The sequence below is a fragment of the Peromyscus maniculatus genome, chromosome X (genome assembly GCF_049852395.1).
Source record: "Peromyscus maniculatus bairdii isolate BWxNUB_F1_BW_parent chromosome X, HU_Pman_BW_mat_3.1, whole genome shotgun sequence".
NCBI lineage: Eukaryota > Metazoa > Chordata > Mammalia > Rodentia > Cricetidae > Peromyscus > Peromyscus maniculatus.
The window spans coordinates 82,839,885-82,898,880 of NC_134875.1; the positions used below are offsets into that span (position 1 = coordinate 82,839,885).

The window sequence follows — 58,996 nt, forward strand, 5'->3', positions numbered from 1 at the left end:
CAGTCATGATGTATTGAAAACAAAAATCTTCCTATGATAGACAAAACTGCCATATGCTAACGGCAGCCCTAAGGTTTCCTACAAAGAAGAGGGCAAGACACAGATGACTCCACTTGGATTGTGGAAACACTGACCACTGGGCCACGAAATGTCTCACGCCTCACCAGGACTCTGCCCAAACTGTGGACAAGCAGGGCACTAGAGAACTGACTGCCCCTCTTGGCCTTGCCGAGGTAGGCCAGTCTCACAAGTTCCTCATCCAGAGTCTCCCAGATCTTCTGGGTCTGGCAGCTGAGAGCAAATGATAGCCTGTGCGGCAATGGGAGACTTAATTCTGTTATGTGTGATTGCTGAAGACCACTGATCTCTGCCTCCGCCCCCAAGCCACCAAGTAGGAACCTAGGGCAACTGTCTAGGAAAGTCTATGTCATTTTCATTGATACAGAGGCCATTTGGATTATACTTTCTGCTCAAATTTATCCTTTTCACATCTCTGATGATGATGATGGCTAACTGTAGCTTTATCAGTTTAACAGCATCAAGCACCCAGCTCCTCACCCAATGTCTGCAGCTGCCTCCTCAGTCCATTCCTTGCTTTTTCTAGAGCTATTAGGTCCCCTGTTGAAAAAGGCGAACCCATATAGTTTACCCAGCTGACAAGCTTCACACTAAAAGAGATAAACTCACAACACAACACAGTTTTCAATGTAACCTATTAATATTCCTTTATTATTTTTTTACAAAAACTTGGTTTTCAAGGACTACTTTCAATAATCAACCAACTATGTCTCATGAAAGCTAATTAAATAAAAAGTTTAAAATTTATAAATAATATGAGGATCTAGGAAAATTATTTAGGGTGCAAGTTGTAAAGGTCTGTGGATATAAAAGCTTTAATGAATTATGATAGTCTGAGAAAGTAATTTAAAGTACATAAATGCAAGTTACAAATGTGTAAAGCAATAATTTAAGGTAAAATCAAGCATGCTCCAAATCCCTTCTCTCTCGCTATGTGATTGTTGTTATATTAAGATCTCTTTGTAAAATAAAAAAAATCATGTAAACATCAGGGAGTCATAACTTGAATCCAACTGTCATAGTAGGTAAAGTGGGTTCCAGATAAGTTCTCCTGCCATGTCAATCCCCAGCTTCAGCTTCCCCACATTGCCTGTTCCTGAGGGTGAGTACTTTTCTTCTGCTGGTCTTGAGACTTCTTCCATGGCCCCAACTACCAGGACCATAGGCCTGGAAGGTTCAAATGTACACCCAAGATAAAGACTTTCCCTGAGCTCCTCAACTTCACCTTCTGTCCTTAGTCTATAACTATCCTAGCAGATTTCCAATCAACTAACGACTGCAAACTGATCCAAACACACCAGCCTCGGGCGGTCTTTCAAAGAAAAAACCTTCTGTATAATGCTCTTTCATGCAATCTCCTATTTGTCATCCTGTTAAAAACTAATCAATAAATCCTGTAATCATACTTGAATTGCATCTACGGTCTTTTCAGGGGTTACAAACTCCATAACACAGGTATGTGGTATGTGTTTTGCTTGCATGTACATATGTGTACCACTTGAAAGGCTGGTACTCAAGGAGGCTAGAGGAGGGTGTCAGATCCTTGGGAACTTGATATACAGGCAGTTGTGAGCTGCCATGGGGGTGCTGGGAACCAAACCTGGGTCCTCTACAAGAGCAGCAAATGCTTTTAACTGCTGAGCCAGCTCTCAGGCCTTCATGGTTAATTTAATCTGTGAGGAAGGAAGAACTGGGGTCTAGGGCTGTCAGAAAGAAAACGCAGTCGTCGCTAATGCTGGCCGAGAGAAGGGGGTGTTTGTATTTCTGTGGCTTTGCAGCGACCTTGTTTGAGGTGAGGACTCTGTGTGATTAGTTTCAGCAGGAAACCATCATGGCCTAGCTAAGGGACCCTGCCTCGGGAGTCCTTCAGAGTCCTCCGCCCCAGCGCCTCCTTAAGGACAGAACTGACCTGGTGTTTGCCTCTTCCATCCACCGACTGTTTCATCTTACAGACAAATCCACTCAAGACACGTGTAGCTGTTAGGAGGTGGAAAAGGATTTGACAAGGAACAACACAATTCTGGTGTCAAAAACCAGATAAATCCCAAGGAAGCTTAATCCTAGGAAAACCAAATGAAAGCAGTGTGGAAGAGATTCAACAATACTGCAGCTGAATTCACATGAATTCGAACCAGCCATGAGTCAGATGCACCACCGACATGCACAGAGGCCCAAGAGGCCTCAGATGCGCACCTGCTTTGAGGCCAACATGATGAGCGCTTCCGCTGACCCTTGGGAAACTCCCTTTGTGTGAATTGCTTTCACACAACATCAGCAGAAGGCCATGCGTAGTTTTGAATAACTCTGACAAAGGAAACGATGGAAAACTGGGCCAACACAATAGGAGATTGTTTGGAATTTTCAGCTTTTACAAGTGAAACAGCCATGAACAATTGTGTGGAAGCGATGATAAAGATGCATGTCTTCATTTCTCTTAGGTGAATACCTAGGAAGAGAATGGCTAGTTCATGTGGTAGGTGTATGGTTAATTTTTAAGACTCTGCCAAACATTCTCTGTGGTTGAACCATTTCATACACCACCAGCTTTGAAAGGCAGTTCCAGGTCATGCTCAACCTCGAATGTTATTGCTGTTTTAACAGACACTTACATAATGCTCATCTTGCCACAGGCATACCTAAAAATCCATGAATCTTCTTTAGTGACATGTCTCTCCACATACATTGTCCATTTTTAAAAACTGGACTGCCAGCTTTCTTACGATGGAGCCATGACCATTCTGGGCATATTCTCAGTGTAGTTCCTTTATCAAATATATGCACCAAAAATATTTTCTGTCCATGTGCCTTACTTTTTTAAAAAGGTCTCTGAAAGATGTTTTTAATTTTGACAAAGTGTAATTTTTCACTTTTTAAGTAAGATATTTCCTCTGGCTTTTTGAAGTCACTCTTTAGCAGAATGAAAGATATGCTTAAGTTGCACAGTGGTTATTTTTGAGATTTTTGTTCATTTTGTGTGTGTGTGTGTGTGTGTGTGTGTGTGTGTGTGTGTGTGTGTCCCAATAGGTATTTGTGTTTCACTTGCATGCAGTGTCTGTGGAGGCCAGAAAAGGAGCCGATCCATTGGGACTGGGGCTATAGAAGGTTGTAAGCAGCCATGTGGGTGCTGAAAATTGAACCTGCGTCCTGGGAAAGAGCAGCCAGTGCTCTTAACCAGAGTTACGGCGATTTGAGTGTTTGATTCATATACACATGCTTAGTTTTCCCCCTTTTCCTTTCCTGCCTCCAAACCCTCCCAGATATCACTCCTTGCCTGCTTCCAAATTCGTAGCCTCTTTTTTCATTAATTGTTGTTACACACACACACACACACACACAAATAAGCTCCTAAATACAACCTGCTCAGGCTATATAATGTCACTTGTACATGAGTTCCAGCAGAGGCACATACTGCATCATCGGACACAGACAATTTGATTTTCGTTTTTGGTTTGTCCATTGGATGTACGATGTTCACTGATTTGTGTCACATTCATACACGAAGCTATGATTCAAGAGCAGGAGTGGAGGAGGATGGAGGAGGCTAGACAACTGGTACTTACATACAGTTGCTTAGGAGAGGCTTTGCCCCTCAACCACGCACTAGTGTGAACACAGTTCATCCCTTACAAGCAACTGGAAGAGCAAAGTTTATAGTTTCCCACCATAAAATGTTAAGTGTTTAAGGAGATGGAAACTTTAGTTTTTCTGTGATTTGATCATCATAAAGTATATAATATGACAATTTATTACATTGTATGCCATAAGAGTATAGTTATTATACATCCATTTCAAAAGGTGTATAAAAAACTGGAGAGAACATAAAGCCTCTTGTAGCAAAGTATACATGTACAGTGCAGTAAAACATGAAGAAAAGAGGAAAAGAATGGCTTAATATAAAGGGAAGAGGAAGGAGTGAATTCAGGTAATGGACACAGATTTGAAAGAGGATATAAAGATAATTATTTTTCCAGTTCTAATTCTGTCCTAGAGTCTTAGTTAGGGTTTCTATTGCTGTGATAAAACACCATGACCATAAGCAACCTAGAGAGGAAATGGTTTATTTTACTTCCATTTCCACATCTCTATCCATCATCAAAAAAACTAGGGCAGGAAACTAAACAGGGAAGGAAATTGGAGGCAGGAGCTGATACAGAGGCCATGGAGGGGTGCTGCTTACTGGCTTGCTCCTCGTGGCTTGCTCAGCTTGCCTTCTAATACCACCCAGGACCACCAGCACAGGGATGGCACTGTCCACAATAAGCTGGGCCTCCCACATTAACCATCAATCAAGGAAATGCACCACGGGCCAAACCAATGGGGACATTTTCTCCATTGAGTTTCCCTATTAAAAATGGCTTTAGCTTGTGTCAAGCTGACAGCAAACTAGCCAGTGCATGTGAGTTTTGTGTGTGTGTGTGTGTGTGTGTGTGTGTGTGTGTGTGTGTGTGTGTGTGTACAAGTGGATAAAATATATTTGATACTGAAAGTGTAAGATTTAATGTCATGCTTCACAGCTTCCCTTTTGGATGCGAAATCTCATTGTATGTAAGTTCATTAAGTTGTATGGGGCTGGTTAATTTTGGTATGTGGTGTTTTTTAATTGAAAGCATTTTTTATTAAAAACGTTTATTTGTAAAAAATGGATTCCATTCAGTCAGTGATTTGAAAGGGTCTGATAAGCTATTATTCCTTTCAGGACTAATTTTGCATGACAGTTGTCCCATTCTAAAATGGATCAGACTGTATTTCATGTGATCTCTTGGTTAATGACCTGATGACTGTCCCTTTTGACCTCTTGTAATGGTTCTTCTAGAACACTATATTCCGCAGACAAGCACCCAATTTTCACTCCTACATTTGGGTTTTATGGGCTTGTGAGCAGATCACTGTGTCAATGTTTGGGTTCATGGTGACTGAGCCTGGTTTGAAGAACACAGATTGCAATTTGCAAAACTCCGATAGTTCCAAGAAATCTCCTACTTTGGCAAACATTCAAAATAAATGACCTTTTAACCTTAGGCAAGACTGCTAAGCTGTAGAGGTAAAGCACCTATTTCTTAAGACCAGTCCTCAAAGTTCAGAGTATCACTTCCACTATAAAGGAGGAAATACCTGGATGGATGTATTTGCTGGCCAGCTATGTGGGCACCCTGAACTCAACTGCATGCTGATCTCAAACACAAAATGAACCCCTTTAAACAAAATAGTTTCTGAAAAGGTAAGTATAAAGGCTCTTGGAATTCAGATCACCATAGATCCCAAACAAAACCTCTGGCACTAGAATGTCCTGCATTTAGGCTGTTCCAGGCTCTTAAATCCAGGAAAACCTGTTTCAGACCTGGAGTTCACCCATGATTGGGCTATTCCATGATCCACCAGTCCTATTTTCTGGGACAAACATGGGAACATTAATTCCAAAATAGTCTTCCACCACATAGTGATCTAGCTTCCCTGGATTTCTCAATGATATCAACTCTACACGATGAACAGGGCCATGGTAGTCCAGCTGCCACCAGGGTCACTTGGGTTTTGCAACCTTCGTGGTCCATTGGTTCCTTCATAAGGCCCAACAGTTTTTAGCCTTCATTTTTAAAGGACCTCAGATTAATTGCATTTGTATGGATCCATCCAAATTGAAGCAAAGGATGCCTTTTGCACCATGTGATTCAAGGCCATGTAAGTAAGAGTATACAGCAATCACTGTTATGGATTAGGCATGACGCCCACCCCCCTGCACATAGGCTCTAGTACTGAAAGACTGGTAAGCAGTGATGTTGCCGTGTAAAGAGGTCCTGGGAACTTTGGGAGAGATCTAGCTGTAGGAACCATGTTACTGGGGTGGGTTATTGGAGAGACATTATCCTTGGCTCCCTTTCTCTCATATTGGCACTACTTCCCATCTGTCACAAGGTGTTATTTCCTCTGCCTCCTAATCCTGCTGTCACAATGCTGTGCTTTAGCCTGGACCCAGAAAACAGAGCTGTCCATGATCAACTGAACCCTCTGAAACTGTGAGTCAAAGGAATTCCCTCCTCTGATAATATGCTTCTGCAAGGAAATTGTAAGCTGAAATGCAAAAGCAATAGATCATTCCAGAATACACCATCCAGAATACACCATCACTACCACGACTATGGGGTGGCTTCGCGATGATCAGAGGCCCCTGAAAGTGGCTATTGGTAACATCTGGTATTGATGTCCTGACTCAAAAAGAAAGCTATGGTAAATAAAAAGACCCTGCTAAATACTGGGCAAACCAAATGAATCTCAGTGGGATTTCTTACATTCTCAGAATTTGAATGTCCAGTAGCAACATTTTGGGGCTCCATGCCATGGAACCTCACTGGTGCCCCCACCATACTAGAATTTAACTACTCCAGTGTGTATTCTGTTTCAGTCCTTGCCTGATACACAAAGGAATGACACCCGTACCCAGTCCACATAGGACACTAGGACTACCTGACCCTGCATGGAACAGGGCAACACCTGGCAGTATTTTTCTAGAAAGCAGGTGCTACTATTCTAAAATTTTCACCAGTTATGATGGGTTTAAAGGTTGCCTGATGTCAAGTCCTTCCTGCCAGGAAATAGAGATACTTGTATATAGACCAATGTCTAACACCATGCATGTCTTGCAGAAATGTAGAAAAGACCCCAAGGTGGCCCTGATGTCAATATTTTATAATAAGATGCCTGATGCTACTTATTCTCCACCCTCGGTCCTAAATCTGGGCTGACTCTCAGAGCCCTAGAACATGGAAGGCCACTACCACTACAGGCAGACCCCCAATATTCAGAGAACTCTCTAAAATCTTGAAATGATTCCTGTGGATCTTTTCAGCTAGCACAGGCCTGGTTGTGCCCACTGACTTATGGGCACTTAAGTATCTAGGGCCGTGTATCTAAGACATGCTTTTCTTGACTAATTGCTAGCCCACCTAGACAATACTGCACCCACAGTAGCCCTGTCAAAGTGTACCTACTACCTCCCACAGGCAGGGCATGTTGCACTATCAGGCTGAACAGTCATCAGGTTGGACAAGAAATAATGTGGTCTGGTATTTGTAGTCCTCCTCTGACTTACCTTCATATTAGTTTTGATGACTGACTTTTTGGCCTTAACCATGTCTTGCATCTGGCCCAAGAGTTGTATTGGCCATCAAAGCCCATGGCCACAGCCAGCCAATCCTAAATCCCAAAGGATGACTGACTATGGCTCAGACAACATCCATATTCTAGGTTCCTGGGTCACAGCCTTCTCCCCTGTTCACCACATCACAAGCAGTAAAGCACACCTCCCGTGGTTTACATACATAATCCCACCTTAGGAAAGCAAACGCCATTAACATAGGGCTACAGCTTGTCCCTTGGACCTCCCATGGAGAAGAAGCTGCTGCTCAGGGCTAGCCCTGTGCTAATCAACATGTAAACATCACTGAAGCTGCATCTCCTGATGTCAGACCTCTTACCTGCTCTCATGACCATGCCACCTTCTTTGCCCTGAGTATGGGTTGGGCACCACTTAAAAGCACATGGCTGTTTGGTTTCTCATGCTTCCATGCTGCAACATACTCCTCTTCCCCACATATGAAAGGAATCTGAGCAATGGAATTTTGGAATAGGAACTGGCTCATATGCCCTGCCCCCAACAACCCATGCCCCATATCCCACCTTGTCAGACTCTCTTAGCAACTTCACCCACAATCTGCTATTCTGGCCTTTCCTCCGCCATTTCCCCACTCTAATGTGCTGCAGGAAACTGATAGTTCCTTCAGCACTGTTCAAAAATCTCTCGGGCTTTTCCTCTCTCAAATGTTTTCCCAGTTCTTGCCATACTCTGGTCTCCTTCAGGGGCTAACCTCATGTTGAATATGCCTGGAGGGAGTATATATTCATATTATTTAACCCAGTGAGAGATCTAGTATATGAATGGTCTTGACTTTGATACACATCTCCTAAGGACAGGAAGTCACAGACCTGGCAGCTGGACGGAATATCCCATCTGTTGTAGGGGTGGAATATATTCACCTATAAATTGAATATCATGCAGAAACAGGGAAGTATTATGGCTCTGTATGACATTGATGAATCTTAAAATTATTATACTGAGAAAAAAGTCAGGTAAAAGAACATCTGATGGTTCAATAAGTAAATAGGTACAGAATGGGCAAAACTAATTTATGCTGATACAAAGAAGAAAGGTAGCTACACCCTGGGAAAGCAGTGGTACGATTAGAAAGAACACAGGGGACTTTCTGGCACTGATTGACGTTATCTCTAGTCTGATCTGTGCTTTAGCTACAAGGTCCAGTGCATTTTGCAATAATCAGCTACCTCTAGACTTACCACCTGGACTTGTGTATTTGAGAGGATGTAACTGACACTTGAATTTGAATCATCTCAGTACAAAACTACCCTCACACAAATTTGTTCGCCAGCTTTATTTTTGATTTACATTTCCACTCAAATTCTCAATCTCTCCGTGTTTCTTGATTTTATTTTTTCTGTTTTGATGGTGTTAGTTGAACCTAAGGTTTGCACATGTTAACCATATGTTCCTAAAATGCAACCAAAGTATCTCTTTTAATTGCTGAATTTAAGTGACTTAGACTTCTACTTATTATAATGGTCATATTATGTGAGAACTTATTCGAGCCATATTATTATATCATCGCCTTTGGACAGTATGTTGGCTAACAATCCTAGATATAGCGGGCAGTGGTGGCACACACCTTTAATCCCAGCACTCAGGAGGCAGAGCCAGGCAGATTTCTGTGAGTTTGAAGCCCGCCTGGTCTACAGAGTGAGTTCCAGGACAGGCACCAAAACTACACAGAGAAACCCTGTCTTGAAAAACAAAAAGAAAAAGAAAAGAATTTTCACCACTTTGAATTCCTGACTGAGGAGAGGATGTTGACATTTTGTTTTTGTTTTTGTTTTTTGCTGCTGCTGCTGCTGCTGCTGCTGCTGTTTTGGTTGTTGTTGTTGCCATCTCTAACCTCTTTATTTTTCTAGAGCAGGTCACCATGAGCAGTATGTGGCAATGGTGTAGGGTTGGAGTGCCTAGGTCTCAGCCACAGCATATAGATTGGTGCAGAGAGCAAGTCAGACTTGGGACTCCTTCCCTCCCCTAGGAGTACACCTAACATCAGGCTGCTGGCAACCTGGGTCCCTATATGGTGGCTCTTCTCCCTCAGTGCAAAGTGATTTGGCCTTGGCCTTTCGCCTTTTCTAAGAATACAGAGCCCGGTCTCATCTGGTTGTGGACAGAGGTAGGTGGCAGACATCTCTCTGGGATCGGAGAAGATCTGGCACAAGCTTCATGGTGGAAGCAGCCAGTATCGAAACCTGAACACAGGTGGAACCCATCAACAGTGTCCAACTGCCTGTGTTTAGTGGCCAGTGCAGAGAAGACTGTGTACTGCTGGCAGAATTTTAAAGAGAGTGCGCAGCCAGAGGTTCTGGCATGTTCCCTTGGTTTGCATTCTTCTTTCCTTTCTTGCTTTTAACAGTTAAGAGCCACCCAAAGAGAGAAATGATGTGAATCATTGATAATGAAACACCTTTGAGTGGAATTTAAAATGCATGTCCAAATAAAACTCTACAGGGTTTGGTTTAATGGAAAATTTCTCTTTTGATGACTATCTTGTGGGTGAGGGTCGAGTCTGGAGGCAGCACCGGTGCTGTTAATTGGACCAAGAAGTATAGAGATTGCCTGAAAAGTCAAAAGAGTGAATGAGCACTTTTAAGAGTTCAAAAGTTATGGAAAAGAGCAAAAGAGCAGTTCCTTCCTGTAGGAAGAGAAAGGACAGAGGTTGAGGCAGTAGGAGAAGACACCCTCTCTCCCTGGCTGCAATTAGACCTCTTAGAGACAGCTTGGATGTGAAAAGATCTTCTTGTCTAGGGATGGAGATACTTGCCAGAGAGTAAGGGTCTGTGTGGCTCTATAGAAGAGACCGCCATCATAGAGTTGGTATTGTGGTGGTCCATTGGGGGGTGAGATGCCCAAGGGCAGTACAGTGGTTTGAATAGGTATGGCCCCCCAAGACTCTTGTGTTTGAATGCTTGACCTATAGAGAATGGCACTATTAGGAATTGTGGATGTGTTGGAGGAGGAATGGCCTTATTGGAGAAAGTGCAGGCTTTGAGATCTCATGCTGAAGCTACATCCAGTGATGCAGCCTCCTTCTGCTGCCTGTGGATCAAGATGTAGATTTTTCAGCTCCTTCTCAGAGTATCGTGTCTGCCTGCATGCCACCATGTCCTGCCATGGTGATAATGGACTATACCTCTGAATTGTAAGCCAGCCCCAATGAAATGTTTTCCTTTATAAGAGTTGCCTTGGTCATGGTGTCTCTTCACAGCAATAGCGACACTAGCTAAGACAGGGGACCACAGGAAGGAGAGCAAGGCCTGGGGGCAGCTGGAGTTTATCTGGGCTGGCCTCTGACCTCCCGCAGTGAATACCCTAACCTGGATGCTGGAAGGGAAGGGAAGCAATTTCCTGCTGGGACTTGCAGGGCCACTCCAGTGCTTGACCCCTACAACACCTAGCACTCACTTAGCTTGGGCAGGAGAAAGGGTAACTGTCATCAGCTCTTCAGCCATGAGGCAGGACAAAGGAAAAGTGATTTGGACCTGGACCAACAATAGATAATGAGCTCAGTGGACATCAGAACCCCACAACATACTGCATTTAGCTCAATGGGACTAGAGTCCATCCCATTAAAAGCAACAACAGAAAATTCACAGGAGGAACATTAGCTAACAGAGTACCACAGTCCTAGTCAGGGTGATAAGAAAGAGGAAATCGGGTGCAAGATCTGCAGCATTCCACAAATACCCACTGACAGCAAGTTCCAACCAAGGACAGTTGTTGTTCAGGCGGCTTTATAGCAGTTCGATCAAATGTATGAGAAAACTGGGCATCTGACATGTCAAAAATAATTAGAACATACAGTGGGGAATTCTCCAACGCAGAGCAGTGGAACGGTAAGACAAAAAGGGGCATTGACAAACGTCAGAAACACACAATAGGCACAGAAGGCAAGTTATAAAGACAAGTGAAGTACTCTGAATAGAAGCCGGAATCAAGGGAAGAACATACGTTCTCCTGGTTGGGAACCCTCCACGTTTTACAGATGCCAACCGTCCTTGGTACTGAGCTCTACATGCCAGGTAACACTCATGCAAATCGAGCCAAGTATGTCTTGGTATTGGCAAATTTTGACCCTGATGTTCATATAGAGGAAAATATTTTTCAAAAGATTTGAAGACACAGGATAATGAGGGGAAACTGTTTTACTCAGATGGTAAAAAATGACGTTCAAGCCTCCATAACAGCAAGGGCAACAACAAAATGCCAGCAGTGGGACATTTTATATAACCTAGAAGCATCAAAATCACGTGGAAAGTGGGACCATTGTATCGGGATAGAGAGCTGGCCATAGGCGTTAAGGCCAAGGGGCTGCTTGCTTTTCGCCTAGAAAGGGTAGGCTGAAAATGGAATTTCAACCTGTTGGACACGCTGCAACAAAAAGAGCACTTGCTGGCGTGGAGCCCTCTCCTGGCTCCTTGTGGGCTCCCCAGGAGTTGACCTCTGAGCCCAAGGTTTATTGAAGGTCCCTGAATGTCAGATGAGAGACACGAGGAAAAAAAGTACTGGGTGGGGTACAAGGAGGCCCAGTGGGGCGGGAGGCAGAGACCTAAGTAAACAAAGATGCTGTGAACTCGGGAAAGTTAGACTATACTTAATGCCTCTCTAGTTGTCTAGTGGAGAAGTAACATACAAAAAGGGCATGCTACCACCGCTGCCTTCCCAAGTGGAGCATGCCTAGAGGAAGCAAGAGGGCCTGTTGCTGGAGAAGGGCTTCCACGGGGGGGGGGGGGGGGGGGGGGGCAGAAGCATCTACCTCCTAGGGAGCCTCTTCCTCGAGGGGAAGGGAGAGGGAGACACGGAAAATCTCTAGCGACCGGATTCTTGCAGTAACAGCCAATAGGGAGGAAGGTTTGCTTTGCCAGTGGTCCAGGGTCTTCTGGTCTCTTGGAAGGCTGGCATCAGTGGCCCCCACCTCTGGGAGCAGTGCCCCCGCATCCTTCCGGCCCCGGGCTGCAGTACCGTCCCCGGCCGGCAGAGGCACTGCGGGGCGGCGCCAGCGCGTTCCCACAGCTCGCGGCGGGGCCGGGAGGCGGAGGCTGCGCCCCCTCCCCTGCCCGCTTCCTGGTCCTCGGGGTCTGAGCGCCGCGGCCTGGGACTCCAGACCCTGGGGCTGCGGGTGTTCTCGGCGGCCGCCGCAGCGTCCGCGGCGACGTCACGGTCCTCGCGGCCTGGCAGCCAGCGCTCGGGCCGGCCGCCGAATGCCCGTGGACGCGCATCTCCTCCCCGAGTTCCTGCTTCCTGGGCCAGCCAGAGCCGCAGGTGAGAACGTCCGCGGTAGAGGTGGCACCCAGGGCCTGCGGGTCTCAGAGGTCCCCGGCCTCCTTCTTCTCTCCTCCTTGCCCAGGAAACCCCGCGGGGCCGCCTGCAGCGGGGACGCTAAGTGCTCCCCGAGCCCCGAGAGAGAGAGAGCACTTCTTCCGAGGCACGTAGCCCCCTCCCCCGCCCAGGTGCTTCTGCAAGCTCCTTTGTGGACCCCACAAGCCCCTAGGGGATCCCCCGACGAGCACCCCGCGGGTCCCACCACCCCTGGCGCGCATGCCCAGAGGCCCTGGGAGCTAGAAAGTAGCTGAGCTGCTGGCGCAGTACCTGCTGGCTAAGGACGCGAAGACTGTGTGGATCAAAAGGGCAGACAAGCTGAAGTGTGTCATCCTAAAGGTGCAGGAGCTTCTGCCCCGAGATAGAAGACAGCCTCTGACCTCCCCGAGTTAGTCTTTGGGTCTAGGTGAAGGAACTTGGCCCTCCAGAGTACTCCTGTGTCCCGAACAGGAAAAACAAAATCCATCCTGCCCTGCCTTTGGGGCCTGACAGGCGACCAGGGCACTCAAGCCAAAGACTGGGCTTTCTGCTGAGTATCCCGGACTCGATCTTCCTGCAGGCCAGATGTGTCCCAGAGGAGGTGTTCGGGGAGGTGTGGAGGGTGTTGGAGGTATGTTCGCCTAAAAAGCACCCCATCCTCGGGGAGCCATCATCAAAGCGCATCATCAGAGCGTGTGTGCCCCACGAGTATCTGGTGCACGAGTAGGTGTCCACCAGCAGTCCCGAGCTCTCGGTATTCTTGTGGGGTCCTCAAAGGAAACAAGACAGATGGAAGTCCTGGAGTTTGTGGCCCAAGTGAATGACACCCAGCCCGAGCCTTGGCTGTGGCAGTAAATGAGGCGTTGAAAGAAGAGGAGGAAATACCCGGGCTGTGCAGTGGCGGCCGAGAAGCAGCTGCTGGTGATGATGTGACAAGTGCGAGTGTTAGTGCGAGTTCCAGTTCCAGGGCCCGTGCCATGGCTGAAGCAAGCATCCGCGCCAGCGCCAATGCGAGGGCCAGGGCCAGGGCTAGAGCCATGCCGGAGTGATGATCAGTACCGGGGACAGTGCCGGTACCAGTCACAGTCTCAGGCCAGGGTCAGGGCTTCTGAGCCAACAGGGATGGCTGAGGCCAAGGCTTCCTTGCTTTTGTGGTGGGTGGTCAATGGAGCAGTAGGCGCGGGGCCCTGATGTAGGAGAGTGCAGGGGTAGGTCAGGGTCAGGAAGGACACACCGCCTTGGGCTCCAGTTCTTGGTGCTTCCTGGTGACTTAGAGCCTGGTCTGCACCTCGCAAAGTCGTGTTTGCTTTGCAGCTCCCCTCTTTCCTGTTGAAAAACAGTTGTGAGGCATCAAGTGAGGAGAACTAAGTGATGAAGGCTGAGGATGTGCCTGAGTGGTACAAGACTTTCCTCACATGGGTAAGGCCGTAGGTTCCATACCCAGAACCATAAAATAAATCAATTGCAACTCCACATGAGCAGGGTCAAATCAGAGTGGAGGTAAAGGTGCACTAAACTATTTTACAAATCCTTGCTGTTATAGACAGATGATCAAGTATAGCACCTAGGTTTATGCTTGGCGTACATCTAGTGTTTCATTGTTCCTTATTAGGAGAGATTTGTTCGTTTACTCAAAACAATTGTGACACTGTCATTTTATGTCTGAAACATACTAGAGACAGCAGTTCTTTGAGATGTTGAAGGAATTTATAGCGCCGTGATTCCCCCTCCATATATTAAGAGGTAAAACACAAACTTGGCCAAAATCTGACACACAGCACAAGCAGCTGATGTTTACTTGTATTCACCTAGAGCTCCGGATGTAGGGGAAATAAAATTGAATCAGACACCTTGCTCATGGACTCATTTATTTAACTTGTGTCTAGTGACCATTTACCTTTGTGAGGCACTGTGCCGAGATTCAAGGCTGCACCAGACTCAATCTCTGCCCCACATCTGAGAGTCTAGTTTGGACTCTCGGGGTAAATAACTGAGGTAGATGGGGCAGGCAGTTTTGACCGGGATGGTCATACCATCCAGGTGGTCAGGGAGCCCAGAGGAGAGGCAGGGACCCCTGGAGGGGGCGTCTGGGTGGCAGCAGGCTTCCCTGCTGACAGGTAGCAGCATCCTGTCAGCGATGCAACACTGGAGATGTAAAAACTGTAAATGATGCCCTGTTGGGTTGTTGTGGGTACCTGGAGGACTCCATGCTTCATGGAACTGGGAGGCTAGAATTACAGGTACTGCAGGGATGGTGAAGAGCAAGAACATGTGTGCAGACACACTCTTTAGTTGTGGCTGAGAGAGGGATGAGAAATGACTGGGACTAGGCACTCTTGCCTCTGAGGTTTGCCAGAGGGAAGGCCAACCAGCAGCAGCTGTGGTAGGTGCTCTGGACTCTGGCTCCCATGAAGCTTGGCCCTACACACTCTGGGTCCTTAATCCATCATTTCTAAGGAGTGGCAGGAGAGGAACAAGTGTCCATTCACCGGAACAGCGATTGTCCCTGAGGCAAGGGCTCAAAGCAGAGGTTGTCTCCTGAGGGCTGTGAGAGCCAGGGCTCAGTGTGTTAGGAGGGCAGTGCTAGGATTACAGTGGGCTTCCATAAATTAGAAAAGAAAAACAAAGGCCTGTGTGTGAGCAGCGGTAAAGGATTCTGCTGGGCTTGTGGAACACTGTTGACGGAAGTGAGAGAGAAGTGTGTCTCAGCAGAGGCAGCATAAGCCTTGCTGGCCAGACCGAGACTCCAATCCAATTTAGATGGGCTGTAGAGGTTTTTATGAGTAGAGTATGATCTGATGAAAGTGTAGCTCTACCCAGTGCGAAGGCCTGTATATACAGCTTGGCTTCTGAAGAACCCCCGTTTCCTGTGCTGACTTAGGATAGCTTCCAGTGGACATCAGGAGCATAGTAGCTGCCCTGTGAGTGCCTTTGGCCCTTACAGGCTGCTGGTCACATTCCATGCCTGTGCTGGTGTGTCTTGGAAACATCTTGTCCTCCAGATGCAAATCCCATGGGATCTGGTAACGGCAATCTTGGGGACTCCCCTGGGATATGTGGGGTCAAGAGAAAACAGCATCTAAACCCCCTCAGTTTTTCCCTTCTGTGAGAAAAGCAAGGAGAGGTGTCTGCTGGTGGGGTGGAGGTGACGATATGGGAATCTGAGGTGAACTGCACTGGGTGTTGTGGGAATGTTCTGTTTTCTCTGGAATAGGGTTCTTGGGGCAAATGTGTGGATGTCAGTCTAAACCCTTCCTTGGGATGCCAAAACACTTCCTTTCCCTTGCTGCCCACAGGCCATTGTCAGTGGTGAATGCTGCATATTGGATGGTATATATTTTTGCAGTTCTTACAGTCAGTTTTTCCAAAAATGACCATGCAGGATTCAATGTCTATAGCCCACAGTCCTAATAGGTACCTCAGCAAGCTCTACTGTCCCATCAAAAGTACTAAGGATGTGGCCTATTCTCTTGATTACATCTATTTTTTTTAAAAAAAAAAAACAACAACATAAAAACATTTATTTATTATGTATACAGTGTTCTGCCTGCATATGTCCCTGCAGGCCAGAAGAGGGCACCAGATCTCATTATTTTTGTGAGCCACCATGTGGTTGCTGGGAATTGAACTCAGGACCTCTGGAAGAGCAGCCACTGCTCTTAACCTCTGAGCCATCTCTCCAGCCCCCCTCTTGCTTACTTCTTAAAATGTCCCGGTATCCAAATGCCAAGATCAGCCCACCTAAATTAATTTTTCTTGTTTGGGAAGAGGTGCAGGAGCAATATTGGTACAGAATTCAACAGATGTACCAAGACTTGTTTCCACCTAGATGGGAAAGTGCATGAGAAAGCCAGATGTGGCAGAATGGAGAAGGATGAGCCTACAGAAGGAGGGACCCCCCCAGAGTGCTGCTCCCATCAGCAAGTGGAGACAATAATTTCCCAGTTTCTACAAGGCTGAGCTCCACTCTGGGAGGCACTGTGGGATCTGGGTCCCCATTTAGACAGAAAAGAAAGTATTTTGAGGGTCCCCCATGATGTTCAAATCTGTGTTGTTTCTGAAGTCCAGGGTGTTGTTGCCTCTGTCTCTGATACCTGGTGTTGCCAATTTCTTTGATTTTATTTATTCTTATGTTGTGTGCATGGTTGTTTTGCACACACCTGTGTACCATGTGGGTGCCAGGTGCCCATAGAGGTAAAAAAAGTGGGCCAGCTAGATCTCTTAGAACTGGAGTTATACTCGGTTGTGAGCCATGGTGTGGGTGGTGGGAATCGATCCCAGGTCCTCTACAGTAGCAGCAGGGCCTCAACCACTGAGCCATATCTCCAGTTCAAATGTTGCCATTTCTAACAAGGCCTCTCCATGTTAGATTAATGGTTCAGCTGTGCTCCATCTTCCATTGGAGCCTTGCCCTGAGCAAACTATGTTTCATTACCTTTCAAGGTCACCAAGGAAAGGCAAGAAAGGCCCACATGGGAAGAAGAGCCATATGTAGTTAGAGAGAAGGTTGTCCCTTGGAGGGTGTCTGTTTTGATGAGCAGTGGGTTGTCTGGGAACTCTTTGTGAGCACCGAAGTTGAAAGCCCTTTTGCAGGATGGAGAGAGTCTCCCTACAATCGCCAGCCCCCATTAAGCACCCTCCTCCATGTAACCCCTCATCTACTCCTCCACTACCCATTCATAAACGAGGCAAAGGATTTCTCCATATAAGGATTGTTGGCAATGAAAGCCAGTAGAGAGACATGCTATTCCCTCCTCTGGGATTTTTGGTGCGTGCAAGTGCCCCTTGGGGTAGGAGTTGAGAGCTGTGGGAAACTCACTGCACATTGAACAAGGACTCCACCAGCACCACCAAGCAGCAAGCACCTTTGGAAGGTGAGTGGATGGCTCAGCAGGACTCAGAAAGACACTAGTTCCTGCCACTCACGCCACCCCACCCCTGGGGCCAGCAAGTCGGACACCCAGAGCATCTCATCCGAGGTGGGTGTCCATATGAAAGTGAAGAAAATGCCACGAAGCCAAAACATTGTAAAGCACACCGGCCTTTATTTCAACCTCATTACCAAGATCCTTGGGAGAGGAGGGGCCTGGACAGAAGAAGGTCTTGCTCTCTGTGGTGGCCCCATGTCTTGGACTCCTGTGGATTCAGCCACGGAATGAGCGGCGTCCTCTCCTAGGAAGGAAAAAGAGAGACAAGTGGACGCTCAGGAGCCCTGTGGGAACTGAGGGAAGGTCTGGGGTGCTCTCTGGGGGAGAGGAGGGGGCATCCTGACCTGCTGTGAGGGATGAGAGGGGCAGGGGCAGACTCAGAGCCCTCACCTGAAGAACTTGGACACGCGAGCCAGGGCTCTCTGGAACCGCCCCTTCCAGGTCCTTCTGGGAGGAGCAGCCTCCCTGGTTCCTCTTGGGTCACAGAATACGTTCCCCATGGTGTGAGCAAAGGCCACACTTTCCGGGGAGTATTGTTGGCTTCTCAGAGTCTGAAAAAGAGAGTTGAGGCCTCATCTTTGCGACCCTCATGGGTGCCGTCTATCACCCCATTTGGCTACTGTGATGTGCACTGCTGGTTGAGGTGCTGAGGATGGAGAAGTGGGGAGACCTGCCCTGACCACACCCAGCCCCCCGGGGGATGTTCCCGACCACATGGAAGTGAAACTCACCTGCCCAGGAGGTGGGAAGAACGGCATGAAGACCATCCTTCCAGCAGGGTGTGTTCCAGCCGGAGCGAGTCAGGACTTCCTTCCAAGAGCGTGTGGAATGGCCCAAACGACACCCCGTCCAGGACTTTATCGAGATCTGCTGAGCTGCTCACGTGGCTAGTGCAAACGCGAAGCACGCCCCTGCACAGCGCCTGCCCACTCTGCCCATGTCCTTGGTCCCTCCCTGCTTCGGTCCAGGACGTCCAGCCCAAGCAGGGGATACATTGCTGATATGGGACTTCTCTGTTCCTATGCCTCTCCCTCCCCCATCTCCAATCTCCCTCCTCCCTTCTGTTCCCACGTCGCTTTCTCTGCTCCTTATTCCTCCCTCCCTCCCTCCATCCCTCCCTTCTCTTCGTCCTCATGTGCTTGGTCATTCTCTCTGTCTCCTTCTGTTCTTCAACTTCCCTCTGGGCCCAGTCGGCTCAAGCCACGGTTCAGCTTCCTGAGCAGAGAAGCAAGCACTCAGGGGCCTCACTTTGAGAAGAAAACATGCTGATATTTTAGCCATACCTCATTTGAGGTGACAGTATTTGATCCTTTCCTTCGGTGGACTCTCCTGGTCATGGTGTGCACTCCTGTGGTTTTTTCCATTTTTTCCTGAGTCCTGAGAAATGCTTTCTTTTCACTCAAGAGGGGGTGTTTTATACTCTGCTCCAAGCAGACACTGTCATCATATAACCTCTTGATCCGTTTTCACACATTGACTTGTGAAATCCCGAGTGATGCTTGTGATGAAGAGGTGGCATTTGTGAGGTACGGGTGGCTACTGATGTGCCTCTGTAGCTTCTAAGTGTGGAGGTAAACAGAGAAGAGTCTCTTAGGCCTTTGTGTACATATGCTGTATAGAGCTACTGTTGGCCTTCAGCCATTACCTCTGTACTGTCTCCACGGACATCACTCCAGAGTTCGAGGTGGACCCCGGCTGGGAGAGACGTTATGGGAAGGCACTGGGGGTGGGGTTGCCACGGAGCAAACACTGTAGGTGAAATTTGTCGGACAAAGTCTTTTTCTCCACACAAGCCATCTCTGTTACCTGAGGTCATGATTAGGAACCCTGGAGATGTGCAAGCAGGTGTTTCACCCCTGTGTCGGGCCCTAAGAGTAGGGTATCGGTGGTCCCTGTGCCAATCAGAGGTAAAAGAGCCCACAGTTTTCATGTGTGCCTTTGCATGATTTATCCGAGCTCCCCAGTAGAATTATAGGAATTGCCAGGTACATGTTGACTAAAGCTCAGAACGGTCACGTGCCACGCACCCTCCCAGAAATGAATAGGTTTCTTTGTCCTCACTGTCTGCCTTTCCTTGGCCATGCATTCAAAGACGTTTCCCCTCACAGTGCTCCATGGGAACTTAGAGTTAGTGCCATGTGAGCCCATGAAGAGTGCAGTGATTCTTCTCATTTCTATTTATACCTAGCTGTGTGAATACAATATGGGGTTCGTATGTGCATATACATGTAAGTAAAAATCTGGGTTAATTCGCTGACCTCACTGGTGAGGAATAGAAACAAAGGCCTCATAACTATGTGTCAGTTTGCCAACTTCCTTCTTCATGTAAGGAAGGTGGATGATAAGCAGGGGCTTCTTCCATACTCCAGCAAAGACCCCTATGCTAATAAGGAGAAGGCCAGCTTTTTGATCCTGAGTCCATAATAGAACTCCTGGTTTCCTTGCCTGCACTTGTTGCTCTCCTGAGCTACCACCTGGGGGCAGAAGGAGACAGGAGAACTGTCTCAGGCAGAGGCCCTGAGCCCATTATGATTCTGCTTCTGAATGAGGTTTCCCAGGAGCCAGGGTTCAGGCCTAAGCTAAGGGACCATGAAAGATTTTGTCCTGTAAGTTGCTTTAGGATGTGCCTAGGCCTGGTTGGGAGGTTTTGACATCTGCAGTGATGCTGGATTGACTGACAGCTGTTGGGAGGGCTGGGAACCCACTCCCTCACCAGCACTGGAGCGGGCCAGTTGACTGCTTAGGCAGGATGCGGGGCAGGAGTATCTGACACTGTCTCAAGGCAATATACATGTGTCTGTCATTTGACAGCATGGATCAGAACGAGCAGGTCAGTGTCAGCCACAGGACACTCTTCTGTCTGCCTTGGTCTGGACTGTACCCCTCACAACTTTTTGGTCGTTGTTGAAGTCCTACCCCAGAGCTGACTGGGATTGGAGCCTTTAGTGTGGAATTAAGGAGGAAGTTAGCCTTGGGTGGGAAGCTGACTTAAGAGGGTGTCCTCGTGTGAAGACACCCCAGAGGACTTGCTTTAAATGTGCCTGAATGCCTGATGGAGATACCATGTGACGACTTGGAGAGAAGGCAGCCAAGCATGAAACTCTGGGCAGAAACCAAGCTGGGAAACACTTTAATCTTTGACTGGCTAGTCTGCAGGACCATGAAAAAATAAATATCTGATGTTCCAATCATCTTGTCTCTGGTATTTTCTTATGTCAGTCTACAAAGCAAAATAATGTGGCCATCTTGGGGTTTCTCTGAAAAATGAATCTGGGGTTCATATGGATAAACAGGCAGCTTCCTACTTGAGAAACGGGCACAGGGTGAGGATGATAATCCTGACCAGCATGGACATTTAGTTTCTCCTTTGAAACCGCTTGGAAAACAAAAGCTGTCAACATGCACCTGCTTTGAAGTGTACCATAGTTCTTCAGGGGTGCGAGCGGGTAGGAGGTGGTTGGCCATGTTAAAGAGTCTCCCATCGTGGGATTGATTCATATCAAGAAGTGCTTACTGTATGTCTGAAATTTCACCGAATGGAAGCATTACATATGAGAAGAAGAGAGTGTTTTTCATGGCGGCCTCGGCTTTATCAGGTGCAGAGATGGACAAGGGCATAGGGAAGAGAGAGAGCGTGTGTTGACATTTTCAGTTGGCCTGTCTGTTACACAGAAGGCAGGTCAGTAGGATCTGGTCAGCCCTAGTCCCCCCTGGATAAATTACAGGTAATTATTTGTGGGAAGCACTACGTACACAGGTGCCTTCCAGTATCTTCTCCTAGTCTCTTAAAGAGTGGGAAGCTCTTTGATTGTTCCAGCGATAACAGATCCCTTTCTTAGGACACACGGCAGTGTCTCCTGTTTTAAATCTTGCTTGCTTACATACATCATCCATGTGTATATTCTCACCAAAGACTATCAGAGCAGTGTCAGAGTAAGAATAGTCCCTCCATGTAACTTCCACCTTACCAGCCCTCGTACTATCAGTAGGTATGTGTCTTGAAGACTCCTGCAAACGTGCATTTACATACATCCTTGTGCCCCCATTGATACACACAGTTTTGTTTTTCTTGACATAAAAATAGGCTCATATTGCACAGAGTAAAACATTTGGTTTTTATCATTGTCCTTGAGGGCTAGGTGAATTGACGTATCTCGTAGAAAGCTATGCACCATGGCATGGTGTCTGTAACATGCTTTGTGCCAGCCTTCTTTATGTCCAGATGTAAAGACTTGTCCCGGCTCTTTACAGTTTTCAACTGTTCATGTGCTTCTTAAGTACCCTTGTTCCAGAGATCATTTCCCTAGAAGAGAAATAGGGAAACAGAGTTTGGAGGCCATGCTAAATGTACATTTAAACCACCGTTGGCGAGTCTATCTCCAAGGAGGACTTGTGCATCTGTGAAGCCCAGGTTGCTATTCATTGTCTTCAACCTTCTTTGTGCAATTGTTACCTGATTAAACTTTGCCAGTCTGATGGGCGACATATTGAGGGGCTTTGAGAAAATGCCTCCTAGGTACACCTAAGTCCCAGGGCGGGTTGGTCATCCCAGGCAGGCAGTACTCAGAGCTGGCCTCCAGGACCTGTGCTGGGTGAGATCAGAAAAGTCACAAGGACAGCAGAGAGGGATGGAAGACGATCAGGGACCATGGGATTGCTAGCCGTCAGGAAACTCTCCAGCCTTGGCGACTGTCATGGAGTCAGGGACGTTGTCCAGAGGAGTATCTCTCTGGTATGGGTGAGGATAAGGTTCAGTGGGGAAGAGGAGAAGGAAGAACTCTGTAGGAACAAGACCAGACAGATACAATGACTTTGAAACTGCAGGCAGGCAGCTACCTTTTTCTCTACGGAGTGTCTGTGGAATTTAAACACAGCTACCAGTAGGCAGCAGGGCACAGCCTCATGCCTCATAAACACACTGATCTCTGAGGCTCTGGGTGTTCAGAAGGAGGGTACTTGGTCCACAACTAGCTGCTGCAGTGTTTGGCCCGTGAGAAATTGCAGGGCATGATCAGGGACAGTGTGGAGTTTGTGAGGTCTGTCTTGTGACTTCAGGGGTGATGATATCCTAAGGCCCTGGTCTGGACAGTGCTGCTCAGTCCACCCACACTGTAGCTCTGAGCTTCGGAAACTGACCATTTTTGGCATGATGTGAGGAGCAGGTCAGGGGGACAGATAGTGTCTTAGCATATGGACTCACAGAGGAAGGACCACCAGAGAGAGACCCTCATGACAGCAGTGGCCTCAGGAACCTTGCAGCTGGGCTGCAGTGTCCTAGACCCCTAAGTTTTGAGATCAGAGAATGTGCAGGTGTGCAGAATGTCAGAGATCTCTGAATGAAAGATTTCACTGTGGACATAATAGGGAATGGCAACTCTGGAAACCATACCAGCTTGTTCAAGGTCACAGAGACGGAAGGTGTCACTGACAAGAGAGTCAAATGAGCACACCTTGATTGTGACAAGCATTGCCATATATGAATCATGACTCCTAGAAACTGACAGAGTCCCTAAACTAAGGAACTGTATGATGCAACCATCATCAAAAGGAGAATCCAGGAGGGTTCTTTCCCCGGGTATGGCACAAAAAGCAGTGACCTTCTTCCAAGTCAACCAGGAAGGGGTTGGGACATCGGGCTCTGCTGGGTGGGGAATGAGGATTCTGAGACTTTTTCTGTGTGCTGGGCAGGGATAGAGAGATGGGGGCTGCTTATTATGAGGCCCCACTCCATTCATCCCCTCATTGCCTATTGGGATTTTGCTGTGTCCAGTCATACCCCTCCTTAGCCATCTTATAGGTCGAGGGTGGCAGTGTCCTAAAGGCCTGAAAGGAACGGGAAGCTTTGGAACCTCATTCCTTGGGCCTATTCCTCTAAAGCAGCAGTGACAATCTCCCCCCCTCTCCCCATTTGGTCAGCCCAGATTCATTTCTAGAATGCTCAAAGGCCGTATAAGAATTTGCTCTCCACGTGCACACTCAAAGTGTCCAGCATCTACTCTGCGGGAGTCTGGGCTTTGTGTTGGGGCGGTAAAAGGGAGAATGTGCACCATTAATCCAGGGAAGAATCTAGGAGCTGCAGAGTTCAGTGGATGCATAATTACCACCTCATTTGGTCAGTGCAAGGTACCCCAAGACAGGGACTGCTTGTTCCCAAATCAGCAAGCAAAGCTCTTCCCTGGAGTGGAGTCTGAATATGGGCAATTATGGGAGTGTCCCTACCAGAGGTCACAGTTCAGTGAGCAAAAGCTATGGTGGAGAAGAGTACATTGTCTGTGCGTGGGCCTGCACACATTTGCGTGCACTCACACGCAGAGCAGAAGCAGAAAATGTCCTCAAATCTGGGGTGCTGTGGGAAGAAAGAAGGGGGTGGGCACGGGATTGGGAAGGAGTGGGAGAGCAAGCAGCAAGGGAAGGGAGGGAAGAAGAGAGGCTTCCAGGGGGAGATAGAGAAACGTTTTGCCCACTGTATCAGCATCATGGCCTCATTCTGCTTTTGATAACGCTCCTCTATCCACCCCGGAATTCCTTGCCAAGTATCCATTGTGATCTGCTCCCCTTCCGGCAGAACAATGGCTTTTGTGCTATGTGCTGAGAATTGGCCTGTAGTTAATTTGGGCATCAAAGACCCAGAAAGCACATGAAAGACCTTGTAGGAGAATGGTGGGTCCAGAAGGAACTATGAGTGCAAAGGCCCCAAGGGAGGGGAGACCCGGAGGAGCCCTTTGTTGAGTGAAGGCAAACTCGAGACCACCATGGAGAATCCCAAGGTTGCAGGATAGATGCAATATGTGTGGAGTGAAAGGCAAAGTCTCTTACAGAATCACTTCATTTGGAAATGCCTGGTGGATAGAGAAGCCTCCACAAGCCTGCTTGTCAATGTATCCCGCCATGTAAATGTTGGGCTTTCTTAATGAACCATCTCTAGGTCATGAGGGAAAGGACAAAGTAATGCCCATCTGCGTGTCTACCCAAAACACAGTGCCCAGATCATATGCTCTGTGTCCTGGGGAACCTAGAAGGAGCCATATAACTCAGACATGACAGTACCTAATGGGTTCACTATCCTGGCTGCAGAAGGAAGGGCGGGGTTCCTAGCTCATATGAAATGCATGACAAGAGGCAGAATTATGGGGTTAGGACCCTGAGACAGGAAGTCAAGGAGGCTGGGGAGATCATGGGGGAATGAGAGGGAGGAGAGGCAAGGGGCATGGAGGCTGCGGAAGGAGACTATCTGGTCCCCTGTCCAAGCCGTATGGCCTCATTCTGTGTTCTGATAAGGCTCCTTGTCTCTTCCTCACAGTAGAATTGCTGACAAATGTATCCTGTCTGATCTGCCTCCCTTCCAGGAGAACAAAGGCTTTTGTGCTACCTGTTGGAGAGAACTTTTTTCCCTCCCGGTGCTGAGGACGGAACCCAGGGCCTTGTGCTTGCTAGGCAAGCGCTCTACCACTGAGCTAAATCCCCAACCCTAGAGAGATCATTTGCCCACACTTACTTTTTCTGTACCAGAAGCATCCCGAGTCAGTGGGAGAATTCCTGAGTAGTGGATGGTGGGTACCAGTCACCTACCTTAATAGTGGAGCCTACTATTTCCTAAGTGCCTGGAAGATCCCAGATATATCACATCAGCTCCTTCAATTGGTGCATATTTGAACCAATCTTGCAAGGTCAGTGTCAGTCAAGTTCACTGAAGCACTGCCTCAGTCCAGGGGCATCAAGTGATTTGTTCAAAGTCACACAGATGACTCACACCCAAGCTGGGACCTGACCCTGAGTCTGACTAAAGGTGTGCACACCCTGTTCCTCCTGGGTCACAAGAAACTCTCCTGGTTTGATTCAGGCCTTCTGTCACTTGCCACAGTCCCAGCCCCCAGGTAGTCCTGTTGTCTTCAACATTAGTGACAGATATGTAGAAAATCACACCAAATATATCAACTTAACGGAATATGCAGTTTCGTCCCAGAGTGTGATGGATCAGGGATTCTGCATGACTTCTCTGGGCCCTCCACTTCTCAGCCTTTCTGACGCCTAGTTGCAATCAAGGTGTCAGACTCCCGGGAACTGTGGTCTATCTCACAGGCTTGACTGAAGGTGAACCAGTGGTTGGCAGGACCCGGTTCCTAATGGGCTCAGCATGTGGGTCTTAGCCTGTTTCTGTCTGTGAGACATGTTGCTGCCACCATCTCCTTACCAGCTGTCCATCTCTACGGGAACATGTGCTGTTAGCACTGGAGGGTGAATGTTTGCCTGCCCTTGGGCAGAAGTGACATAATGTTATGTTTTTCAAATTCTGTTGGCTAGAAGCATGGCACTGGGTTGGGACGCGAGTGCCTGTAAGGAGGTTGTCACTGGAGGCTGTTCTAGAAGTGTGCTTACCGAGCATGTTGCTGCACTTTCTTGGAATATGGAGTCAACACGGCTGGTGGGGGGACCCTGTCAAGGAAGGAAGGAAGGGACTGAATATAGATTGGAGAACACTGAATGCCTCCCCGATACTTAAGTGACAATTCGTGGCGGGAAAGCAGAAGCAGTCACAGCAAGACAGTATCACGTAAACAGTGGGGGCTTCAATGTTATTCCCTATGGTTTTTGCAGGATTTGAGGGGTTGCATTGGAAACTATGATAAAAATGGAAAATATGAGACCAAGTGGAGCTCCCGTGGCTTCATTCCAGAGCCCAATGCATCACGGGGAGCGGCATGCTGAAGTGTTGGAGGTCCTGTGAGCCCAACAGATTCATTTGGCATGACTCCCAGTCCCCAGGGAGCCAGAATCCCTAATCCCAGCCTTAGGCAGGATCCAACGACCTTTGTGCCAGTATCACAGATGCTGTGTATTTTCTCAGCACCTGGACACAGATGGGGATCATGATCTGTTGTGATTTTACTGAATTCTCCTCACAGGCAGAAGCAGACAGGGTGACACATTGTGACATAAACAACCAGAGGTGACGAATGATGCCTTTTGGTGATGGAACTCTCTTGGGTTGGAGTACTGTTGCTGTCAGAATATGAGGTATCACTCCCCTCTAAGGCCTAACTGTGGTTTCTGGGACATTATGACTCCTTCTCCCAGCTCCACATCCTTCCCCCCACAGCCCCCTTGCTGGGCACACCATGGTCACAGTCCTTGATGGAGACAGCCTCTAATGAAATAGGTGAAAGCAGTACTATGTATCCTTGATGTCTCAGAGTCACTTACTATGACCCTCACCAAAACACACAAACCATATACACAGGAGATGGGAGGAACCACAATATTATAAAGCCAAACCACTGAAGTCTGCTTAGCTTTGGAAAGTAGGGCTGGGAGCAGCAAACAGAACCTGGTCACCATCGGCGAGTCATGTCTGTGACACTGTTGATCTCTTGCTTCTGAGTTGTCTGTTGGGAAGGAGAAAATAGGGGCAAGTGGTCCTTGAGCACCCGGAGGAATTGAGGCATGGGCTGTGCATCTCTTGGTGGGACTGGAGTGGAGACAGCTAGGCTTGCTGCTGTGAGAGAGGCAGAGACTGTGGTCACAAACATCTATAATCCCAGGACTCAGCAGGTGGTGGCAGGAGGGTCAGAAGCTCAGGAACATGATAGTGATGTCCACGCCGGCCTGGGCTCAAGGCCCTGTCTTGAAACAAAGATATGGAGAGGAAAGGGATTGATGCGAAGAGGGAGAGTGAGGGAGAGTAAAAGGATGAATAGAAATAGAATGTTTTCAGCAGAGCCAGCCCTCTTCAGGGGATCCTTCATGGCCGGTCGTGACATTTGCTGTCTTTCACCAAGTGTTAACTGGGAGCTTTATGTGGATACAGTGGGTCCAGGACTATATTTGTGATCCCTCAGACTCTGTGACTTCAACATATCCTGCTGGTATGGGCCACAGCCAGCCTAGATCTATATTCATTTGATGCAACAATGGCATCCAGGGACCTGGGTCACTGGCCTTTATGGGCAACGATCTGTCACACTGGAGGGAAAAGACTCCACGTGTTCTTGAGTTTGCTCATCATGGGGAAGGAAGGAAGCTCCAGCCACCTACACTCCAAGCTAGGATCCCACCCTTTCCATTGCAGGGGAGGGTCTCCAGCAAGACACAGGTTTCCTCATACAGGAAGGTCCTGTCTCAGCCACAGCAGGGTGCAGAGACATTCAGATTCTCCCAGAAGTGCGATGCGCACCTGGTGTAGGAAAGGAGTTAGTGTAGAGGCACGCAAACCCCTTAATCTCATTGTGTTTGTGAAGGCTGGGTTCCTGTCCATACTGTGAAACTCCCTCCCTGTGTCCCTGGCCCAGTTTTCCACGGCCCCTTCTGCAGACAAGTACATCCTGCCCAAGCACTTGATACATTTCCCTCACTCCTTTGAACCGTGGGATGCCTCACTGACTTGTATATCTGTTTCCTGTCCTTCCTCCTTCCTCCTCAAAATACAGTCTAATCAAGAGTTTGTACCCAACACGAGACACCAAGGCCAGCGACCAAATGGCTTATTGAAAGTGGTGTTCCCTACTGTTCAGAACCCTCTGGAGATGATTATGTTAGGAATAAGACTCAGGGAAAGGATGAGTTTGGCATTGTCAGCATCATTATTTACTAAAAGGCAAAGACAGTCAACTTTTTCATTTCCAGCCCCATTCCTCATGGGGACAATTTCAGTGGACAGACAGGGAGCCTCTTCCTGGTCTCTGAAATGGCCCAAAGGCTCTCCATGACTTAAGGCCCGGGCCAATCAGGATTGTAACCAAGCTCCAGTTTTCTCTTCCCTGAATTGGAGGGAGTCAAGAGGTTCCAGAGGGAAACACAGAGGCAGCAACTGCATCACAGAGACCCTGTAGCCTTGAGCTGAAAATCTTTTTCTTTTTGATGTACTCAACATGCTATTGTGCATTTGGTTTTATAACCGGTGTGTATGTGCTGTACATAGAACTGAAGTTCATGCAGACTCTGTCATGCAAGTATATGAGCAGCCCCCCACGGCTCCCTCCTCTCCCTTCTGTTCTCCTCCTACTATGACAAGCCCCTCAGTTCTTTCTAGACCATTTTGCTTCTACTCGGATGTCATTTACATATCCATGATTTTATGATCTATATTCAACGTAGGATCCTCCAATGAGAGAAAACATGTAAGATTTGTCTATGTCTGACATGCAAGATTTGTTTGTCTGACATTCACTTAGAATGCTGCACTCCAATTGCAGAAGATTGAAGCTCGATTCCCACCTCTCACTCTGTGGAGGAATCCATGGCAAGCGAATGACTAGTCTTGGTGTAAGACCTGAAACTCTGCCTATGCTAGAGGCAGAAATCATCATCACAGACAAGGAGTTCCTGAAAAGACCTGTGCTTGTTAGCCAATGAGGCCAACTGCAAAGAGAGCCTCTAATCCACTGAAGAGACATCATGCAGAATGGGAGAAAATCTTCACTAACCACATCTGGCAGAAGAGCCACACCCAGCTGTGAATCTTGAAAAAGGGCAGCATGCCTGAGGAACTCTCCGTGGTCCTTACCTTGAGGATGCCTGGGCCTAGCATGTATCAGAGCTGGAGAAAAGCTGGTTAGAACATGATAATTGGCCATGCGGTCATGACACCTGAGACCCAGAACATTGATGTCAGAAGCAGCTGTTTGTTTTGTTGTAGGTCTGGTGGAGAGTGTCACCCTATCTTACCCAGGCTGGTCTTGAACTCATAATCCTTCTGCCTCAGCCTCCCTATTGCTGAGGATACAAGCATATACCAACACAGCCAATGCACGATTCTGATCTGCAGTAGGAGGAGAAAGAATTTGGAGATGCACCATAGGTAAAGGTTTTAAAGTACCGCAATCCCTGCTGGATGCTGTTTCCAAGAACATGAGAACTAGTGCTCAGGGCCGGCCACCCGGCTGCAGTGTATGTTCCAGCTGGAATTATTTCTGTTTGTAGCATAGTTTCTAACAGGCCACAGGCATCTGATTTTTATGTTGTTTCCATCCCGACCTGTGGCTTGGTACTCCTACTCCTTTTTGAAACGGCCTTTTCATTTCTATTTCTGGCATGCTCCAACTCTTGGTTAACTCTTCCATTGTGGCTTGTTCCTTTTTGTTCATTTGTTGGTTCATTTCTTCACTTTGCCCCTGGGGTTCTCAGCGTGCTCCAATGTGTTTCTTCTGTGTGGTTTAACTAAAGACTGTGTTGCTCTCAGCCTCACGCTTCTGTTTGCTATTTCTTCTGATTCTTTGGACGATTTTCAATTGAGTGACATACTGGCAGTTTCTTTTATGCTCACAACAGCCAAAGAGCCTGGTAAGACTTACCTGGATGTTCTACTGGAAATAAAGCATCATCGAGGCTGCAGGGATTTCCCCTCAGAATCTAGCCAGGTATCTTGATTAGTGTTTGCCGGCCCCAAGTGGCAAGGGACTGGGCCCGTGGCAGACTGTCCCCATTAGCAGCTCTGCTCCACAGCTGCTTCCTCTCAGGCGTAGATGGAAGAAAGCACACAGTATAACTGATTCACATAAACTGGGAGTGTTGGCACATGCCTGCCACCCCAATTACAGGAGACTGAGTCTGGGGTATTGTAAGTTTGAGGTCAGCATGGGATACATGCTGAGGTTCACATCACTGTCTTAGTTCCTTCTCTGTTGCTTTGAGGAGACATCATGACAGAGGCAACTTATGAAAGAAAGAAGCATTTTGTTGGGTGTTTGTTTTCAGTTTCATAGGTTGAGTCCTTGTCATCATAGCAGGGATCATGGTAGCAGGCTGGTAGACATGGTCCTCAGCAGGCAGCGTGCAGCGTGCAGCAGGCAGGCAGGCAGCAGGCAGGCAGGCAGCGTGCAGCAGGCAGCAGGCAGGCAGGCAGGCAGACAGCAGGCAGGCAGGCAGGCAGCAGGCAGCAGGCAGGCAGGCAGCAGGCAGCAGGGAGGCAGGCATGTTGCTGGAGCATGGTGCTTCAAGCTTACATATTGAGACAACAACCAGGATGGAGAGAGAGCCAGAGCCGCCTTCTCCACCCCCCAGGAATGGTGTGAGCTTTGAAACTTCAAACATACGAGCCTGTACTCATCCACACCGCCACAGCCACATTGCTGATATAGTGAGAACATATCTCAAAAACATTCCCAACACTCATGACAACCAAGGGAAGCCCAACCCACCAAATCTTCCCAAACATGACCACCAAACTCACTGTTAGAAAAACCCGGATCTATTGTCCTCACATCCTCCTAAGTGTCTGACTCCCACCAAACCACACGAGAGAAAGCATCACAGAAGTGGCCTGAGGATGGATGTGATGGACGGAGAATACTGTGTGAGCCTAGAGAGAGATGGGGGCCAGGGCCAGATCCACCACTGACTGTGACTGGTCATTAGGAGCTGCCTCTCCAGGCCTGTTTCTCTAAACAGTGTTTTCACTGCAGCAGCAAGTGTTGATGGCTGGAGAATTGTGTGATTTCAGCTGAGGTGAAAAGGTTGTGCTGTCCCTCAGGCAACCATTTAGCCAGCACAGAATCCTCCTCAGCGCTGTGTCTCTCCCTCTAGATACTGCGCATTTTATCAGGTCTTCATGTAGGCGTGGAGGAGCAATAAATATCCAAAAATATAGAAAAGGTACAGAACTCAATAGCAAAGGAAACCCACAGATATCCCTGTTTGCAAATGGACTAACGACCTGTGTAGGCATTGTTAGAAAGGAGATGTCCAAATGGCCCCAGATATAGACAAAGGTGCTTGGCAATAATAATCGTCTGGAGAATGTGAATCAAATTCACAGGGAGAGGTCATCTCCCTTTTTGTGTTGGGCTTACTACGAGAGATGGGAGTGAGTGTCAACAAGGAGCAACGTTACCCCTTGCCCAGAACCAACGTGCCTCTTTTTTTTGTTTTTTGTTTTTCAAGACAGGGTTTCTCTGTGTAACTTTGAGCCTTTCCTGGAGCTCACTTGGTAGCCCAGGCTGGCCTCGAACTCACAGAGATTGCCTGGCTCTGCCTCCCGAGTGCTGGGATTAAAGGCGTGTGCCACCAACACCTGGCTCCACCATGCCTCTTAACTGTACCTGCACTGGCAGTATAGACGACAGACCTCAGACCAGTCACTCCAAGCAGTGTCTGTATTGCCACGATGACTGAAGCATTACCTACAGTACCTGATCCAGGAATATAATCTAAATGTCTGCTCGTGCATAAATAGATCTGGAATAAACCTGCATCCGAGGGCAAACCCTACAATTACAGGCACTTGGGAGGCTAAGCCAGAAGGATAACAAGTTGATGACTTCCCTGGGCTACAGAAAGAGCTGAAACACAAATGGTGTGCAAATTAGTGAGATACAGTTACACTTCTTTCAGCTTGAAAATGGTCTGGGAATAGAGCCAACTGAGAGAGCATTTACTTAGCAAGTGTAAAGACTGACGTTCAGTCCACAGCATCTGTAAAAAACACTCCTCTCTATGTGCATAGACATATGTACACAGAAAATGAAACATCATTTTGCCTCAGACAGACAGAAATCTTGGCAGGTCTAAGAGTTGACTGTTGTTTACAACAACATGGGAACAGCAAAACAAAAGAATGTGTTACCTGCTTTCACAAGAGAAAGAATGCATACAGAAGTGGGTGCCAGCAAAGTGGGGGTGGGGTAGGGATGGCGAGTGGGAAGGTGCCCATATAAATGACAGCCTAAGGGCACAAGCTTATTTTTTATTATAAGACTATAATGTATTCCTTGGTGATCCTGCTTTGTTAGCATGTATAGTTATACATTGTCTGTGTGCTGTATGTGATGTGTGAAGTAGATCATAAGGTTGTGTTAGCTGTATAGAACTTATTTACCCACATCAACACTGTCTATTTTGGTTCCTATATGATACAAAATTATAAATTTAAATCTCTATCAAACACATATGTTCTGCACATATGTGTTTAAGACTTCACGGCGTACTGGAAATGTGCGTGGTGGAAGATCTTAAATGCTTTTACCACAGAAGAAGAATGTGACTCTGCGGGGTGAGTGATGTGCTATTTAGCTTGATAATAGTAGGCAGTCATTTCACACTGTGTCACATACTCAATGCATACAATTTTATTTTGAGTTTTCCTTTAGAAAGCTAGGGGGAACATATCCACACAGCTGTGGGAACCCCTGGACAAACTCCTCAAGTGCTGGGCCCTAAGAAGAGCCCACACTTGCACTGGGCCATGTTCTGGATCCCAGGCCAGGAGAACAGCAGTTATTGGTGAGAGTACAGGGAGTCACTTGTGAGTGGGAGTGGGAGGGGCAGAGGAAAGTGTCTTCTGTGGAGCCATGACGCTGTGGCTCTGTAGACTGGGAGGCAGGAGACAGGGCCGCCAAAGCCTAGCATACAACAGTGGTTCCCAACCTTCCTCATGCTGCAAACTTTTAATACAGTTCCTTGTGTTGTGGTGACCCCAACATAAAATTATTCTGTTGCCACTTCATAACTCTAATTTTACTACTCTTATGAATCGTAAATACGTGACATGTAGAATATCTGAAATGCAACCACAAAGGAATCACGACCCACAGGTTGAGAATTGCTGGCCTAGAAGGACTGTGATAGGTGATTGTAGCAAGAGTTGAGATCAGCAGCAGAGTACATCCTTTGGAAAACAAAATGTAGTCCTGAAAATACCAGTGAGCACCTTGTGGGCAGTGGGCAGGTAGTTCTATGGCTATGGTTACCGTCATCTTGGAAGGTATTGTTCAGAATGGGTCTTCTGGAAAGAGGAGCCGATGTGAAGGCTCCTCATGGCTCAGTCCAGTGGCCGTTCTCCACCTCTGCTTCTGGATTTCTAGTGCAGCTACTGAGTGGAACCAAATTTCACCAAATATTTCAACAGACATTCATTGTTTAATCTCACACACACACACACACACACACACACACACACACACACACACACACACATACATACACAGGGACATGCAGGAGTTTACAAACTAAGAAGGCATAACCACTGGGCAGACTGCCTTTCTCCTGGGAGTTGAAACTTCTAAGCCCTGCATGTGAGGTTGGACTAGGAACAGGGAAGTGATAACATGGAACTCACCTTCCCAGCTGAGCTCGGGCCTGTGTTAGTTACTTTTTTGTCAACTTGACACAAGCTAGGGTCATCTGGGAAGAGGAAACCTCAGTGGAGGAAATCCTTCCATCAGAGTGGTGTGCATGTTTTGTTGATGATAGATTGATGGCGGAGGACCCAGCCCACTGGGGTGGTGCCGTCCCTGGGCAGGTGGCCCTGTGTTCTAGAAGAAAGTAGGCTGAGAAGACCCAGCCCACTGGGGTGGTGCCGACCCTGGGCAGGTGGCCCTGTGTTCTAGAAGACAGTAGGCTGAGAAGGCCATGAGAGCTAGGCAGTAAGCAACATTTCTCTCTGCCTCTGCGTCACTTCCTGCCTTGAGTTCCTGTCTGTCTTCAACAATTATAGGACCCTAAGCTGTGGGATGAAACAGGCCCTGTCTCCCCAGCTTGCTCTAGGTCCGTGGTGTTAACAGCACAGGGACCAAGTCAGTAGACAGAGGCCTGGTGGGGAGGGATGATGCTCAGGCCCTCAGACATGCCACAGAAAGATCGTGTCGAAGTCATTGATCACACTGGGATTAGCTACTTGGAGACGGTTAATCTTCACTGTCCGTCTGACTGGATTTGGAATCCACTGGGAGACATATCTCCAGGGCGTCTAGGAGGAAGTTTCCAGAAACAATTACCCGAGGAGAGAAGGGCTGGCCTTGAGTGTGGACAGGTGTCGTTACATGGACTGGGTTCCAGGGTTGAATAACAATGAAAATGCCAAGGCCGGTGTCCCTGCTGCATGAGTTCTGGTTTCCCCACTGTGGAGTCTTAGCTGCCTGCTGCCGCCACTATGAACACCTCCACCTTCCCCTCCAGCATGGATTGGACCCGTTTAATCTCTGAGCCAAAAGAGAGTCTTTTGTGGGTCATTTTTGAAAGAAACGAAAACATAAGCAATACAAATTCCAACCATTCTCTCTGTGGCTCCCACCCTGGCTCTCCTTGAGAAATAGAGGAAAGGGCCTTGGGCCTTGAAATGCTGCTGTCTGTCTGTACACTGCCTGCCTCTCTGAGAAGACCTTTCCTCTCTCAGCAAGGAAGGACAATGGTTTCTCACCGCTGGCCCTGGCCAAGCATGTTTTCACTCCATTAGTCTGAAGCACACAGGAAGGAGCGTGTGTCATTTAAAAGGGGAGGGGTGTTTGTGTTTTTCTGTATCTTGCTTATGTTCTCCTGCGGCCAATATGCATTTCACAGTTCGGTAAACTGCCCAGCGACTCCTCCACCTGAGGGTAAGAGATGAGCTGTGCTTCATCTCCCTTGCAGCCTGGCCCTGGAAAATTGTTCCCATGCCTTTCACAGTCCCCCTCGGAAGCCAAGAAACCCTCCTCACAGGGAGAGTAACCTTGTAGTGGCAACAAGGTTTTCTCTTGGTGGTTCTCTTGTGTGGAGGAGCTGTGGATGCTTGCGTACTGTTTGTGAGCACGAAGTCTAAAGCCCCTTTAGAGGCTCCACAGATTCTTTGTGTGCCCCCCCACCTCTTCAGAAACTCTGCTCAAGATCTCTCAGCTATGGGGGCTGCTGGACTACAGGGAGAGAGGCCAGCAAGTCTCTCCTCCTGGCTGTGTGAAGTGTGGGGGTCAGAGCTGCCAGCTGTGAGGAAAAAAAACTGTTGACTGGAAACCGAATGGCAACAAAGACCCCCTACGGAGCAGGCGTCATTGCCTCAAGGGGGAACATGAAGGACTTGAAGTACTCAGATACTTGCTCTCCCCTCCAAGATATCCCCATCCCCCGCCCCAGTCACCAAAACATCATCCCCAGTAAGTCTTAAGTTGATGCCAATATGGAGTATGAAGAAAATACCATGAAGCCAAAACATTGTAAAGCACACCGGCCTTTATTTCAACCTCATTAACAAGATTCTTGGGAGAGGAGGGGCCTGGACCGAAGAAGGTCTTGCTCTCTGTGGTGGCCCCGTGTCTTGGACTCCTGTGGGCTCAGCCTCGGACTGTTCAGCATGCTCTCCTAAGAAGGAAAGAGAGAGACAAGTGGACGCTCAGGAGCCTTGTGGGAACTGAGGGGAGGTCTTGGGTGCTCTCTGGGGGAGAGGAAGGGGGCATCCTGGCCTGCTGTGAGGGATGAGAGGGGCAGGGGCAGACTCAGAGCCCTCACCTGAAGAACTTGGACACGCGAGCCAGGGCTCTCTGGAACCGCCCTTCCAGGTCCTTCTGGGAGGAGCAGCCTCCCTGGTTCCCCATGGTGTGAGCAAAGGCCACCCCTTCTGGGGAGTATTGTTGGCTTCTCAGAGTCTGAAAAAGAGAGTTGAGGCCTCATCTTTGCGGCCCCTCATGGGTGCCGTCTATCACCCCATTGGGCTACTGTGATGTGCACTGCTGGTTGAGGTGCTGAGGATGGAGAAGTGGGGAGACCTGCCCTGACCACACCCAGCCCCCCGGAGGATGTTCCCGACCACATGGAAGTGAGTCTGCCCAGCTGGTAGGAAGAAGGGGCATGAAGACCATGCTTCCAAGAGAGTGTGTAATGCACCAGTGACACCCCCTCCAGGACTTCTTTGCACATACCTGAGCTCCCCCCTAGGCTGGGTGCAGAGGTGGAGGCCTGCCCCCTGCGTTGGCCTAAGCCCCGCCCCTCCATGGCCCTAAGCCCTATTGCTTCTTCCTTGGTTCCTCCCTGCTTCAGTTCAGTACCTGGTGCTCAACCAGTGGATACATTTCTGGTGTGTGGCCTGCGTCCCAACTCCCGCCCCTCAGAACTCTCTTTGTTTCTTCCTTTGCTTTTTATCTTCACTCTGGCCAGCTCAGCAGCCCGAACGCAAGTTGTGCTGGCTGAACTGAAAATGCAGAGGCCTTCGGTTATACGGTGAGTTCTCCTTCCGTGGGGTTTCCACGGACAAAAGTGCCCACGAGGCCTGTCTGTGGTAGCCGCACTGAGTTAGGACTGAGATGTTTCTCATGGCCCTCACAAGGTGCACGGTCCAGATGGTTCATAAAAGCCGAGAACAAGGGCTGGGCATGGCGCCCTGAGGCCAGAAGGCCTGGACCTAGTGTTTCTCTGTGAGGGCTTGCTCTGCACAGGTCACCCGCATGTCTGCTCCTGCATGCTTCTGGTGACCGATGGAAAGTATTCGGCGGCCTGGACAGCTTCTACAGTGTGCAGGACAGTTGTCAGGGGTCCAGACATGGGTTTTTCCATTTAGCACTTTACACTTAGAATCGTGATTGTTACGAGTTATGTCTTGCAAGTTGTTGGAGCCATTGACCTTTGTTTGCTTTTTTTCCTTAAGGGCATCCACTTCTTTCTCTGTGCCATTTCCTGATGTAATTTTCGTAGAGCCCTGTTGGGCTGTTCGTGGCCTTCCCTTGATTTCAGTGTCTGCCCTGTCCTAAGGTGACTCCGTGCCTTGCTGCTTACCACCATGTTGTGGGATGATGGCGAATTTCCAGAGTTCAGTCCTCCATCTTGTCCTCATCCAAATGTCGTTAGCCATGTTGTGTCGTATGCATTGCTAGAGAACTTTGAGCAATAACTTTTCCTTTTATTGATGATTACAGAGTGGAAATCCTGACCTTTTGAATGTTTTGATCAGTGAGTACAGTATACTTTTCAGTGATTGTGCCAATATTCTTTTTTTTTTTTTTTTTTTTTTTTTTGGTTTTTTTTGAGACAGGGTTTCTCTGTGTAGCTTTGCGCCTTTCCTGGAACTCACTTGGTAGCCCAGGCTGGCCTCGAACTCACAGAGATCCACCTGGCTCTGCCTCCCGAGTGCTGGGATTAAAGGCGTGCGCCACCACTGCCCGGCTTTGTGCCAATATTCTTAACAGATATTTTCTTTATTTTAGTATTATTCAAGATGTCATTTAAAACACTTTGAGCCTCCAGTTAGTTATTTCTAATATATTGAATTTTAGTGGGATTGTGCCTACGAAATTTTCTATCAAATACCTTGTATAGCATTTCAAACATTTAGAGATGACTTTTATCTGGAATGTGGAGTATTTCCTTTATCAAATATTATGTCACTTTTTAAGGAAGAAAATCCAGAGATGTTTTTTGTTCAATGAAATGCAATTAAGTATTCATAATTGGTCAAAGTGCAGAAAACATTGTTTTTGGAACGTTCAGCCATAAATGGGACATCTGTATCATATGCTCCCCCTTCCCTCCACTCCTTCCCTCACTCCCCTCTTCCTTGTCCCCCACCCACCAAGGTTCAGAGAACACTTGAAAGAGGAGGCAGGGGTAGTTTGAGACTAAAAGTCAGGAAAGACCAGGGCAAAACAGTGTCTTCTGCTCTTGACATGTCCACTGTACTTGTGAACTCATAGCACAGATCTTGCAGACTATCCAGCCAGTCACTAATCTAGCATGTTTGGGGGAGGGGCTCATGAGGCTCCACACCTTCCTCAGGAGTTATGGACAGCTGATAGCCCTGGAGGCTAGGGAGAATTGGCTTTCTCTAAAGTGTGGCCTCGGTGAGTCAGCCATGCTCCTGTGGATGGTGCCACACTCAGGATGGCACATGACGTCTTGGTGGATGGTTAAAGAAGAAGAAAGAGGACACAGAGTTTGGAGGGTGGGAAGGTAGATGGTGGTCATAGGAAGAGTTAGGGGAGGAACGGGTGTGAATAGGTTAAAAATGCATTGTATTAACATGTCTCACAAGGTTGATGAAAATACTCCACACAAAAAGAGGGCATGGTGGGGGTGGGGTGGGTCTGGGAGGAATCAGGGGAGGAGTCAGGTAGAATATGATCAAAATACATTGTGTGCATATATGAAATTATCAAAGAATTAATAAAAATATTATAGTAAAGTACATAACTAAAAGACAGTCTTTTACTTCCTCCCTTTCAATCTATATGCCTTTTATTTATTTTGACGGGTTTTTTTGTCCCTATGTGCCAGCTATGGCCTAAAGTTTAATGTGTGCATATGGTTAGAGGTCTGTATAGAGAGATATTCTGGCTCATTTCTGAATTTTTGGTTGGAGTTGTCTAGTCTGTCTTTTCAGTATCATGTGTTTTCTGTCATCAATACAGTCTAATTCATGTACACGTGTGTATAGGCATAAATACACCCAAGAGGAAGAGACAGCATTTAGAGAAAGAAAAGAAAAGAAACCAAATGGTAGTGGAAACAAGAGAGTAATGAAGGAAAGTAAAGATGAAGGTCATGCTTTCTCATGTATGGAGTCTACATCCAAGTGTGAGTGAGGGAGTGAGGGAGTGGGTGTGGGTGACGTGGAAGTAAAAGAGGAACTATTTGTGTGTAAGAAAAGGACTGGGTAGAACATGAGTAAAGGAGGGCAATGGAGGTATGTATGAGTAAAGCACAATGGTAAACGTGTGAAAATGTCATAACTAATCCATCATTTTGAATGTTAAACAAAAAATATAAAAATAATATTAAGATTATATGTATTAATGAAAAAGAATTATTTGTCTTTTCACCAATAAGTATGTTTCTAGCAGTGAATTTTTGGTAGACGTACTTTATTGGATTGAGGATATGTCCTTGTGCTCCTACATTGTCAAATTTTTAATATGATATTTCTCATGAGTGGTCTTTTATGTTGTTAAATGTCTTTTCTGTCATACATCTTTGTAACTGCTGTTCTTTTATTTTGTCCCACTAATACAGTAAAATTCTTTGGTGTATTTTTTTTTTTGAGACAAGATCTCACTCTAGCCTAAGCTATCCTGGAATTCACTGTGTAGCCAAGGCTGGCCTCAAACCTGTTGGAATCCAGTTGTCTGAACCTTCTGAATGCTGGGATATAGGTATATGCCACCAGACCCAGCTTTAGTATTGGCATTTAAATGGAAATTGTCTTGTATTCCTAGGGTAAACTATGCTTGATATCGGGTATTTTTCATACATTCTTGGATTCAAATTGCTAAAATTTCATGAGAGAGGTTTGCATCTATGTTCATAAGGAATACTGGCCAGTAATTCTTCCTATACCATCTTTTACTTCTCCATAAAAGTGTTGAACTTGTTAACTAAATTGGGAAGTTCTTTCTTTCACTTTCTAAAAAAGCTCTTGTCAGATTGCTGTAGCATTTTGTTCATTGGACATAATTAAATTTCAGTTATGCTTGAGGCATGTACTGAGCCAATGAATAACGTATGACATTTCAATGAGGCAAGTTATGGTGACTGGTGCAACTTGGGAGATTCAACCTAGTCCCAACACACCAGCAGATTGCTTGTTCAAATAAGGGGATAAAAGCATTTTTGCCTCTTAAGTCTTGGGAGTGTCAAAATTGTGTGTTATTTTCCTGTGTGTAGTGTCTGGGAAAGGAAATGATCAAGCTTCTGCTATATGTAACTAACATTAGGTCTTCAATCCCCCCTGCTTTAGGGAACTACGTAAGGCCTTGTCTGTTGTGAGTGCCCCCAAGAAGAAGCAGGGTATACCGATAAAGAAACGCCTGCTTCGGAGACAGAGAAGGATTATGGCCACGGCCCCTAAATCGCACATGCATGCCAAGAAATTGACTGTGGAAGAAGGAGTTTGCAGTAAGTGTCTTTCACTAGATAGGGGACCTGAACTTGGGGAAGAAGCATGAGTATTTCTGTCACTAGTCCCATCGCTGACTTACAGTGTGACCTTTAGCAAGAACTTTCTGGTGTGTTAAAAAAAAAATAAAAGAATCATGGTCAGGTACCAAGTGTTTACAGGAAGGAATGATTTGGCAAGGCATTGGGGAGCCGAAAAGATCAATAATAACATGAGGCTTCAGTACGGGTATGGGGTGTTTTATAAAGGAGGTGGTAGGGGAGGAAGTCTCAGCCCAAATGTGACTATTATTTTATAGCTGGAAAGAACACTGTACATCAGCTCCAGGCCCAGGTTGACACAGCAACCCAGGAGGTAAGAAGAGCCTGTTGCCCAAGGGGGATTTCCCCATCAGCCATTGCCCAGACCCTTTCTACTATATCCCGAAGACAGTTTCCATTTCTAACCCTATGACCTACTCCTCTTGTGGCACTGGAAAAATCACTTCTCCCTGGACCTCAGTTTTCTCAAATCAGAGTAAAAGGTAAGGCTGGATGGTCTTCAAGGTTTCCACAGCTCTGATTTCTGTGTTCTTATTTTCATACAAAAATATACTCATCCTTTATCTCTCTGTGAACATCTGGGTGCCTGATCCTCATTTTTTATCTCTGCCCCCTTCAGGAAAGTTCTCAAGGGCCTGTGCTGCTGAGTCAGCTCCCAGAACCAACATCTGTGCCGTATACTCCAGAGACCCTGGGGCAACAACTGACGGTTTCCCTTTCTGGGGAGCCCCATGGGCCCTCTGCCATGCCAAGCATGTGAGTAGGACCAGGAACACAGAATGCACTGTGTTTGCAGATTTCCAACCTTGCGCTTAGTGCCACGGGAGCTAGTAACATCAGGAGGATGACAACAGGAAGAAGGAAGTAGATGATTGGGGAAGGAGAAATCAGCAAGAGCAGAGTACTCTCAGCTTTGACAATTTCTATCCATGAGGGTCTGGGCAAGTGAATATTTTTCCAAGTCTCTGTTTCCCAGTAAGCGTGTTGGTGAACATAGTCTACATCTTAGTACTAACACAAGATCTACCACATAGTAAGCCTTCAAAGTGTTGAGAATGTTATTACTTTTTGACAGATGGAAAAGGAAGGTGCTGCTGAAATCTGGGAGCATTATAAGGAGGGCCACAGGGCCTCAGGGGAATGTCCAAAGGACAGCAGGAAAGAATCCCTAGAGGTGAACCTGAATTGTCTTTCATGGCCAAAGGGGATTGGGTAAAGTGGAGGCAAGATGCAACCACCAAAAAGGGATGGTACTCACATGCCTTCAGCTACTTTCAGACTAAAACACAGACACTGCGGTTCATCATCCTCATCTTCCCTGTAGCCCTGGGAGGAAAAAGCCAGCACAAAGTATTGTCTCAGAGATTCAGTAAAAGAGGGACCAAAAGGAAAATGAATCAACCAATAGAAAGGGCTTGCCCAAAGCCTGAGGATAAATATCCATGCAATCATTTGGATTCCCAAATCTTGGTATTGCAAATACCTGCTACTCTGTCTACTGGTAGTATATTCCCACGAGAACTTTTAATCCCCTAGCCCTTCCTCTTCTTCTTCCAGGTGCCCAAGCCTGATTCTTCAGCCCTGTGCCACTGCTGACACTATGCTACTGCAGCCACAGGTCCTGGCAAAGACATGGGATGCAGAACAGTGGGAGGCAATAAGCTTTGGAGACGTGGGCACAAGTAGACTGGGCAGGGCGAGGGGCAGCTGGGAGAAACTGGGTGCTAGAGGGTCACTTGTCATAGAAGAGGACACACATTGCCCTAGTCTTCATTCTCTCACACCCTCTCTTCTGCAGAGCCCCAGTGCCTCCAACCAGGCTTCGGTTTCTGCTACCTTGGAGTGGCAGGAGATGCTGGAGGCTGCTGAAGCTCTGCTGGCTCTGAAGAATTCTTCGCTGACACGTCACCAGCCCTGTGGCATGCCAGGTATGTAGGGGTATTTGGCAGATGGGAAGCTGTGTGATGATGTCACCAGCCCTGTGGCATGCCAGGTATGTAGGGGTATTTGACAGATGGGAAGCTGTGTGACAAGCTCTAGGAACCCAGAGTTGGTGGTTTGAACTGTCTTGGAGCCAAGCACTCAAGTTCCTAAGACTGACTTGAGAGATGATGCCTAGGGGCTACTGAGTGACTCTTCAGATTACCAAATGTTTTCCTCTATACAAATTGTCCAGTGTGCTGACATCAAGAAACAGATAGACTGAGGTCCCTGAGATAGCAAAGTCACGCTCCAGGGGAGACAGTATATCAAGTAGAAAGAATAGAACTGGGTATAATGGTTCCCAATTCATGGTTGTGTCCCAGTCCACTGTAGACTGAGATGGACTGGGAGGACATGCACAGGGGATAAGGGTCTGAAATGGAACACGATCATGATGATGACTTCAGGGCATTTCCCATGTAGATACAGAACCTAGACACCCTTACCATGCCGAATTTTGCCAGTGAATTTCAGTGGCCAACACAAAACAGGAAGGGCTTCATGAGATCAGAGGAGTATTATTACATGGCCGGGGAGGCTGAGATGGAGTCTGGGTACTGCTGAGACCAAAACACCAATGGATATTGGTTTGTGGGTAGGAAGCCACTCTGGGTGGACATGCTGGAACAAAAGGCAATTAATAAAGCTGGAGAGGTTAGCTGTCACTGAGGTCTAGCAGAGTGGGTGATGTAGGCTAGGCCAGCAAATCTGCAGGGTAAGGAGACAGAGAATTTCCTCGACTCAGTGAGGATCCTATCTAGAAACCCCAGGTTTGACCAAAGGGACCGTAGAGCTAAGAGGAGAGATAAGGAATTCTGATGGGGATAGGGATATCCTGGAGACCCAAGGAAAGTAAAGAGAAAGCTGAGGAGAGGATCATGTGTGTGACTGGGCTCTGATCGTTGTCTTTCTGTCTTCAGGTCCTGCTGGAGAGAGGGGACGGCAGCTGGCCAGCCCCTCTGTGCCACCCAGGCCTGCCAACTCTGGTTCGCTGCCTTCTGGACATCTCGATTGCATGTCCCTCTTGACCTAAGAACCCAGACTACGAGGCCTCGCTAGAGCACTGCCTGTTTGATTCCTGTTTCTGAACTTGCAAAATGGCTCCTGTCCAAAGTGCTTAATGTGTTTTTTAAGCATTCAGGTATTTTATAAGCTTTCAGATCCTTTTTATGATATAGGGCAATTACTTGGCTTTCCTATGTTCTTTATCCCCATCCCTTATTTCTTTGGAAGCTGGGGCTTTTTATGTGTCTTATAAAATGCTTTGTGCAATCAAATATGATCAATCAATCTATCAGTGGGGTTCTGAGTGATATCAATGCCAGTGTTTTCCTTTGTGTGCACTTGCACACTTACCTGTGCACTACTGTACTTACATACATATGTGGAAACATGAGTATTTTCACATTGCATATAGATTTGTGTCTTACCAAAAATAAATAATTTTATAAGGCACTAAGAAGTATGGGTTGTTTGTTAAGCGGCATATGGTAAATATCAGTTAGCTAAAAATGTATTCTATCAAAGCATCAAGCAAGAGGGTTTAAAAGAGCAAATATCAGTCACGATGTCTTTCGGAATTGCACAGCCCCTTGGTTTGCTACCCAACTCAACATTGTGCAGTATTCAGTGGGCTCCTTCATCCCTGGATGAGGTTCTGCATCCTCTAACAATGGTCAAACTCAGACAGAAATTTCAGCCGGACTTTGTTGGATGCACTCTTTCCCCCTCTTTCTTCCCATGCCTTTCCTCATTTCATCACAAACGATCGATGATGACACCTATTCCTACTATGCGTTTTTATCCTGATGCTCTGCTCATCAGAATTCTGATAGTCTCCATCTGATAGTGGAAAAGTCAACATGCAAAATCAGTTAGGATATGGAGCAAGACTGAAGAACATCTCATTTCTCTTGTACTCCCTTGACCAATTACATGGATGAGTGATCCCTAAGTCCATTCAGTTCCCAGTGACAGATGATTAAAGTCAAATATTCCTGAAGGAGTATGTGAGGAAGGGCTTCAAGGTCCTGCCATATAGTGACGTCCTCACCACGTGTTGATCCTATAGCTGAGTTATTACTTCTGCATTTGTAGGCACCACTAGGCAGTTTCCCATTCTGAATGCACAGAGGTATGTATGGTAAGTGTAATTACTGTATGATTTTTTTTGGGGTTTTCAAGACAGGGTTTCTCTGTGTAGCTTTTGGAGCCTGTCCTGGAACTCACTTTGTAGACCAGGCTGGCCTCCAACTCACAGAGATCCACCTGCCTCTGCTTCCCGAGTGATGGGATTAAAGGCATGCGCCACCACCATCCAGGTTCTTATATAGTTTTTAAACCATTATTAGTATTTAACTTTTTATTTGAAATTTATTTAAGATTTATATTCAGATATTGTATGAAGACGACATCCAGTTATACAGATATCATATGTTAAACATTTTCCAAAATAGGTGGCATTCATATTATGATATTCAAGAATACATGAACTCCAAGACCCGTGAGAAGTGTAGAGGTCAGTTGAAAAGCCACAGCACATAGGTCATGACAAAAACAAGAAAGAATTCTAGCAATGGGTGTAGGAAAATTTTCAAGTATGTCTCTCTATAACCCTATCTCTACTATACATAATGTAGAACAAGTAGGAGAAATCTGGAACACTTAGCCCCTGTACTGGTACTGACATGGTAGATTGGCCTATGGATTCAATGATCTGGGTTATATAGCAGCTATATGACAAACTAGTTTCTATCTTGCCTGACTTGGAAGGCTGAAGGAAATTGATTGGCAGTTGGAAGCCCCTCACAACAGACCAGCAGCATTTAGGAGCTGCAGGTCTAAATGCAGGTACCATGGGAACAAGAAGCTAGGAGAGGTTATAAAGGTGACTGAGCCTCTGGTCCACTGGCAACAGTCTTCTTATATGGTAAGCCAGTGTGCAACATTAAAAGGCATACATATCAACAATTACAAAAACAAATTAAAACTCCAGAGGTTACACTGAAAGAAACCCAGGACCAGGAGGGACATCAGAAAGAATTGAAAAAAAAATCACCATAACCACGTTTGCTAAGTTAAATGAGAACACAGATAAATAGTCAGAACAGTGTTCAAAGTAGCAGAAAAATGAAGACAGAAGTCCAATTTTGAAGCCTCACATGTGATATTTTTGTTTTTCATTTTTATTAGATCTTTTTATTTGATTAATTTTATTTTATGTGTGAGTGCTTTGCCTGAATGTATTCATATTTTCCACATCAATGTTTAGTGCCCATGGAGCTTCAAAAGATGGTATGAGATCCCCTAGAACTGGAGTTACAGATGGTTGTGAGCCACCATGTGGGGGATGGGAACCAAATGCAGGTACTCTGCAAGAACAGGTGTCTTCTTTCCAGGCCCTACACTTTCTGATTTTAAACCACAGTATAAAGTTACAATTATCCCAATATTCTGGTATTGGGCATACAAAAAAGACAAACAGTCCAGGAGAATACCATAGTGTCCAGAAATAAATCTTCATCCATATGTTAAGTGACCTTTGACAGGGGTGCCAAGCCCCCTGGATGAAGGACAGTCCTGCCTCAATAAGACACATTGGAAAACTACATAGAAGAATGCAGTTGGTACATTACATCATCTAAAAATTACCTAAAAGGAATTAAGATACAAAAAGGAAAAAAAAGAGTTGCTGAGTTTACATTTGTTTGCCTTTTCTCAGAACAAGATGAAAATGAAATATTCCTGCTGTTTTCATATCAGGCCATCTTTGATTATTGAAAGCATTGCTTTAGAAACAATTTAATTTTTGATCAATTATGATTGAAATAAACTATCTTATAATAGTTTCATATTTACATAATACTTAATAGTACAGTGACTCTCCAAATTTGTGTAGCAATTGTATCACTTTTGAAGTAATGTTCACACGTATCCATGTATGGGCATTGATCACGTTGTCTGCAAATTGAAGAACAAATTGAATGATTAATTTAACACCTGTGTGAAGCAAGCAGAACAAAACAATACAAGGTATAGCATCAATTAATGTGGGTTAAGATCCATACCATTAAGAAATGCACCTTTCAGAAGAACACACACAAACCAAACTTTAGAAATGTAAATCTTGGCACACTTACACACCTATTACAGAAGAATGGAGCAGTGCCTAATAGGGAATATAAATTATTGGTTTTAATCCAGTCCTTAAATTTTGAAGCCTTGGAATCCAAGAAAGCAGGCAACAGAAAAATCCAGAATTGGAATTCTTCACTGAGCATCAGTTGATCATGTAATTTAGAGGCAACCCATACACAGGCACTGCTAAAAATGACAGGCAGTGAAAACTTCCCAGGTGAAGATCTGGAGAGGTAAACTGCAGAGGTAAACAGATGGACGTCAGGCGCATACTAGGTATTTGATAAACTGAGGACCTGATAGTGTTCCATGCACCCTCTTGAGGCCAGTAAGACAAGGAGCCTGAGCCTGCCTGTGCTCTACTGCACAGCAGGGAGCACAGAGAGGACACAGCCTAGTCACTGGAGCAGCACTGGGACTCTAGGTGGATCTTAAGAACTTAATCTGTGATGTCATATGAAAGTGATTGTGTAAAGCTGTGGCCCTAAATCTATAGGAAGCAACAGCTGAACATCTCTAGACGAATTGACAAAAGAAGCAAACCTTCAATAACGTTTATATGTTGTGTTAATTACTTTCCTGTGGCTATGATAAAACACCATGACCAGGGAATTTAGAGAAGAGTGGGTTTATTTTGGCGTGTGGGTCCAGAGGGTTAAGAGTCTATTATGGCAGGGAAGCATGGCAGCGAGCAGTTAGCCTGGCAGCTGGATCAGGAAACTGAGGGCTCACATCTTGATCTATAAGGAAAAGCAGAGAAAGCAAACTAGAAATGGCCCGAGTCTTTAAACTTTCAAAGACTGCCCCCAGTGACATACTTCCCCCAGCAAGGCCACACTTCCTAAAACTACTGAAATAGTGCCATCAACTGGGGACCAAGTGTTCAGATGCTTGAGACTATGGGGGGACATTTTTTCATTCAAATCATGGCATTCCAATATTCCCTGGCCACCATAGTCCTGTGGGCATATAATAATGTAAAATTCATTTTGTCCAATTTCAAAGGTCCTCAGAGCCTTCTACAGTCTCAACACTTTGGATTCAAAGTGTCTACTGAAATTCAAGGCAATTTCTTAATTGCACCCCATAAAAAAAGAAACTGCATATTTCCTATATATAGTGGCACAGAATGTATATTGCTATTCCAAAATGGAGGACTGGGAGCAGAGTAAAGAAATATTGGATCAAAGCAAGACCAAAAACCATCATGGTAAATGTCAAGTCCTGTAGCTCCATGTCTGATGTTGAGACTTTAATTTCAAAGGGTTAGATGGCCCTACTCCTTCCTGGGACTGGTCCCTCTGTTCAGCTCTCTTTGGCTGATATCTCGAAGCTCTCGCATCTCCAGCATCTTGAGATCTCCATCACAACCAATGCTTTAGGTTCTCAGATTCACCTAATGGCCTCTCAGGCCTCCATGCAAAGATTCCACTGCCACATATTGCCTGGACTCAGTGAAACCATGGAGGAAAATTCCATAACCCCTTTAATCTCGTATCCTTCACGACTTTAAAGCCAGCATCACGTGGACAACATAGCCAAGTTTAGGTGCCATCTTGGGTTGAATGAAATGCTGAAACTGTTAGAAGAACACATAGACATCACCCTACAAGACATAGGTGTAGGAAGGGACTTTCTCAATGCGACTCTATTTGCTCAGGTATTGGAACCAACAATTGACAAATGTGACCTCATAAAACTAAAAGGCTTCTGTACAATAAAGGAAATAATCTAGTAAATAGGAAGTCCCTAGAGTGGGAGAGAATCCTTGATTGTTACATATCAGATAGGAGATTACTATCCAGGAGATATAAAGCGCTTAGAGCCAAGAAAACAAATGGACTATGGTTCCAAACAGTTCTCAAAAGAAGAATAACAGTGACTAAGAAATATCTTAGCAATTATGGAAATGAAAATAAAAACTACTTTGAGATTTCATCTTACTCCAGCCAGAACAGTTAAGGTCAAAAATAACTGACAGCAAATTCTGTTGAACACTTGGGGAATCAGGAGCCCTCATTCACTCTTAGTGGAATTGCAAATTGTTGCAGCCTATCTGGACATCAGTGTGGAAAATTCTCAAACACTAAAAACAAACGTACTAAGTGACCCAGCTATACAATTCCTAGGCATATGCCTGAAGGACTGGACATTTTACTCCACAGACACTTACAGCTATGTTCATTTCCACTCTGTTTACAATAGATAAGAAATGGAAACAATTTCAATGTCATTCCACTGATAGATGGCTAATGAAAATGTGGTGCATATACACTATGAGATATTATGCAGATGTAAAGAAAAATGAAATTTGCAGGTAAATGGATGGATCTAGAAAATATTATATTGAGTGAGGTAACCCAGGCCCAGAAATAAAAGTGCCACATGTTCGCTCTTATTTTGGATCCTAGCTCTGAATCTTTAGATGTGAGTATAGCAGTTGGAGTAACAGCAAAAAAAAAAAAAAGGTGTGAAAAGGCCTCATGGGGGCAGAGAGCTCGACAAAGAGAAATAATAGGACACAGGTGCTATGAAAAGGGAAATGGGAAAAATGATGGGGCATGGGGGGGCAACATGGAGAGAGAGGGAGAGACATGGAGTTAAAAAACACTAAAGTTGCTTTAAAAGACTATAGGAAATCATATTTTATGTTTACTTAAAATTTTCCACACATACGTACATACATATAAAGTTATGCCACTTGGGGATGACCGTGTTTCCTTAAGAACTGTTAATTATGGAATAAAAAAAAAACTGTGCCAGGCATGCGAAACTTCCTTTTGAGTTGTTGGTTGGGGGAGTCCAAAATTATAACATATAGCCATTGCCATTGGTTGCCTCCTGAAAATTGAAAGTAAGGCCCCATTACTGAAGGATAGCATATACTTTTGGCAGAGCCATTGGAGGAATCAAGATAGAACTGACATGAAAGCCCGTTCCTGAGAACTAACTCATGTATTACTGGAAGAAGTTGGGCAAGCTACGGAGGGAGAAGAGCCATCAACAGTTCCACCCAGCTGTAATGCCTGTGAAGCACAACAATGACCACAATGACAAGATGTCCCCAAAGGGGCACTATCGATCATGTGGCTAACCCACAGCCATCTAATTGGACTTAAGACTCGCTCAGTAGGGGGAATTCATGATTGGTTATGTAAACCTAGACCACTCTTCCTAGCTGGTGAAGCCGTGAACTCTAGAAGAGAACCCATTGCTGCTACTTTTCTAAATCAGTATTATTTTAACTGCATTCTAAATACTTATATTCAACTATTCATAGATAAGTATAGCTCTAACTCCTCGCCAAAGAAGCTTCTCTTGCAGCAAATGGAGACCATTACAGAAAGTCACAAGTGGTCAAAATGCAAAGAACAATGGAGTGTGGAATTTCCAGCCCTAATTGATACATGTACAATCCAATCCCAATAGCAAAGGCTCAGGGAACATTGTGGAAGAGAGTGGGGAGAGACTATAAGAGTCAGGACCAGGAAGGGATGTCTATTGTAAGACAGTGTCTTCTATGTGTGACAGGGAAGCTAATCCAGGAAATCTCAATCATACGATTGCAAAAGAAGTCATAAAAATGACAACACTGATTGATATGTGAACATGAATAGGGAAATTCTCACTGTTGGAAGGTATTCACCAGAGACGACTACTTGGACATGGGTTTAAGCCAAGAGGAAGTCTTTATTAGCTGGCTGACAACTATACTGGATGTTTGGGATCCCAGTGTAGCCCCTAGTCTTTCTTAGGGTGAGCTCTGAAGCGCATAAACCACATTCTGGGTTGAGCTACTTCAGTTAGCAAGAACAGTTAGCTGGAAGAGAACTACAGAAGCCAAAAAGAAAGGTTAGTACATTTTGAAACTTTCCCAGAACTATATGGACTTTGATGGATTAGTCCTACATTTTAGTTTGTGGCAGAGTTTTATGGCCTGAGTGGTACTTTCATTATAGAGTCAGTTGTGCTAAAGTCTTAGAGCCTACAAAGTCTGGGACCCTATTACATCACAAGGCTTCACCCTAGAAGAGTTACAGGTAACTAATGGTTGCAGAGAGGGAGAATTGGTCTTCCCCAGGGCAAGACCCCCTGATACATTATCAAATTACAGAGGCCTAAGCACAAACACATATGAGCAACACTAAATGATCTTAGCACGTTAATGGATAAACTTATGTGAACGCACACATATAAAACAATTGTAAATAAAGAATAAGAGGCTATGAGTTTGATAAGGAATGAGAGAGAGACAGAAGGAGTGAAAAGGAGGGAGACAATGATGTGAACACAGTACTCATGTATGAAATTGTCAAAAATTAAAACATTAAAAATATTTTTATTAGCATATTACCTCTTTTTGTATTTGTGCATTGTTTGACCTCTACACACACACACACACACACACACACACACACACACACACACACACACAGAATTCCATAGAGACTTGACTTTTCTTTATTCAGTTTACTCTTTTTTCTTATTTTTTATTTAAATTTTTTAAATTCATTTTACATACCAACCACAGATCCCCCTCTCATCCCTACTCCCGCTGCCACCCCAACCTCCCCCACCCAACCCAACCCCCACCCCCTCCTCCGAAAGGGTAAGTCCTCCCGAATGGGGGCACAACAAAGCCTGGAACATTCAGTTGAGGCAGGACTGAGCGAGCCCTGCTCTCTGCATCAAGGCTGAGCAAGGCGTCCCACCATAGGTAATGGGCTCCAGAAAGCCAGCTCATGCACCAGGGATAGATCCTGATCCCACTGCCAGGGGCCCCTCAAACAGACCCAGCCACACCACTGTCTCCTGTATGCAGAGGGCCTAGTCAGCAGTTTACACTTTTATATCTCTTAATAAATATGTGCATTTTACAAAGGATGTTGACTGCACTGGGAAAATGAAAAAAGAAAGGTCATGAATTTGAAAGAGACCAAGGAATTTTATAGAGAAGGGTTAGGAGGGAGGAAAGGAAAGTTGGAAATAATGTAATTATATTATAATCTATAGTGGTTTGAATGAGAATGACCCCCATAGGGTTACATGTTGAATGTCTGGTCCTCAGTTGGTAGACTGTTTAGGAAAGATTAGTAAGTAGTATGGCCTTATTGGAGAAGGTGTGTCGCTGGGGTTGGGGGATGGGCTTTGATGTTTCAAAGCCCATGCCAGACAAAGTGCCATTTTTTTTTTCTGCTGGCAATTTGTAGTTTGATGTAAGTTCTCAGCTACTGCTCCAGACCCATGCTTGCCTGCCTGCTGACACAGTCCCCAATGGGATGATCACAGACTAACCTAACCCTCTAAAACTATAAGCAAGACCCCAATTAAATGTATCTTCTATAAGTTGCCTTGGTCATGGTATTTTGTCCTGCTGACAGAACAGTAACTAAGACATAACCCCCAAACATAATAGAAACAATTTTTAAAACTGCAAAAAAAAGTATCAATTATTACCTTCTTTGTGCATTTTAAATGCCAGATGAGGTCTTCCTATATTACCTAGGTTGGACTTGAACTCTTGACTCAAGTGATCCTCTCATTTTAGCCTTCATATTTGCAGGAACTACATGCACCAGAATTTCACTTAGTTTAAACTGTTTCCTTCCAATGTCTGTAGAATGCATCTTTACATGAACAGTTTCATTTGTGAAAATGGGAGTATATTCTTCATTTTATATTAGTCTATACAGAGTTCAATTGTTTCCATTTTAGGAGACTACTATTTTTATTTTAAAAAAACATTGTATGAGAACTTTATACATAAGTACCTCATTTACATCATTTCTACCCATTCCTCCTCCTCTGGAACTCCTCCTACACCACCCTAATTTTAATGCACTTTCTTATATATATCCTACTGGGTCCATATAGTGTTGCTCATAAGTACATATGTTTAGAGCTTAAATGCTTTATTTCATGTTTTATTTAGTTTCTATGGTTTTTGGTGCTGTGTTTTGTTTTTCTGAGATGGTTTTTCATTTTTCTTAGTGTACAAAAAATGGCTTTCATTATTATGGTCATACATATAGGTTGCGCGTATTCATCTTCTTAACCTTTTTATTATTACTTTTATTCGTTGAGATTTTGTGCAATGTATTTTGATCATATTCACCTCCTCCCTACTCCTCCCAGATCCAACCTCTCCTCTCTACCCACCAACCAAGTGTCTTCTTATTTTTTTCAGCATCAAGTGCAAATTGTGCTGCCCATATATTCTTATGGGTTTGGCATTCCATTGGAGTGTGGTCCACTTACAAGAGGCAACATTCTTAAAGTGCTCCCCCTCTCCTAAGCTACCAATTGAAAATATCTCCTCAGATAGAGCTTGTGTCCACCTCCTCTCTCTATGCTGGGATTTTTTTTTTTGACTTGCAAGGGGTTTGTGCATGCTATACCAATTGCTTTGAGTTCATATATGGAGCTGCCCTACTGTGTCCAGAGGATAATTTTCTTATTATCAACCACTGTCTCTGACTCTTATAGTGTTTCTTTCCCCTCTTCCACAATGATCCAACTGTGTGCATACCAACAGTTGATCTTAACACTGCCCAGGAGGGACACATCTTTAGAGACCCAAATTTGTGATTCTGCAGAAATTTTAGAGCTGTCCCATAATTTTGGTTATGGTAAATATGGAGAGTGAGAAAGATTCCATAATGATATTTCAACCCTGCTAGAAATTATATTCCGTGAATCCTTTTCTCAAATCCCAGTAACAAGATGTACCCTAAAGTCATCTATGAGAATGGAAACCCAGTCTCCAAGTATTTGTACATCAGTGCTTTGAAAGTTGTTTAGGGGACAGGGGAAGTCAGGAGAGGCCAACTGGCGATGTCTTCAGAAAGAAACATCTGGAAGATGAACTGTGGCACAAATCCCTTCTTTCATCAAGGCTAACATTGTGGAAGAAAAAAGGCAGGGTAAAGAATAGTGAGGAATGACCCAGAACAATTGAATCACCAGGAAACCTGAATACTTCCTACAAAGACAGGAGGCCTCACTGTGTGATGGGCTTGCTAAATAACAGATCTGATTTGTGGTGGTTGACCCAGCAGTGGGGCAGATCTTCTTCTGCTCCCTGTCGTTCTCATATCCATAGCTTTGAAACGTTTAGACATAAAACTTGAGCGATGTGGAGATTTACACCTCAATTTTCACTAATTGTTTATCAAATCCTCCTGCTGTATTCATGTTGTACATGAACAGAGACCAGTAACATCTTTTATCTGCTGTTCCAATTGCAGGAATATCTTATAATTTTTAATGCTCACAGTAAATCCTAAATTAAAATCAGTAACTATACCTCTTACCAAGGATATCAGCTTGTCTTTTCCTCCTTTTCTCTTGAGAATAATCTTGGATTTCTTACTGAATGCCTGCTCACTCCTTTCTCTTCTACTCTTGATTCCCTCTTCATATAAATATTTGTAGAGGAATGGCTGTGGGCTGAGACTCAGCCCCAGCTGGAAACATGATCTCATTGTGGTTCTTAGAGAAATTCAAACCTTCAATCCTACCATGGATTCATTTTGTCAAGCTTTGAACTGTATTCATACACTGAGGTTAAAAAAATTTAAAAATGATATATTAATTAATCAATTTAATTGTGATAAAATCGTCAAAAGACTTGAAAAAGATTGAATGTATTCACTTCTGTAATGTGAGAAAGAAGGATGCCACCAACTCACTATATATCCCACATAGACCTTGAATTTGCCATCCTCCTGCCTCAGGCTCCTGAGTACATGAGATTATAGACCTTTACCATTAAGCTAGCATACACATACTCTCATTCCTTCTTTTCAAGGTGTCTGTTATTTATCATTACATGCAATTGTTTTCTCTCACCCAGTAATTTAGTGTACTGAAAAAATATTTACTTGTGTGATATGAGGACAGAAATTTCAGAAGCTAAATTTTAATGAAATCCAAAGAAAGATGGTTCATATGTAGCCCTGGCCTTTTGTACGTGGTTCACTGAACCTTCATGCTCTGAAATTCCTTTCTAACAGATGATTGGAGGACATGCAAAAATCCTAATTGATTTTCTGGTACAAAAGTAATGAATAATTATAGCATTATGAAAGAGTAATCAAAGAACTGCTATTACCTTCCATAAGCATCATTTGCAACATCAAATGAAAATCACTTTTAAAACAAAACAAAAAGGAGTAGGGTAATTTTTTTTGTTTTTGTTTTGTTTGTTTGTTTGTTTGCTTGCTTGCTTTTTTGTTTTTTGAGACAGGGTTACTCTATGTAGCTTTGCTCTGTAGACCAGGCTGGCCTCGAACTCATAAAGATCCGCCTGGCTCTGCCTCCCAAGGGCTGGGATTAAAGGCCTGCGCCACCACCGCCCAGCTGGTAAATTTTTAAATGTAGTGGGGCAGGTAGGAGAATTTAAATATGGACTGTCTGGCAACCTGGCTAATAATTGCATTTAACGATTTTTCTTGGTGAGATACTGTTACTGTGCTCGTCTGGGGACACAACACAGTTCTCAGAAGATGCGTGCCAAAATAATTTAGGGGAAGGGTTTGAATCGCTTAAGTGGCAAGGCGAAGCTTCAATCCCTACAAGAAGCCGGTGAAACAAGCCAATGTGAGTATATGGTTTAAATAAAAGAGGGTTCGCTCTGTTTGACTTCAGCTGTGTCTTCTCGGGCTAAAAAAGGTGGGGGAAACGGATTGTTCCCCCAATTGTGGAGTTGCACGAGATTTGCTTGAAAATCACCAGGGAAATACGGAGATCAGAGGACATACACGAAAGGAGATTTGCAGGGAGTTATTAAGGGTGTCAGTGGAAGAAGGGCAATTGCTGTCCTCTCTCCCTGCACTGGTTCTCGAAGGTTGTCCCCGGCCCCAAATGCCACCACCATCAGCAGGAAGAACAGAAATGTGGTCCAAGATCAAACTCTGCTTCTCACACGTGGTGCTCTAGTCTGAGACTGCAAATATAGTGCTCGACCCGGTGTGTTAAAGAAGCCGGGCGGTGGTGGCGCACGCCTTTAATCCCAGCACTCGGGAGGCAGAGCCAGGCAGATCTCTGTGAGTTCGAGGCCAGCCTGGTCTCCAAAGCAAGTTCCTGGAATGGTGCAAAACTGCACAGAGAAACCCTGTCTCGAAAAACCAAAAAACAACAACAACAACAACAAAAAACAAAACAAAACAAAAAAACACGGTGTGTTCAAGAACCATTGTGAGCTCGCCATGGGGCTCGTGTCCATAATCCCAGCCCACAGAAGGCTGGGGAGAGTTAGAGGACAGCCTGGGCTACACAGCAAGTTGAAGACCATCCTGAGCTACACAGCGAGACCATTTTTCAAAAGAATTTTTAGGGGCTGGAGAGGTGGGTGGGTTGGATTCCCAGCACCCACGTGAAAGCTCACAAACATTTGCCCCAAAATTGGGTCCCAGAGGGTCCAACAAGCTCTTCCAGCTTCTGAGATCACTGCACTCTTGTGGTGCACAGACATGCATGCACGAAAGTCCTACACACAGAATAAATCAGTAAATCTTTAAATACACTTTAAAACAGAACAAAAGAGAAAGAAAAAATAGAAACCCAAGAAGCTACAAGCATCATGAAGTTGGGCAATATTCCAGGATCACTGCTCTAAAGTAATGAAGCTTCAGGTTCTATATAGGGGCTGTGTACAAATTATTCATATTTGCCTGAAATCAACCAAAACATGGTTGGAATGTGGGTTACATGTGTGTGGCTGCACACTCCCCTGTGTATGTGGGCTTGTTGAGGCCAGAGGTGGACTTGGTTGTCTCGCTCAATCCCTCTTCACCTTCTTTCTTGAGACACTGTGTTTCACTGAAACTGAATCTCACTGATTTGCTTCGACAGGCAAGCAAGCGCCAGGGTTCCTCTTGTCTCTACCTCCCCAGTGTTGGGATGGCAAGATCCTTCCTCCACAATCAGCATTTTATATGTGTTCTGGGGTTCAAACGCGGGTCCTCGTGGTAACTACGTACAGACTGAGATATCGCTCTGACCCCCACGGGCTGACATTTATTTTTATTTGTTTGGTTTTTTCAAGACAGGGTTTCTCTGTGCAGCACTGGCTATCCTGGAATTCGCTCTGTAGGCCATGTTGGCGTTGAACTCAGAGATCGGCCTACCTCTGCCTCTCCAGAGCTGGGAGTAAAGACATGTGAGACGCCCGACGCCCGACGCCCGACGCCCGACGCCCGCCTTAAGCCCCCGTGTGCTGAACTTTGGGGAGGTGAACAGGAGCTTTGCAAGCAGATATGCTGAAAACGCCGGCACGTCACTTTTCCCACGAAAAGGAGGCAACGCAGGTAAACACCACTAGAGAGCAGAAGTCTCATTTCTCTCCCCAGAGACATGCATGGGTGCTGAGGAGAACTGTGTAGAACACAGAGCAGCCATAAGGTGGCGACAAAGCCAGTGTGAGGGGAGGAACTCTGAAAGCTCATTGGTCCAGAACAACAGGTGCTGAGGAGGGAAAAAGAAGCGCGGGCAGCTCATTGGCAGGAAACTCAGTTGGCAGAGGAAGGACCTGCATCTTGCCTCAGAACTCAGCTCCTCGCTTCTGATCCGCTGGACACTGAGGTAACCACAGGCTGGCATCAAAAATAAGATTTGCACATTCCTTGTCCTGTTCTCCCCGTTCTCTGGCGTCTCTGGGAACCCAGTTCCTTCAGCTTTCTGCCTCCTCATGTAAGTCTACCGGGGCGAGGCCAGAGAGGCGAGGCCAGAGAGGCGAGGCTAGTCCCCGCCTAGCCTGCCCACTCGTGGAGCACTGGCTGCAAGGCTTCCCAGCTTCGGGACCCTCAAGGAGGCGACCTTTGGCTCAGGTTAGACAGGAAAAGATGACTGCGTTTCCTGGGCAGAACCTGTGCTCTTTGAACAGCTGGAGGATGATAGACAGACAGACACAAGGAGGGTACTGCCGAGGAAGAGGGGAAGCTGTGCTTAGGTGCCATTGGTGAAATGTGGAGAAGCATCTAGAAGGTTGGCCAGAGGCTATGGCGGAAGGCATGAGTTTCCGTCACAGCAGAGAGTATGTTGTCCTGAGAAAAACAGCCTGCTGAGGAACTAGCTCCTGGCTTGAACGGGGCATAGCATTTCACACTGGGCCATAAAACAATTTTTTTTAATTTTAAAAATTTTTTTGGTGGCAGAAAAATGCTGGGGGAAAAGGAGGCTACAGGAAGATAAATGTCAGAGGTCCAAGATTCTAGAGGACAACAATCTTTGATTAATTATTTATGGGTTGTTAAAAAAATGTAAATATTATATACTAATAAATATATTTATTAAAAATATAGATATTAAATATCTATAATTTTTATTTATTCTTATTGCTGTTGTTGTCTTGACTGTGGTTATTACTGGAGACAAGCTGTCCCGGTCTTATGAGTTGTCATCAAACTCACCATTCTCCTGCCTCAGCCTCCTGTGTAGTGGGATTTTAGGCAGGAGTCAGCCAAGTTGGCTTGGGTAGAACACGATTTCATGAGGAGCACGTGGTCAGTGATTTCCAAGGAGATCAAAGGAATTATTATTAAGATTGAAGTGGGGCTTGCGGATAAACCATAATCCAGGGAGAAGGGAATATATGGCACCCTTGAGCTAATGCGCAAGTTCACTCGCTTCCATGTGGGTGGTCAGAAGTCAAGTTAAAGTTAGGACTTCGGGAGATAGTTCAAGGTTGACCCATAAGTCAGGATTAGCCGTTGGCTTTGGAAGGACACAGTATGAAGTAACAGATCAGGGAGTGGTGATTGCAGAAAGTGTGTGTGTGTGTGTGTGTGTGTGTGTGTGTGTGTGTGTGTGTGTGTGATTCTGTGTATGTAACTGTGTGTGTGTATGTGAGTGACTTGTGTGTGTTGTGTGTGACTGTGTGTGTGATTCTGTGTATGTAACTGTGTGTGTGTGTGTATGTGAGTGACTTGTGTGTGCTGTGTGTAACTGTCTGTGTGTGTGTGATTCTGTGTGTGTAACTCTGAGTGTGTGTGTGTGTGTGACTGTGTGTGTATGTGAGTAACTTGTGTGTGTCTCTGTGTGTGTGATTCTGTGTGTGTAACTCTGTGTGTGTGTTTGTGAGTGATGGTGAGCAGGGAAAGGCACGATCAGGCTTCTGCGAGGCTTAGAAGAGCAGGTTGTGAGGAGAAGGTGATGTGAGAGAGGGACTTGTGTGAGGGAGATTCTGGGTAATCAGGTGAGATCAAGGTTAAAACAAAAACCATGGTTAAAAAAAAGGAGGAGGAGGAGGAAGAAGAAGAAGAGGAGAAGGAGGAGGAGCAGGGGCGGGGGAATTGGTTCCAGAGATGGCAGGATGGAGGACAGGAAGATTCTAGGCACCAGAGATAGAGTTATCTGGTGGTAGAGGAAGTACACTGGGGGTGGGAATTCCAGTGGCCATTTTGGTGGCCTCCCCAACCCTAGAGCCACAGAACACAGAACTTGAAAGACAAGTTTTCTTGTGGACTTGCGACCCGAACTTAACATTGAGTATGGGACCAGATCACTAAAAGGGGCGGGGGGGGGTCAAACTGGGTCCCAGAGAACCCATAATTTGCTCTGACTGTGCCATGCCCATGGAATCAGAACAAGTCAGGGGTGAACATGTTCCTGCCTCTTCCAGACCTATAAGTACACCTCCTCAGGAATCTACACTCTCTAGGGGAGAGGTCAGGCCTCCTGTATGTGTGACTAACAGGACTCTTTCAATGCCCTATTTCAGGGAGTCTGGTGGAGCCTTGCCTACTGTGAATTCTGTAAAGAAGGACAGTGTACCCAGAGAAAGAGGCATCTCACTTGAGGCCTGAGAAGAACTATG

General features: G+C 45.9%; 2 protein-coding genes and 2 long non-coding RNA genes across 7 annotated transcripts in view; 2 read left to right on the forward strand and 2 right to left on the reverse strand.

Moving 5' to 3' along the window:
* Window positions 1–12,222: 12,222 nt before the first annotated feature.
* On the forward strand, window positions 12,223–43,504 carry LOC102918306 (doublesex- and mab-3-related transcription factor C1). Of its 4 annotated transcripts, none has more exons than XM_076562440.1 (7): window positions 12,223–12,496; window positions 39,860–40,017; window positions 40,317–40,372; window positions 40,679–40,815; window positions 41,617–41,677; window positions 41,858–41,987; window positions 42,963–43,504. In XM_076562440.1, the coding sequence occupies exons 2-7, from the start codon at window positions 39,954–39,956 to the stop codon at window positions 43,073–43,075; spliced, it is 561 nt and encodes a 186-aa protein (XP_076418555.1). In that variant the 5' UTR covers window positions 12,223–12,496; window positions 39,860–39,953; the 3' UTR covers window positions 43,076–43,504. The 4 variants fall into 4 exon arrangements, with proteins under 4 accessions (XP_076418555.1, XP_076418557.1, XP_042125105.2 ...); XM_076562442.1 differs by having other exon boundaries at window positions 12,256–13,163; XM_042269171.2 differs by lacking the exon at window positions 12,223–12,496 and adding an exon at window positions 36,094–36,354.
* LOC143270963 (uncharacterized) lies at window positions 17,556–18,349 on the reverse strand. Its single transcript, XR_013048157.1, has 3 exons — window positions 18,192–18,349; window positions 17,851–18,011; window positions 17,556–17,704 (listed from the first exon to the last, which is right to left on the reverse strand). It is a non-coding gene; the product is annotated as an uncharacterized LOC143270963 (long non-coding RNA).
* LOC121825701 (uncharacterized) lies at window positions 35,351–36,012 on the reverse strand. Its single transcript, XR_006068072.2, has 2 exons — window positions 35,647–36,012; window positions 35,351–35,499 (listed from the first exon to the last, which is right to left on the reverse strand). It is a non-coding gene; the product is annotated as an uncharacterized LOC121825701 (long non-coding RNA).
* A 12,602-nt stretch (window positions 43,505–56,106) lies between the features above and the next one.
* Window positions 56,107–58,996, forward strand: part of LOC107402792 (doublesex- and mab-3-related transcription factor C1-like) — a 7,112-nt gene continuing 4,222 nt past the window's right edge. The window contains exons 1-2 of the mRNA XM_042269310.2: window positions 56,107–56,489; window positions 58,901–58,996. The exon at window positions 58,901–58,996 is cut by the window's right edge and continues 61 nt beyond it. Coding sequence (XP_042125244.2) covers window positions 58,994–58,996 — 3 coding nt within the window. The 5' untranslated portion in view covers window positions 56,107–56,489; window positions 58,901–58,993. The remainder of the gene's footprint in view (window positions 56,490–58,900) is intronic.

Bases quoted from the DNA above. Each gene is read 5' to 3' on its own strand.
- LOC102918306 (XM_042269171.2), top strand. From the start codon at position 36,128: ATGGCCCTAAGCCCTATTGCTTCTTCCTTGGTTCCTCCCTGCTTCAGT. The intron at 40,373-40,678 runs GTAAGAAGAGCC...TGCCCCCTTCAG, and splicing joins TTGACACAGCAACCCAGGAG to GAAAGTTCTCAAGGGCCTGT. The intron at 41,678-41,857 runs GTCCTGGCAAAG...TCTCTTCTGCAG, and splicing joins CTATGCTACTGCAGCCACAG to AGCCCCAGTGCCTCCAACCA.